This window comes from Aulostomus chinensis, chromosome 7 (assembly GCF_037954235.1).
Source record: "Aulostomus chinensis isolate RoL2024-O1b breed Wild chromosome 7, RoL_Achi_v1.0, whole genome shotgun sequence".
NCBI lineage: Eukaryota > Metazoa > Chordata > Actinopteri > Syngnathiformes > Aulostomidae > Aulostomus > Aulostomus chinensis.
Window position 1 is genome coordinate 8329560 of NC_141326.1, and position 60948 is coordinate 8390507.

At 43.2% G+C, this 60948-nt stretch overlaps 5 protein-coding genes across 10 annotated transcripts; 2 read left to right on the plus strand and 3 right to left on the minus strand.

Annotated features, from left to right (window-relative positions):
* Nucleotides 1–29689: 29689 nt before the first annotated feature.
* gdpgp1 (GDP-D-glucose phosphorylase 1) lies at nucleotides 29690–34657 on the minus strand. The gene is made up of 2 exons (XM_086207689.1): nucleotides 34460–34657; nucleotides 29690–32601 (listed from the first exon to the last, which is right to left on the minus strand). The coding sequence occupies exon 2, from the start codon at nucleotides 32580–32582 to the stop codon at nucleotides 31488–31490; it is 1095 nt and encodes a 364-aa protein (XP_086063815.1). The 5' UTR covers nucleotides 32583–32601; nucleotides 34460–34657; the 3' UTR covers nucleotides 29690–31487.
* A 700-nt stretch (nucleotides 34658–35357) lies between these two features.
* Nucleotides 35358–42966, plus strand: LOC147258428 (titin-like). 2 transcript variants are annotated; one of them, XM_086208304.1, is made up of 5 exons: nucleotides 35358–35497; nucleotides 35947–36049; nucleotides 36290–41578; nucleotides 42062–42544; nucleotides 42642–42966. In XM_086208304.1, the coding sequence occupies exons 1-5, from the start codon at nucleotides 35477–35479 to the stop codon at nucleotides 42653–42655; spliced, it is 5910 nt and encodes a 1969-aa protein (XP_086064430.1). In that variant the 5' UTR covers nucleotides 35358–35476; the 3' UTR covers nucleotides 42656–42966. The 2 variants fall into 2 exon arrangements, with proteins under 2 accessions (XP_086064430.1, XP_086064429.1); XM_086208303.1 differs by having other exon boundaries at nucleotides 36290–42544.
* A 3247-nt stretch (nucleotides 42967–46213) lies between these two features.
* Nucleotides 46214–48056, plus strand: cib1 (calcium and integrin binding 1 (calmyrin)). Its single transcript, XM_086208311.1, has 7 exons — nucleotides 46214–46370; nucleotides 46825–46859; nucleotides 46940–47039; nucleotides 47154–47307; nucleotides 47450–47568; nucleotides 47685–47773; nucleotides 47853–48056. The coding sequence occupies exons 1-7, from the start codon at nucleotides 46320–46322 to the stop codon at nucleotides 47872–47874; spliced, it is 570 nt and encodes a 189-aa protein (XP_086064437.1). The 5' UTR covers nucleotides 46214–46319; the 3' UTR covers nucleotides 47875–48056.
* On the minus strand, nucleotides 47850–51162 carry rccd1 (RCC1 domain containing 1). 3 transcript variants are annotated; one of them, XM_086208309.1, is made up of 8 exons: nucleotides 50902–51162; nucleotides 50611–50814; nucleotides 50357–50522; nucleotides 50160–50278; nucleotides 49971–50072; nucleotides 48620–48772; nucleotides 48451–48480; nucleotides 47850–48362 (listed from the first exon to the last, which is right to left on the minus strand). In XM_086208309.1, the coding sequence occupies exons 1-8, from the start codon at nucleotides 51113–51115 to the stop codon at nucleotides 48208–48210; spliced, it is 1143 nt and encodes a 380-aa protein (XP_086064435.1). In that variant the 5' UTR covers nucleotides 51116–51162; the 3' UTR covers nucleotides 47850–48207. The 3 variants fall into 3 exon arrangements, with proteins under 3 accessions (XP_086064435.1, XP_086064434.1, XP_086064436.1); XM_086208308.1 differs by having other exon boundaries at nucleotides 48620–48796; nucleotides 50902–51161; XM_086208310.1 differs by having other exon boundaries at nucleotides 48620–48796; nucleotides 50611–50818; nucleotides 50902–51130.
* A 533-nt stretch (nucleotides 51163–51695) lies between these two features.
* Nucleotides 51696–60169, minus strand: unc45a (unc-45 myosin chaperone A). Of its 3 annotated transcripts, none has more exons than XM_086208305.1 (19): nucleotides 60012–60169; nucleotides 59652–59889; nucleotides 58399–58574; nucleotides 58216–58305; nucleotides 57959–58126; nucleotides 57592–57760; nucleotides 57334–57504; nucleotides 56653–56824; nucleotides 56193–56493; nucleotides 56001–56095; nucleotides 55738–55879; nucleotides 55440–55580; nucleotides 55197–55324; nucleotides 55040–55106; nucleotides 54835–54948; nucleotides 54635–54750; nucleotides 54194–54311; nucleotides 53955–54110; nucleotides 51697–53586 (listed from the first exon to the last, which is right to left on the minus strand). In XM_086208305.1, exons 1-19 carry the CDS (start codon nucleotides 60036–60038, stop codon nucleotides 53290–53292), a joined length of 2886 nt encoding a protein of 961 aa, XP_086064431.1. In that variant the 5' UTR covers nucleotides 60039–60169; the 3' UTR covers nucleotides 51697–53289. The 3 variants fall into 3 exon arrangements, with proteins under 3 accessions (XP_086064433.1, XP_086064431.1, XP_086064432.1); XM_086208306.1 differs by having other exon boundaries at nucleotides 51699–53586; nucleotides 59652–59844; XM_086208307.1 differs by lacking the exon at nucleotides 57334–57504 and having other exon boundaries at nucleotides 51696–53586.
* Between the last annotated feature and the right edge of the window lie 779 nt (nucleotides 60170–60948).

The window sequence follows — 60948 nt, forward strand, 5'->3', positions numbered from 1 at the left end:
GAATAAGAGAGCAAACCAAATGGTGTAAAAAATGAGGATATCCTAGCACGTTGCATCAAGAGGACTTGCCAGGACCCTTTAAGCATGTCAAACTTGCAAACGAAGAGGGCGAAGCCAACACAGTCCACACAGTTCTCAACCCGAGGCAGCGGGTAGGCATCAGGCTTTGTCACACTATTAACTTCATGATAGTTGGTACAAATCTAGGAATTTTGTCCGCTTTATCTACAATTAAACAGGGCGAAGCCGAAGCAGACGATGAAGGCTGGGGAATATCATTGTCAAGCCTCCAGAGCTCAGACTCCATTCCCGCCTGTGTTCTGACAATCTATAGAAACGTTGCAGGATGGGCTCAGCCTTCCCAATGTCGATGTTATGTTCTATGAGTGTTGTGCGTGAAGGTAAATCATTAAACAAACCCTGATACTCTCTGATGAGAGCAGATAACTCAGCTGAACTCTCAGGAGACATATGCCCACACAAAGAGTCAAGATTAGACAGGGTCTCAGTGTTCTTAAACTGACCCTGCAATTTTTTTTTAAGTGGGCTTTTTTTGCTTGATTTTAGTGAGAGAAGTTTTGAAGTCCTTTCTTCTTTCAATCATTTTGACACAAACATCCGAATGTGGGTGGATACTTCCTCAATGGCCAGACATGTTTGAGTGAGGACCACATCATCCGCAAAAAGCAGAGACGACACCCTCCCACCACCAAACTCGACCCCCTCCACCACGCGGCTGCACCTCGAAATTCTGTCCATAAAGGTTATGAACAGAACCGGTGACAAAGGGCAGCCTTGGCGGTGTCCAACCCTCACCGGGAACAAGTCCAACTTACTGCTAGCAACGTGGACCAGACTGGACTGGTTGGGCAAACTCCCATGCCCCCTCCAGCACCCTAGCAAAGGTGAAGCGCTGATCCACGGTTCCACAGCCAAGACGAAACCCACACTGCTGCTCCTCAATCTGAGGTTTGACTATCGCCCTGACCCTCCTCTCTGATAAGTCAGCCACTTGTCTGCTGGATCCCATCCCGACAAGACTATTTAAGGACGCCTTCCCCCTAGTCAACACTTCTATATTGAACCAAATTAATATTTCCTCAGTAACAGGTTACGTGCCACAGGCCTTTAAGGTGGCTGTTATTAACCTTTTACTGAAAAAAACCTTCTCTTGACCCTGATGTGTTAGCCAACTATAGGCCTATAACCAACCTCCCCTACATCTTCAAGATCCTTGAGAAGGTTGTCCTGGAGCAGCTACATGAACATCTGCAGCTCTTTGAAGCCTTCCAATCTGGATTCAGGGAACACCATAGAACTGAAACAGCACTGGTCAAAAATCTCTAATGATCTTCTTATAGCTTCAGACAGAGGTCTCGTCTCTGTACTTGTACTATTGGACCTCAGTGCTGCATTTGACACCATCGACCACAGCATCCTACTTCAGAGACAATGAAAGACCATGAAATTGGGATTAAAGGACCTGCCCTAAAATGGTTTAAGTCAGTTTAAGTCACTTATCTGACAGGTTTCAGTTTGTTAATATTAATAATGACCATTTGGATTATAGCAGAGTTACATATGGTGTACCACAGGGTTCAGTTTTAGGACCAATTCTCTTCACTCTATACATGCTCCCATTAGGTGACATAATGCAGGAGCAATCAACTATCACTGTTATGCAGATGACACGAAACTCTACTTGTCAATGGAGCCAGGCGACACAAGCCAGTTTACTAATCTGCAAGACTGCCTGAAAGACATTAAATCCTGGATGTCTTCTAACTTCTTACTACTAAATTCAGATAAAACTGAGGTCATCATTTTGGACCTAAACACCACAGGGACATGCTCTCTAATCGAATCACTACTCTAGATGGCATCACTCTAACCCCGAGTACAACTGCAAGGAACCTTGGAGTTATTTTTGACCAGGACCTTTCCTTCAGCTCCCACATAAAGCATGTGACAAGGACTGCCTTCTTCCATCTGCGCAGTATCGCTAAGATTAGGAATATCCTTTCCCAGAGTGATGCTGAGAAACTGGTGCATGCATTTATCACTTCTAGGCTGGACTACTGCAACTCTCTCCTGTGAGGATGTCCCAAAAACTCTCTAAAGAGTCTCCAGCTAGTCCAGAATGCTGCAGCGAGGGTTTTGACGGGAGTTAAGAAGAGAGAACACATCTCTCCCACTTTAGCTTCTCTCCACTGGCTTCCTGTAGGATCTGGAATCGACTTCAAAATCCTTCTGCTGACTTATAAGGCTCTCAATGATAAAGCCCCATCCTATTTGAAAGAGCTCATTAGTCCCTACTGTCCTACCAGAGCACTCCGCTCCCAGAATGCAGGTCTTTTAGTGATTCCCAGTATTTCTAAAACCAGACTGGGAGGTAGAGCCTTCAGTTACCGGGCTCTTTTATTGTGGAACCAGCTCTCTCCATGGGTCAGAGAGGCAGACACTCTGACTACTTTTAAGTCTGGGCTTAAGACCTTCCTTAATGACCGAGCTTTCAGTTAGGGCTGTTTCAGATAGATCTGAACCATTTATAGCTATACTGCTATAGGCTTAGACTGCTGGGGGACACATCAGGTTACATGGAGCCCTCTCCCTCTCCCCTCCTCTCCTCTCTCCTCCTCTCCTCCTCGCACATTTTGGAACTGTCATTACCATTACTTGTTGCACTTTGTAGTTTGGCCTTGCTGTCTCGCAGTCTTTCTGTGTTTCCATCTGTCTGCACCAACCGCCACCTGCATTGCCCCCCTACCCCCCCCCCTTTTTTCCCTGCTGTTACACCGGCCTGCACTCCCTTCCAAAGAACCAGTCTGCCATCCAGTCCCCCATCAAGCTGGCTTGCTCTCCCTGCCTCCCCTGCCAGAAGCTTCCTTCTTCAACTGTTATTAACAGCTCCATGTTTCCCACATTTTGTATTGTAACCTGTTTTGTTCTCTGGAACAACATCTACTGCATGTCTGTTTGTCCTGGGTTAGGGATCCCTCCTCTGTTGCTCACCCTGAGGTTTCTCAGATTTTTCCCTGTTAAAAGGGTTTTCTATGGATTTTTTCCTCAGTCAATGTGAGGGTCTAAGGCAATACAAATAAAATTGCCTTGCCTTGCCTTACCCTGGGGTAGACCTTTCCAGGGAGGCTGAGTAGTGCGACACCCTGATAGTTGGAACACACCCTGTGGTCCCCTTTCTTAAAGATTGGGACCACCACCCCTGTCTGCCACTCCAAAGGCACCACCCCCGATGCCCACGCAATTTTGCAGAGGCATGTAAGCCAAGACGGCCCCACGGCATCAAGAGCCTTGAGACACCCCCAGGACGGATCTCATCCACCCCTGGAGCTCTGCCACCGCAGAGTTGCTTGACTGCCTCGGCAACTTCTGCCCAGGAGATTGGATGACCCCCCCACCCAAGCACCCCTCAAACTCTGTCTTCTCCATGGAATACGTGTTGGTGGGATTGAGGAGTTCCTACAAGTATTCTTTCCACCGCCCAATTATCTCCCCAGTCTATGTCAGCAGCCTACCGTCCCCACTGTAAACAGTGTGGACCAGTTGCTGCCTTCACCCCCTAAGGCGACGGACAGTTTGCCAGAACCTTTTCGGAGCCGACCGATAGTCATTCTCCATAGCCTCACCAAACTCCTCCCATGCCTGAGTTTTTGCCTTGGTGACTGCCATGGATGCACACTGCTTGGCCTGCCAGTACCGGTCGGCTGCCTCTCGAGACCCACAGGCCAACAATGCCCTGTAAGCCTCCTTTTTACCGCCGTGACTGGCCCGAGCAGCCTTACGACCACAGCTCCCAACAGCCACCTTAACAATGGCAGAGCGGAACATGGCCCGTTCTGACTCAATGTCCCCCACTGCCCCAGGGATGTGGTCAAAGCTCTGCCGGAGGTGGGAGTTGAAGATCATTCTGACAGGTTCTTTTGCCAGGCGTTCCCAGCAAACCCCAACTACTCGTTTGGGCCTGCCAGGTCTGTCTTCCTCTGCTGCCTGATCCAATTCACCACAAGATGGTGATCAGTTGACAGCTCAGCTCCTCTCTTGACCCGAATTTCCAGAACATGCAGTCACAGGTCAGATGATACGACTATAAAATCGATCACAGACCTGCGACCTAGGACGTCCTGGTGCCAAGTGCACCAGTGGGCATCCTTATGTTCGAACATGTTGTTAGTTATGGACGAACTGTGACTTGCACAGAAATCCAAAAACTGCACACCACTCAGGTTAAGGTGGGGCCTGGCGTTCCTCCCAATCATGCCCTTCCAGGCCACACTATCATTGCCCACATCAGCGTTGAAGTCCCCCAGTAGGAAAATGGAGTTCCCAGTCGAGTCACCATCCAGCACCCTTCCCAAGTACTTCAAAAAGGGTGGGTACTCTGAACTGATGTTTGGCACATAAGCGCAGACAACAGACTCACCCGTTCCCCGACCCGAAGGGGCAGGGAAGCAACCCTTTCTTCCACCGCAGGAAACCCCAACGTACAGGCTGAGAGTCTGGACCTATCAAAAAGCCCACCCTGGCCCTCCGCCTCTCACCCAGAAAAACTCCAGTGAAAGAGAGCATCCATCCATTCTCAAGGACTTGGCTTTCAGACCCAGAGCTATGTGTTGAGGTGAGGCCAACTATATCTCGCTGCTCAACCTCTTCCACCAGCTCCAGGTCCTTTCCCTGCCAAAGAGGTAACATTCCATGTCCCAAAAGCCAGCTTCCATGCCTGCAGATCAGACAGCCAAGGCCCCCGCCTTGGACTGCTGCCCAAACCACATTGCACCGGACCCGTCTGGTTCTTTCTACGGGTGGTGGGTCCACGGGAGGACGTGTCCATGTATCCCTTTCGGGCTGGGCCCAGCCGGGTCCCATAAACTAAGGCCTGGCCACCAGGCACTTGCCATTGAGCCTCTACTCCTGGCTTGGCCCCAGGGTGGGGCCCCGGTGCCCTTCTGGGCTGGGTCCACAAATTCCTAGATCTTACTTCCATGAGGGGTCTGTTGAACTGTTTTTTTGTCTGGCCCTTCGCGTAAGACCAGTCTGTCTTGGATACCCTACCAGGGGCAAAATGCCCCCGACAGCATAGCTCCTAGGGTCACTAGGGCACTCAAACTCCTCCACCATGATAAGGTGATGGTTCCAGGAGGAATGCTCCACAGACCTGCCTGTTAAAAGGAAGTCTTTCATGGCTGCTGTTGCAGGATGTGCTTGCTGATGGAGAATTGTTGGGTGTAAATTCAGTGAAGGAGTGTGGTATCAGACCTGCTCTACTTGTAAATGGGCGGCATGGCTAAGGGGTAGAGTGGCCGTCTAGCAACCGAAGGGTTGCTGGTTCGATCCTCGATCCCGGTGACCATGTCGAAGTGTCCTTGAGCAAGATACTGAACCCATAATTGCTCCTGATGAGTAGGTTGGCGCCTTGCATGGTAGCCTCCACCGTGAGTGTGTGTGTGAATGGGTGAATGAGATGACACTGTAAAGCGCTTTGAGTGCCGCTAAGGTAGAAAAGCGCTATATAAAATTGAGTCCATTTCCCATTTAAAGTGTCGAGATCACTTTTGTTGTGATTTGGTGCGATACAAATAAAACTGACTTGACTATTTGACAAATGATAAGCAGGTATAATATTTAAACTTTGGATAATAGGGTAATAGGGGTGCAATGAATAGTCAACTCATAAAATGAAATGAAATATGAAACAAGGCTCACTATACAAAATACGGTGCAAAATCAAAAATTCTTTATTTTCTTCCTTAATATGCAGACATACAAGTAATACCTGCGTCAGTACAAAATAAAATGCTCTTTCCTTTGAAAAAAACAAAATATTTGTGTTATACATATATATATCACTGTTGCCTTGTCTTTTATATGGGAAGCCAAAATAAATCCACACAATCGATTTGTTTGATGAAGGAGCATACGTTACATACCTTGTCTTTCTCCATTTAGAAGTAATTGTTTCATTTCTTCTTCTTCTATGATGGTACTACAGGTTTCTTCTTTTTCTTGTAATATGTGTATACAGTAGGTGAGGGTGTCAAAAATCACAAATAGAATAAAGGTTTCATAAATTACAACTGTACGATAATGAATTCCTTGCCCCTGTAGGATAATCTGGTCCAGATTTGAGAAGTCCAGGTACAGTGGTTGTTTGCAAGTCCAAGTTGTGATCATGTATTTGATTAGTTTACTGCAAATTATACGGTTTATCGCTAAGTTTTCATATGTCCTACGTTCCTGAATGCACGATTGTTTTCCTGAGGCTATGAACGCACCACACTCGCGTGCAGTATACGTTAAAACAGCAGCGAGTTCTCCCTCTTGGTACGTGCGGCGGCGGTTAGTTGAGTTTTTTCCCTTTGTCCATTGGTTTTCCATGGTTTATCTCTGAGTGTAAATGACAGAGGGTGAGTTTCATTACCGTTTACTGTTATAGTTAAATGCTGATATTGTGATAATTTTTTTTAATTTATCTGACAGTGGACTGATGTTAATTTATGCTTATCTGAATAAATTACACTAATCTATATAAATCATACAATACATGAGCCTCCTGTGAGGAGCTGTTTATGAATAATATAATAATAGGACTTATGATACAGTCCTTTATTACTTTATTATTTATACTTGGTTTGTTTTTTTCTTGTATTGTGATTACAGACCGCAGTGAATAAACCACATTAAAGGAATATCTGAACAACCATCTGCACCTGAATGAGCAGTACAAATATCAAGTGCTCCTGGGACACCTGAAGCTACAGAGTACGCTCCAGCTAGCCAAAGCCTACATGCACGACCCAGGGCCGTATACAACAGCTATGCAGGCTTTACAGGACAAGTATGGCCAATCTTGTCAGCTTGTTCAAAGTGAACTAGGTGCTATCCTGAACAGCCCAGCCCTCAAATTTCGGGACTCTGAAGCTTTCGATGCACTTGCCCAATCCATCCAATCGCTGGTAGGCATGCTTAGGACTCTGGAGGGACAGAACAGCTACGAACTGAGATGTGGATCTCATATCGACTGACTGCTGAGCAAGATGCCACCAAGTTATCACGATGGGTTTGTGGAGTACTGCCTGAACCAAGGTATCCTTCAGATAGGTACCGACCAAACTTACACTCTACCCGATCTGAGTTCCTGGTACAGATGAAATCTCAGGCTAGGTGCATAGCAGGCCGAGCTGCTTCGCTCTGCAACCTTGAAGCACCCAAGTCGCTAAGGAAGGACCAGCGTCCCTTCACCTCACAGCAGGAAGGTTCTGGGCTCGGGCACAGGATCTTTCTGTGTGTCACCCCCTCCTCGAGACTTACAGTGAGCGTGTTGCGTCATTTCCTGCCTGTAATACTTAAGCTGTTTTGTTCGACTCTCAATCCTCCCTAATTTAATCGCTTTAAGCACCACTGGATACGACATTTTGGTGTAATACATAGGTTTCTGTCACTTAAGTCTTTAGCAGGACTGAAATTCCTCGTTCTATTTGTTATATTTGCCACAGGTCCGCTCGTTTACCTTAGCATACCAGCTATGGCTGCTCTCTCTCTTTCCGCCTCTCCCCCCACCTCTCCCTCCCTCTCCTGCTCCATGTGCTAGATGTTTAGTTACTCCTCTGCCTCCTTTAGTGTTAATGGTACGTGTAATAAGTATAGTTTGTTTGTTGTCCTGGAGGTGAGGCTTAGTGACAAGAACGGCTCCAGCCTACCTGGAAACCCTGATCCAGGTCTACTCTCCTTCTCGCCCACTACGCTCTGCATGCGAAAGACACCTGGTGCTTCCAGCCCAGCATTGCTCCAAATCTCGAGCCAGACTCTTCTCTTCTGTTGTTCCCAAATGGTGGAACGAACTACTGAACTCTGTGCGTTCTGGTGAGTCCCTTTCTACTTTTAAGAGACAATTGAAGACTCAATTGTTCAGAGAACACCTAGGCACTTAACCTGACTCTTCTCTTTGTCCTGTGGGGTAGAATAAGTCAGAGGGTCCAACACCCAGCACTTAGTGATTATGTAGCACTAACTGTGTTGTGTGATGTTGTATGTTTGCCAAAAAAAAAAAAAAAAAGGGAGGGGGGGCCGACAATTCTGGCAATACCTGTGACCAAATCACAACTGAAGCACTTTTGCGCTTCCTATGGGTTTTTCCTTAAGTCTGAATTCTTGCTTGTGTTGTACGTCGCTTTGGACAAAAGCGTCTGCTAAATGAAATTGTAGAATTGTAGTGAGTTAGAGACCCGGCTCCGCACCATGGAAGCTAGCGCTAGTCCTTTACCTTCAGGAGCTTCTCAGTCCACCTTAGCGGGTGCGGAGCCACCTAGCCTAGCCACTGCGAGCAGCTCCCCCGCAGCTCCCGAGGAGCCGGGAACTAGCCAGTCCCACTGGGTGACATCACGAGGGAAACCTAGACGCAGTAAGCCCGTGTTTGCCCACCAACCCCTTCATGTTTCCAACCGCTTTTCCCCACTCAGCGACACACCCGCTGAGAGTAAAATTCAACATGTCGGCTCTGTTGCTCGCAGCCCCGCTGTGAAGTCAACATCACATATTTATTAATACAACAACACAATGTAAAAATGTCCATAAAACTTCTCTTGTAAGTGTAAAGAACAAGCTTTATACAACACATTACACACTCTAAAAAAGCCTAAGAAAGAACGAACAGAAATGCCCCCTAAAAGAAAATCATGTTCTGCTGATTACAAGCTACAAGTAGTGAAATGTGCAGCTAAAAACAGTAATCAAGCAGCAGAGTTAGTCTTACTGCAATGAACAGAACAAAAAAGCTTTGCGGGCTAAAAGCTAGATGGCCACAACTAAACGAATGAGTTTATAAATGGGTGCCATCATTAATTTCCCCTTTCCTCTTCATTGCTCTTCCTCTGCATCTGTTCTTTCCTCCCACCATCTCAATCAGGGGCCAGGTGTAGCCATCGCTTCACAGTGGTATCACAGCAAGGTATCACGTGCTCCAATAACGTCTCATTTCAGAGTTAATACATGCTGAGGACGTACGCGCCACCTGCTGGCTAGTCCGGGAATTACACTTTCACAAAGTGAACTCTGTAACCTGTTGTGGGTTACAACATCATCAAAGATGAGCATTTTAAATTGACGAGCTTGCTGTGATAAGCACTCTGGTACTGGCCCATCTGTATGCTCTTCATCCACTTTAAGAGATGCCTCTTTAACATTAGCACTGTAGATGCCATTTTCAAGCTCTGATAATCTGCGGATCACCTGACTCAAAGGATTGCATGGGCTCCAAACCATTTTTTTCAATTCTCCTAAGAAATTCTCATAGGGAAATGCTGATATAAGGTCTTAATTGCCATGGATTTTGACATCATCACTGAGCTGTACCAGACCATGAATGTTGTAGACCAAAAAGTCTTCACCGTAAAGCTGGCCAAAGTGTTCAACAAAGGAAACCAACAGAGTGTTAGCAAGCTCATTCATCTCCATACAGTGTTTTGCACTTGCCTAAATGTACACCCCCACTGACAGAAGCATGAAGTTGTCATAGATGTGAGGCTGTAGAACACCCTTCAGCACAACCGGACCAGTGTATAATAAGAACTGACGCAGTTCTGTGGCTTTCCACCTACTTCGTTCAGCCAGAGCCCAGGGCCTTCAAGCAACCTCGCTGGGAATGAAATTTCTCAGAGCAAGAAGTCTTTCTGAGACCATAGAAGCTTGCAAAGATGAAATGCGACAGCTCAAGGGGCCAGTGGTGCCAATCCACAAATCTAAGAGGCGTTATTACACCTAGACAAACCAGGTGCATATAATCATGTGGGAAGCAATCGACCATGTCAATGCCAACATCTGCAAGTGGCGAGTGGTGGACATGGTGTTCTTCATTTGCTTGTCGAAAACTATGATCAGTTCTGCGCCTTGCATTGACCTCAGGAAATGTCATACGATTAGATTTACGGACACCCTTTTGGTGGCACTTGTCACACCCGTGATATCCAGTGTGCAACTTCACTCCTCTAAAAGCTCGGGCTGGGGTATCACACACAACCGAAACAACATTCACAAAGAATGATTTCTGCTTGAAGAAAAACCCACTTTTCAACATTTTCAACTCCTTGGAGATACTCAGACAATGAATTCCGCTTAGAAGTTTCACAAAACAGTCCAATCAACATTGGTTTCTTGGTGTATCCTTGTAACATTCCAAGAATCGTCCAAAACTGTGTACTGGTACTCTTAAAGAGGAGTAGACCATCAAAATTTAGCTGCAGTTTGAAGGCATGTCCATCAGGCACAGCAGACCACACTTTATCAAGGATTTTCCCAATAGATTTTAGAATTTCAAAGTAATGGAACACACCGCCAGCTAAAGTGACAATTTTGTAGTTTGTTTTTGTGTGCAGCAACGTGCGTCCATCCTTTGGCAGAGAAGGATGGAATATTTTGAGGATGCTGAGAAGAGCAGACAGCGCAATGAGAGAAAAGTCAAATTCAACTGCCCAATCTGCAAGTGAATGGCCTGTTCTCTAACATCAGGCCTATCCTCAACAGGGGCTACAGTCTCCTCATCGTCTTCATTATCCTCAATATTCAAATCCTGATCACTTTCCTCATCAGGAATTAGGGCCTGAGCCCGGAGGTACTCCGGGGCAAAGACCCTATTATTTTTGCTCGACACACTCGTTTGGATCTCAGAGTTGGCATCAATCATCTCTTCCCTTTCAAACTCATTTTCAATGAATTCATTCACTCTTTTTAATACTTTCTTCGCACATTGCCCCTATCATTGTCCTTCCTTCTTTTCCATACCTTGACTTTAATCAATGGTTTGTCCTTCCACCTGAAAGAGACAAAGCAAAACATTTCAAATTTTAAAAAAAAATGTTTTTAATAGCTTATAGTGAAAATGAAATTGTAAATGACAAGAAACTAGTTTTTGGCTCAGCTGTGTTGTAAAGAATTTTAAGTGATATTTGATAACATTGATATTAAGAGTGATATCTGTCATTGTCTGACTGATTTATTTTGTAGTCATTTCAAAATCATAGCAAAAATCCCCTGTACTGTATTTTCTCACCTCCTTTTCAATACTGTATCAAATTAAACAATTTTTATTACTAAGGAGGTACTAGATACTGTAACCGACTTGTAAGGCACAAACAGATAATCCTAATGCCAGCTACAACTGAGGCATGTTTTACTTCACAAAAGTATTTTCACATTATAAATGGATACCTGTATTCGCCTCAGGATGATAACAGCCTCACAGCCTTATTCATGTAGTTTATTAGTGCTTATTATGGATTCCAAGGTTCCTGTCATCTGCTTCTGACATCATGGCTGGGGCATTCCCCGTGATGTCAGCAGGGATTTCCTTTAGAGGGCTGGACCAACCAGGCACAAACGTGTTGGCTGCCCTCTGCTAATCAGCTGATGAGTGACTTTCCTAGCTGGAGCAGGGTGAGGTTTATGTTTATATAATGACAGCTGCAGTGGACTAAGTGGATTAACCCTGGACGAAACCTGAAAACATTTGGACGACAAGTGTACCAGGACGGACTGTTGTATAGTTGGCTACAGGGTTAATGTTAGCTAACGTTAGCTAGATGCTACGGAAGCGTATTGCATTCACTTGGGGAAAAAAAGAACTCTGGTTTTTCTGAGTAATTTATTTTTTGGTTTGTTTTTCGGGGTAATTATTTTTGTTTTTCTGGGCAATTTTTTTGTTTGTTTGATTTTCGGGGTAATTATTTCTGTTTTTTTGGGGTAATTTTTTGTTTGTTTGTTTTTCGGGGTAATTATTTACGTTTTTCTGAGTGATTTTTTTCCAGTGTTTTTTTCCCAGAATAATTTTCTTTTCTGTTTTTCAGTCTAATCTTTTTTCCAGAGTTTAGAGAGCATCTAAAACAATCGAATACATTCATTTATTGAGAGCTCAATTCAGCAAACATGGGAAAAATTACCAAGAAAAATGGAAAAAGTTAGTCAGAAAATGGGGAATAATTGGTCCGAAAAACAGAAAAATATTACTCAGAAAAACAGAAAAAATATTAGTCAGAAAAACTTAAAAATTAATTACTCCAAAAAACAGGGGGGAAAAAATACCCCAAAAAACAGCTTTTTTCCCCCAAGTGAATGCAATACGCTTCTGTAAGATGCGTTGTTGCACTGACTGAAAAATACTTGTTTGCTGAAGTTTACTGGATGGCGTCACAGATTTGCCTTGAAAACTAGGTAAGAAGTTTAATGTTAATCCTCATTAGGCTGGTCATGTTATTGGTAAAAAATAAATCCATGAACATCTGGGCACTGTAAACAAGCAAACATTAGCACGTAGCATAACAACGTTAACGTTGCGCTTGTTTTATCAGGCACCTTATTTGACTGACTCGGGAGCCTAAACCAGATGTCACCGTGAACATTTATTATTCGTAACTGTGTGAGCGGAGTGATCTATGAGCAGATTGAAATGGCAACAATGGGCTGAGATGTGCAAGGGGGGAGCGGACCATATGTAATGGCAGAGCAAGCCCTGCATGAGCTTCTGTGGGGCTATTTAGACACTCCGCTCTCGGTTGTATGCCCTGGTCAATAGTCATTTTAAATATCAGTTGTAAAACACCGCTCATCAGAAGTTGGGTTACCCTGTTTTTCAAATTCAAATGTGCGCTCGACTTCCGTTTGGCCGCGAAAATGTTAGTTTTAATTAGGCTGAATACAGCATACCACTTCAGTTAACATTATTGGTGTCATTTACCATTCTTTGCAAACCAGCCTCGCACAAAAAGGCTTCCTGACGTTCGCAAACATAAGCTGACGTTATATTAAATAGCCACATCATTAAGATTCAAACCAAACCATGAACCAGACTCCCGACACAGCGTTTTCTTTAACGGTTAACAGCCTACGCTCTAAAAAAAAAGTTAATTTATTAGCATATGATTCCTGTTTTTCACTCACCAATATTTTCCCGTTATATCCCGCCATGACTGTCGCTGCGTCTGAATTGCCAAGTGGCAACCTACATCCTATGACCTACCACTACAGCCTACTTCTACAACCTGAACACGGCGGCACCATTCGGACAGCCTAAAAGACTGGTGGTGAAGCACGACCTCTGCTGGCAGAGCACAGATACCGCAAACAGGTAGACAGCATCAACAAAAGCCCCACCTGCTGGCCTGTCTGTCGTACTGCACTCCACTCTGAGCGCACGTTTCACTCATCCTTTATTATTAAGCACATTAACGCACCTGTAAAGGTGTGTTCACACCGCCTCGCATTTGATGTGAACACATCAAAAATGACTAGAAATGTTCATATTGCATAAGAATGGGAGACTGTTGGTAGCGCAAACTTGGCTTGCAGGTCCGCAAGTTTTTAGGGGATGAAGAAGAAGTCCGTGGTGCATTGTGGGCCATAGGTTGCTCGGTAGGATGCGCCTGAACCAACATTCAATGTGGGCGTGTTTAGGCTGGAATTTAGTTTGCGAAGTAGGTTTTATATGGCCAAGGAACTTGACAGATGATCACATCAGGTGACACTTCTTTGGTCTCAATTTGAGGTTGTGCTCCCGCAGGCGTTGGAAGACGACCTCCAATCTCTGTAGAGCCTCTTCCTCAGTCGATGCGAAGATAAGCAAGTCATCCAAATAGCACAACAGGCTGCTGAAATTCAAGTCCCCAAAAATGCTCAGCATCATGCGCATAAACGAGGCAGGGCTATTGCACAGTCCCTGTGGCAACCTGTTATACTCATTGTTACGGCTGCAGCCCGTCACTTCTGTTACTTTCTGTAAGGGATCACATGCCTGATCATGTTCCTCACTGCCAAGCTGCCTGCACTGCTGCTGGGCCTGGAAGCTCCGCGCCCCCCCCCCCACACACACACACACACACACACACACACACCCATCCTGATGGTGTGGCCTCCTCTGCTCCAGCCACTCTGGCCTTCACCTCCTTCCAGCTCCTGACTGGTGTGGCAGGCCTGCAGCACCCAATACAGCCAGCCAACCTGGAGCAGCTGGCTATAAAACTCCTGTGTTCCTTCAGTCAGGGCAGCTGACTGTTGGTGGCAGCTCGCCTCTGTATTCCACTGTCCCATATGGTAGTCCGAGGTTAAAGTACTTTTGTGTATTATAGTCCTTTGTAGCTAACTCTACCTTTGTAGGGCTTTGTAGTCAGGTGGTGGCCTGTGGGAGTTTTCATCTGTAGGAGTTCTGAAGAGTGGCCAGGCTTCAGTTTAGTTATTAGGCTGATAACTTTGGTTTGACTGCACACGTAGCATTTTCTTTGTATTAGTTTCAGTAGGTGCAGGGGTGCTGTTCCTTATTGTGTTCTGGTTTTCATATGTCCTCTGTTGCTGTAAATTGACAGTGTTATGTTTCCTTTTTTTACTACGACAGTTTAGGCTCATAGTCCTCTTTTGGTTATATTTTGTTTTGGATTTGAACAGCATCCGGCATCTGCAGCTTTTGTGCACAGTTATCCTTTATTTTTCCACAATAAACTACATGTACCTTTTTCCACCTGGTTTGTGTTGCGTCCCTTTTCCCCCCCTGCGAGCCAGGGTTGTAACACTCATGCAAGCCCAGCGGCGTGGTCAACGCTGTGTATTTCTTGTCCTCTTGAGCCATGGGGATGTTGTAGGAGCCGGATGTCAAATCCATCGTGCTGAAGTGGGCGTTCCCTCCCAAAGCAGCAAAGCAGTTTGACTGGTGTGGAAGGGGATGGGCGTCCTTGAGTGTTCTTGCATTCAACCACCAGAAATCCGTGCAAATCCTCAGGTTTCCGTCTTTCTTCCACACCATCACCAGTGGAGAGGCATAGTCACTCACAGATTTCCGAATGATCCCTTGCTCCTCCGTGTCTGTCAAAACTTTAGGCAGAATGGACGATCATCAGTCAGTCGAATGCGGTGGACAAAGCCCTTCGCCTCACCACAGACCATATCATGCTTGGAGAAGACGTCATTGTAACGCTCCAGCAGCTGGACTAACTTCTCCTTTCCCGTGCGGCTAGTACGGCTGAGTCATAAGTCAAGGCCAACATCAATCTTTGTTCGAGATTTGAAAGACTGGTTGCTGCTGGGTGCTTGCTTAGGACAGCATTGTCAATCTGACTAGAGCCCTGGAGGAGTTCAAAATCTTCCACAGCCAAACAAGGGGACACATCTTCCAGCTTGCAGTTCCTCTTCAACGTAACTGGTCTATCAGACAAATTGGTGACCTTCATCGGGACCCACCTATCAACCCACATACACGTCAACAAGCAGCCAACCATGAAGTTGCTCGTCATGGACTTGGATGAGGTCGGTTCAACCACCACGCTGCTTCCAGGTGACATTGGAGTGCCGACAGGTAGCTTTCCCCAGATGAGGTGCTCTTACATGGCCAGAAGAGTGACTGACTGCTTGAACCTAACTGTACCAATCTTGTCTGGCATCTCCTCACCCCTCCATCGGGATGTGTTTGCCATGAGGTCCAAGAACAGCTCACACTCTGGTGATGAGGATGCACCGCTAACAGAGATAAGCCGGCAGTAATCATCGGTGGTTTTCAACTTGTGCATGAGAAACTTGATCACATTCGTGCCGATGATGAGATAATCTCGCTGGCCACCATGAGGACTGGAACGATGCAGCTCTCACCTTGAGCTCAACTTCGTACATGCACTTTGGTTTAGTGAGTTTCTCTCCACAACCCACTAAAACCACTTCCTGAGTCATTTGTCTTGGTTCTGTCAACACTTTTTCACTCAGCATCCTCCCCTCTGCTTCTTCACTGAAGGTACAGGCCATGGAGCCGGAATCAAGCATTCCCTGCATCGTGAACATGTTATTCACATTAACTGGAGCATAGAATAGCTCATCATACAGCTCCACTCGCTGTGTGTTCTGTGCTATAATCTTCTGCACTGCACTGGACACTTTCACATAACATTGTTCGAATGCACTGTCACTTCTGAGGGTTTGTTTGTCCTCACCCACACGTCCCCTCTCCCAATGTCAGTTTAAAGGCTGCTGCTCTGGAGGTGGATGTGCAGCCTGGTTCTCCTGTCCAGGAATGTAACAGGGACAGTCTTTTTGAACATTGCCAGGCTTGAAGCAAGACAAACACAGGCACTCTCATCTGCAATGTGCCATAGTGGAGTGTCCCTCAGACTTGCAGACCTTGTAATGTTTATTATGTGACTGGCCACATGGGGGCCCTCTATACATCTGCTGGCTATTCTGAGCCATAGCCTGGCTATTCTGAGCAAGCGTGCGATCGAGCAAGCTAATCAGAGTCTTCAAGCAATTATCAAACTGAGGGGCGGATGTGTCACTTGTATTGGCCTGAACAGGGGCCGACACTGGATGGTTGATCACAGATACTCCCTCAGAGACAGATGTTTGATCATGAGCTGTCACGGGTCTTGCGGGGCCAGGACAATTTGGTCTGGAGTTCAGCTGTTCTCTCATGTCGATCTGATAACGGTCAACATGCTCCTGTATTTCACCAGCTGTCCACTTCTCTGGCGCAACACTGCAGCAAGGTAGGGGTCAGGACAATACTTGACAAACATCATGGTTACCTCTCGGCAGGGATCATCAATATGTCGACCCTGTCTACTCAGGCCCTCCTCAGCTTTGTTAAGGCAGATTCAGTACTCAACTGGGTTCTCTCCTGGCACAGGCACAGTGCTATAGAAGTCTGCAAGGGGCATACTTGAACATGATACACAACTGAAATGCTGTTTCAATATGTCATTTATAAGTTGTGGGTTCTCGTGAGGCTCCACTGATGGGTTGCTACGGAGCGTTATCTTCACAATGTCTCTGGCTTTGCCCATTAATCTAGACAAAATCTCCTTGTGTTGCTCACCCAGCTGAATGTTCCTCTTCCTCAAGTAGATCTCCATAAGCTCCTCCCACTCATGTACTGAGACCCTGTCAGACCCATCCCCTCTGTACACAAGAGGCTCCCTCACATTGGACTGCATGACTAACTTCACACCAGTCAGGTCAAGTGTGGAGTCAAAATATGCCTGGCCTGCACCGAGTTCTGAACTCGTGCGCCTTCATTCACTTGACTCTCCCCCTTAAACTGAGCTGATATAGACAGACCTACTTGCTGGGCAATGTGTGTAATGAGATCACTCAAGGCTGGGCCATTCCCATCTGGAGTGGCCGAAGGTAAAAATGTGGGTCTGGCGGTAAGGGGTGGGTAATTATGTAGAGGGGTGGACGTGAGGACTGGGGAACCCACATTGCCTAGACTTGCAACAGGAGAATTAAACAGCTGTGTTCTCCTCTGTAATGGCTGTGCACTCCCCAAACCAGCAACTGAAGAGTTAAACATTAGTGCCCCCCTTCCCAAACCAGAAAGCGGAGAAGCAATTGCCTGTGCCCTGCTCTGAGAACCTAAATCAACAGTATGAAAAGTCACCGTTTTCCCATTTACAGCATTAGAATCCATCTCTTTTTGTTTCAAATTACTTGGTTCGAGTGTAAAACTAAAACTGAAAATACTGATTCAAAATAAGCAATGGGAAGTCATTCAAGTCAGCAGTGGAGTTTTTTTTTTTGTTTGTTTTTTTGGACCATCACATTTTTTTTTTTTCACTTTAAATACATCCAACAATTATCAACTCCCCAATGTCCTTCAAAATGTGACAAAGTCACTCCAGTATAACTTTTCAAAGGGAACCTTATTTTGTTGTTGTTTCGACGTTCGACAACCTCCGGTGACCAAACTGGTGTTGATCCACGATATGATCCGGGTCACGGCACCATTGTAGCCGGTCTGGGCCCACTTCTAAAGCAGTCCCTAACTACACTCAGCATTGCGTTATGTGATGAGTGACGAGGAGATCTGGAGCTTGCTTTAGCCGAAACTGTGGTGTAAGTTATTTCTGGACAGAAATAAAGTGAAACAATGCAGCAGCATTAGCACACTCACACACTGGTCAGCACAGTCTCCTCTCGCTCTGGGTCACTTGTGTGAAGCTGAAATTATTACACCACCAGCTAAGGTCATTTTTTATAGAAAATGTAAATGAAATTAAAGCCGCAAGCAGCGTTGTTAGGGCCTGAGCCCCCGCGCGGTCTACGGCCGTGTCCTTGACTGAATCCAAGGGTGTCTTGGTCAAATCCCTGGGCCTTGTAGTTTAAGAGATAGAAGCCTGAGTCTGATCAGAGAGTGAGAGCAGAGCTGAGAGCTGGCCCTTTAAGAACCCCTCCCCTGCTGCTCTGTCTTTGATCTGTGCTAGAGTGGAGAGCAGAGGAGGATTAACAGAATTGTAGTGTGGAAAAGCTGAATAAGTCGGCATACGTTGGTCAAGAGGGACACAGAATACCATGTTTTTGTAGGGGTTTTTGTCAGGAATGCAGTGGTTTGTTTGTTAAAGCTGTGGGATGTATGGTGTAGATGTGAGAAGCGTTTGTTTGACAGTATGTACCCTAAGAGGACACAATCTGCCCATAGACTTCTGTTGTAAGCGTAAAACGTGACTCGACCACTTTGACGGCTTATAAAATCCAAACCGAGCAATTCATATAAAAACTTTTAATAACGTGTAATCAGCACAGTTGGGAGAGTAATGTGTGAAAGTTTGGAAGCGATACCATTAGTGGCCAAGGATGAGATAGATTTTGTTTGGGGAGTAAAAAAAGTCCTCATTTTGACAGTTTTGTCAAATTTGTGGACATTCTGTTGTAGATAAGTGAGGGGTCAGAGTATATGAATTGTGTGTCTTGATGAAACGAGTCCAACGGTGTTGGTCCCATGTTTGTGGGACATTCGTGGGAGGAGTTATAGCGCTCCAAATTATAAAAAAATTATCTTTTAGTTGTGTGGCTCCCTAGGTGGCGCTATAGACTTTTGTGGTGTTTTTCTTTTTGATTAGTGAATGTTTAGCCAGACCGGACAAGTGTGCCGAATTTCAGTGAATTTCATGCATGTTCAGGGGGTGAAATTAGATTATGCGCGTTATGCGCATAATGCGCATATTGCGTGCGCTCATTGACAGCAAGAACAGTCTAGTACCAGGTTTTGAATGGGTGTATATGTGAAAACTGGCTCCGGGCCGTCTGGCCGAGCTGCCTCATGGGTTTAGGGGGGGGGACACTGTTTAGTGTGTGTTTTTAGTGTTTTTAGTGCTGTTAATGTGTTGCTCTGCCGAGAAAACATAATAGGGTCTTTGCCTGAAGTACCTTCAGGCTCATTTAATACACATCATGGGAGAAACAGAAGGAAACATACCTGGACAGAAATAAAGTGAAAAAAAAAACAATGTACACTCACACAGTGGTCAGCACAGTCTGTAATGGAAGGAAATTTCGACAGTTAATGTACCGCGTGCACATTCTGTGGGTGAAACCCCACAACTACTGCGAAACAGCTAGCTGGCTAAAAGTAACCCAAAACACTCAAATACTCGCTGCCCATTTACACAGTAACACACGTCGTTTTTAGCATTTTACATCAATTATCTGCCATTAAAAGAACTTTAGAAGCTAAATCAGAAGAGAGCAGAACCAAAATGATCTCATCTCCTCTTGCTCTGGGTCACTCTTGAGAAGGGAGAGGAAGTCACATAGTGCCGTAAAATAAGGCTTCAAAATAAAAGATCCCAAAAGATTTGTCAAAATAAAAGTGCAAAAAAAATAATATGGGAATAACAAAAATAGAACTTGAGGGATTCTTGGTGGAATGCATAAATTTTGTACATCTTATATACCTGCTACAATTGGAATATAAGAAGTTCTCCATAAGCAACTAAATCACCATTGCTGTTAATAATTGTCTCACCCAAACTTTATCCTTGTTCGACAATTCCTCAAAAATTAAAGATTTCGTAAAGTATATCTCTGTTGATCCATATAGAATTGTGCAGAGAGAAATTTATATCAAGACCAAGAAAGCAAAACATGTTTATGGAAGTTTGAAAGATGAACAGGATTTTTTTCAATATTATAGTTACACTCTGGAAGAAATTTTAGGTCTCCAACCAGAGAATACATGGCTTGAAATAAAATTCCACATTGAGTTAGATTTTTTTCATAATTGTTTGACCCAGTTAATCTTAAATGTTTTGTTTAGAGTATTAAAATCTATGAAGTTGAGTCCTCCATTCTCGTATGTATTCATGACAACAGGTTTTGCCACAAATATTTAAAAAGCATCTTATCTATGCACTGGATTATATTATCAGCATGTAAAGAAAGGGCTGCGTAGGTGAGTCTAGAGATTCCCTCTGCTTTTGATGTAAGTGTTCTACCCTTGAATTTCAAAGATGCTGTGGATAATGCTTCACTTTATAAAATACTTAGAACATATGGATTTTGTTCTTTGTTTCGGATTTAAGTTCGAATAGAAAAAAATTATGATAATATAAGAAAATAGCAAGCTACAGCAGTAATAAACTGTAATTTTAAAAGTTATATATGCTACATTCATGCATATTGATTCTTTAATTTATATGGTTATGTGATGTACAAAGTTAACACTTTGATCCTACTTAAAAGAGTCACACTTTAGGTCACTGGTTCAGATAAAAAATAAATAAATGAATGAATCAAAAATGGAAAATAAAATGTTTTAACCCCAGTTCTCATCATGAATACCAAATATGAATTAATGCTCATAATTTTAACCATTTAAATGCCAGTTTAGGGATATGCCACTGATTAGCAATAACCTGTTTTGATAATAATAATAATTATTATTATTATTATTGTGCAATTACAAAAAAAGTTGAGGCACTATAGGTTCCAAGGCTACACTAAAACACACACACACACACACACACAGTAATTTCTCACTACACATACACACCAGACCCTAACACACCCAAAACTTTTTTAGTTGAAATAATTTGTTCAACTCACACTGTTATCCTAGTGGTTCAAACAAGTTAATTTTTTCCCACAATGTCTCTCTGCAAACATGAGAAAAAGGAATTAACAGGATTGCACACTTTTCTATTATAATGGTAGTGGAATGAAAATAAGTGTTTTTTCTTGATAGTAAATGGGCCCAAAATCATCTCCAAGAGAAAGTGTGATTTTTTTTTGTCTGCACGAGTTGAAATGTCAACATTCATTAAAAAAATAAAATCTGTCAGATTTCACAGCATGAATGACATGAATGAGAGCACAAATAAAATTGATAAGCCTCTATAAATAGGCCAAAAAATATTGTGCTTTAAAAGTGGCAAATTAAAGTTAATGGTGTTTCATACTTGAAATTTATTTTGTGTTTAATTTGGTACAAGATAAGATAAGATCAACCTTTAATCGTCCCACAGTGGGGAAATTTACATCGTTACAGCAGCAAGAACAAGGAGAATTTAACATAAATAGTATGTGAAGATAAATATGAGGTATGTGCAAATGTACAAAAATAAGTAATATATAAAAATAATACACAAAAGTTAAAGAGGAAGAAGTATGTACAGCAGTGGAGTATGTACAGTCTCAAATATACTGTATGTCTATGTACAGTGGTACTGCAACACTGTATACTGAAAAGCAGTTATTACAGTTGCTCACAATTGTATCTTGCAGTTGATGGAAGTCTTCATATAGCTGTAGTGAAAAGGTATGTCTGGCCTAATGGAGTCCAGAGTTCAGGTGTGACTGTTAAACAGCCTGACAGCAGTGGGTAATATGAGCAGCGGTACCTCTCCTTCTTGCAGCGCGGGTTTAACAGTCTCTGGCTGAAGGAGCTGCTCAGTTCTGTCAGAGTGGCCTGGAGGGGGTGGGAGGGTCTGTCCATCATAGCTGTGATCTTAGCCTGCATCCTCCTGTTGCCCACCTCCTCCAGAGTGTCCAGGGAGCAGCCCAAGACAGAGCTGGCCCTCCTGACCAGCCGGTCCAATCTCTCTCTGTCCCGGGCTGAGATGCTGCCTGACCAGCAGGCGATGCCAAAGTGGATGGCTGAGGCCACTACAGAGTCATAAAAGGTCTTAAGGAGTGACCCCTGCACTCCAAAAGACCTCAGTTTTCTGAGCAGGAAGAGCCAGCTCTGTCCCTTCCTGATCAGGGCGTCCGTGTTGTGTGACCAGTCCAGTTTATTGTTCAGGTGAACACCAAGGTACTTGTAGGAGGTGACCCTCTCTATGTTTGAACCCTGGATGTTCACTGGTGCAGGTGGAGAATGTTGTTTCCTGCAGAAATCCACAACCAGCTCCTTAGTCTTCCCCGGGTTGATCTGGAGGTGGTTCTGCAGGCACCAGTCACCAGGCACCTGCTGCCTTCCTCACCTTCATCTTCCTCAGCTGGTTCCTCACCTGCACAGTGGTGACAGACAGGCAGGAGCCAGCAGGAGGTGGCAGACCGGGGGTTGGAGGAGGGGGTGGGGTGTTGGTGGGGTGTTGGTTGGTTGAGAGGGCAGCCGTTTGAAATTGGGAGCTGGTCGTGAGAGTAGGAGTGGAGGAGGGGCGGTGGTGGGGGCTGCTGCAGGGGGGGCAGGTTGGGAGAAGGGGCCGATGCCTGGTCAAACCGGTTGAAGAACCGGTTAAGTTCATCAGCCCAGTCTTTGTCCCCCGCAGTCACCGTCTTTGGGCTTTTGTGGCCTGAAATGGTTTTCAGGCCCCTCCAGACACCAGTGACGTTACTGGCCTGCAGCTGGTCCTCCATCTTCACCCTGTAGGCCTTTTTCCCCTCTCTGATCCGTCTCCTCAGCTGGATCTGCACAGCCTTCAGCTCCTCTCTGTTTCCCGACATAAATGCCCTCTTCTTCTCCTTCAGGAGGGCCTTTATGTCTGGAGTAATCCAGGGCTTATTGTTGGAGAAACACCGCACAGTCCTGGTGGGAACGGTGTTCTCCTCACAGAAGTTAATGTAGTCCGTTATGGTGTCCGTAAGAGAGTCAATGTCCTCCCCATGAACCTCACTAAAGAGCTCCCACATGGTCGAGTCGAAGCAGACCTGTAGAGCCTCTTCAGCTTCTGAGGACCATCTTCTGACCATGCGGGTCACAGCTGGCTGCCTGTGTACTAGAGGTTCATACACAGGCTGGAGATACACCAGGTTGTGGTCAGCTCGTCCAAGAGGGGGGAGGGGGTGGGGTGTATATGCCTCCTTGGTGTTGGCATAAAATAAGTCCAGTGTTTTATTGTCTCTGGTTGAACAGGTGACATATTGGGTGAAGGTGGGTAGGGAGGACGACAGGGAGACATGGTTGAGGTCTCCAGAGATGAGCAGCAGGGCGTTGGGGCTCTGTGTTTGTCACCTGCTCACTGTAGACAGCAGGGCATCGCACGCTGCGTCGCCATTAGCCGACGGGGGAACATACACGGTCACCGCGACGACGTGTGAAAATTCCCGCGGGAGATAATGCGGCCTGAGGCTAACGGCTAGCAGCCCAATGTCCCTACTGCAGCTTTGCTCTTTAATAGTGATGTGCCCGGGGTTACACCATCTATTGTTCACAAACACAGCGAGTCCCCCACCTTTTCTCTTGCCGCTCTCTGCCGTCCTGTCCGCTCGGACGAGTTGGAAGCCGTCCAACTCAGCGTGTGTGTCCGGAGTTTGCGCCGTCATCCATGACTCCTTTGGTCTACATTAACTCTGCCTTGAGATGATTATTTCCACCATCTCTAATGAGTTTTCTCAATGGAGCAGCCAATTCAGTGTAGTCAGGAATGTGGGGGGGGGGGGGGGGGGGCTGGAGCCTATCCCAGCGGCTACGGGCAAGAGGCAGGGTACACCCTGGACAGGTCGCCAGTCCATCGCAGGGCCAACATACATAGACAAACAACCCTTCACACTCATACCTACGGTCAGTTTAGTGAATCCAATTTGTCTAGTCCCCAATTGCATGTCTTTGGACGGTGGGAAGAAGCCGGAGTACCCGGAGAGAACCCATGCAGGCACGGGGAGAACATGTAAACTCCACACAGAAAGATCCCATGTCCGAGCCAGGACTCAAACCCGGAACCTTCTTGCTGTGAGGCAACAATGCTAACCACTGCACTTACCACTGCACTACCATGCAGTCCTGAATACGGCAAGTATTGAGTAATTTGTGTTGGTAAGCAGACATTACAGTCTGCAAACTGTGATTGAACAGAGAGGAGCTATCAATGAGTCCCTGGGGTAAGTCTGGTGTACATGTATTGTTATCCTTTTTGTGAAAGCAAACAAATGTTGACATTCAGGCACTATAGGTATGCAAAAGAATGCGTTAGACAGATCGATAACAGTGAACCATTTGTATTTGTTTTCAAAGTTGGACAACACAGTGTGAGGATTTGGGGTGTCAAAATGGGTGGCCCTCAATGCAGCATTTATTTTTCTAAGGTCGAGGATGAGTCGATGATCTTTCTTTGCCGGTTTAGCCACAGGAATTATGGGGTCATTCTTGATTCTTGCTGATTTGGCTCATAACGGACTCTGCTCCCAGAACGGCGGTTAAAGCCGTGCACTACGGCCTTTACAAGAGCCTCAACGTGGGCCAAGAGAGGGCATCCCGACCCTCTCATCGGCGCTGAGCCATCCCCCTTGCCACTCTGGGCCCTCAACACCTGTCAAAGAAAAGAACACCATTAAAAACATGAAATCAAGGCAACCCTCACACACTAACCAAATATCGCTACCCCAAATAACCCAACAGAAACTATTTTAAATCCAAATGATCAAATGGGGAGCAAAAGGCAATAATAATAATAATAATAATAATAATAATAATAATAATAATAATAAATGTTCTAAATAAATCAGATATAACCCACAAAAACTTAACAGTAATAATTCAAAGAAAGAAATAACAAAGGAATAAACTCAAGTAATTAAGTAAATGTCTGCCCCTCTAATTAAAACCGTTCTCCAAGGGGGATGGCTCAGGGATGGGTCCGACCAGGTCTATTTATAGGTGACCACTCACTAATTGTCTGCCACACTACCCCTCACGGTGGGGAGTGTAGCGCTATCCTGCCACATCTAGATGTATATACTTTCTATTATTTATGTTTATTCTTATGTTTATTCTGCGAATTCCATGAGTAACACCAACGGCCGGAGTCAAATTCCCTGTATGTTGTGAACATACTTGGCCAATAAAACTGATTCTGATTCTGATTCTGATTCTGAAAAAAAGAGAAAATGTCAAAATCTACAGCTAAGAGTCTGTTACCCAATGCAGCTTTATTTACTAATTTTATCCTCTTATTTTGACAGCTATCCCAATGGAGAGGGGGAAAAATACCTTGAGGAAGTATCACATAAACTGGACCACAAATATGATTAAAAAAAGAAAAGAGAAAAAATGTCCCCACTAGTTCATATTAAAATACATCATTATATCAAAAACTTGTTCACGACTGCAATCCACAAAGAACTTTTGTTTTCCCCCGTGGCAGACAAGCCACCATATATCACACAGAAAACATAGTCCAAAACCAGGTTCTGTGCTATAACCAGACTTGTGATACCAAGGGAATGAATAAAGCACAGGAGGAGCAGTTGTATGAAGAGCCACCTGTCCCATGTCGAACTCGTGGTGTTACCATGGAGACGATCAGACTGCTGCAGCGACAATCCAGTTCATGGCACCATAGTAGTGGTTGTACTATCTCTTGCGTTGTGTATTTTTATAGAAGAATAAGACCATCATGGTTGGCAATTAACATTGAGTCGGTGTATACATTTGCGAAGACAATGTCAGACTCTATTGTGTTTCCTGGACCCCTGCCAAATTGGACTAGCTGTGACATGTTTAGCAGCATGTCATCATTCAACTACTGGTTGTTGAAATGATGTCCTGCAAACTAAGTGGGCTTCATAGATAACTGGAAAACATTCTGGAGATGACCTAATCTGATTCGGAGAGATGGCATTAATCTGACTTTGGATGATGACTGACTGAAATCCATCTGTTGGATCCAGCAGCTATCATTTCTAAAACTATGGCCCAGTTTATTATAGTTGGGACCAGGGGGCAAAGCTGTCATCTTAAGTGCTTCTCTGCTCTAGGGCAGTTACTGACCCCAAACCCTATAGAGGCTGTGTACATGACCATTCCAGTTTAATTATTCAAATACAATCAGAAGAGACGGGGCGGGATGGCTCAGAGGTAGAGTGGCCATTTTTATGCACACTGCTGGTGAATGAGGAAACAGAGACCTCTGCCGGCAGACGAGTTTTATTTTCTTTGCAAAGAAAAGGTCAGATCAACAAGTGAGCGGTTAGGGAAGAAAAGACATTGAGAATGGGGAGACATGAACATTTATACTTGAGGAACACCCCCAAATAAGTTTCACATTCTTTATCTGCTGCGGGGGACGGCACCTCGGGTCCTCTTCTCACCATTCCGTCTGCAGTAGTGTTGATACCAACCCCCCGGATGTGTCTCCCACCTGGAGTAAACAGTGGGAATTTACATTTATTGTAAAGACAAAGGGACTTGGTAGCTGGGTGAAACTGTGATTGGCATGAAAATGTAATTACAAGGTCTGGGTTTTTGCATTTTTAACACATCCACAGAGATTTGATATATTTAAAAGCATGAGTTGAGGTATTTCAAGTGTTTGATCACAAGGAAAATGAAATTACAATTACACCATCCAGCAACCAAAGGGTCGCTGGTTCGATCCTCACTTCCCCCAGTGACCTCGTCAAATTATCCTTGAGCAAGATACTGAACCCCTAATTTCTCCTGATGGCCTTGCGACAGACTGGTGATCCATCCAGGGTGTACCCCGTCTCTCATCCAATGTCAGCTGCAATAGGCTCCAGCCTTGGCAACCTCAAATACAGAAATAGGAGAGCCCACCATAGAGCCCCCCTGCCTCTTCATTGGAAGACATGTCGGTGAGATTGAGGATGTCTTTGAAGTATTCTCTCCACCATTCCACAACATGTTGAGTCGAAGACAACAGCCCACCACCCACACCATACATGATGTTGACAGTGCACTGCTTCCTTCTCCTGAAATGACAGATGGTGGTCCAGAATCTCTTTGAAACCGTACAGAAGTTGTAATCCATAGCCTTGCTGAACTCCTTTGTCTAAGTTTTTGCCTTGGAAACCGCCAAAGCTGCACACTGCTTGACCTGCCAGGACCCGTAAGCTGTCCCTGGAGTCCTGTTGGCCAAAAAAAGCCCAATAGGACTCCTTCAACCTGACGGTATCCCTCACTGCCGGTGCCCACCAATGGAGAAGTGGTAATTATACCTCTTCACCAAAACATGACTGTAGATCCAGAAGTTCTGAACAATTATTGACCAATATTAAATCTTGCATTTCTCACCAAGATTCTTGAGAAAGCAATTTGTGACAGTGTGACAGGCTGTCATCTTGTCATCCTCCTTACCACAGCGTGGCACTGTGCCAACCTCTGCCGTGTCGTGATTTTGGCGTCTTCCATGGCACCCCTATAAATAGGAGTGAACACATTGTTCTTCCTTTTTCTCCACTTCCACCTGTGCCTTCACGGCTGTGGCGCTTTTGGTGTGGCGTGCGCCCTTTACCTCAACCAGTTCGGCTTGGCGCGGCTGGCTGCTGGAACTGCACTGATATGATTGTTTGACTGCTTGGACGGTTTGGTGCAGCCACCTGCCGAGCATAGTGTGGTGGGCTTCGCAGGCTCCCTAGCCTGATCCAGGTAAGGTGCTGCCACCAGGCTTGTCGTATATCTTACGTCATGGTTTATGACATTATGTCTCTCCTGCAGCGGGTCGGTCTGCTGGCTTAGCGGGGAATGTTGTGTGCAGTCCGGGGCTCTTGGTGCGCGTTTCCCTAGTGGTAAGCTCTGTTGTTTTTAGCGCCGTCCCAACTTCCAGCCTTATTCTGTCTCCGCCTCACCTCATTTCTTTGGAATAGCTTGGTGGCCTGTGATGCAGGATTTGCTGTCGTCACTGCTGAGTCAGCTGTTCCATATCAAGCGGTGCGTAATTGGGTTGGTTTCTTGACACTATGTTTCATTTAGTATGTTTCTGTTGTTCATTTATTAATCTAGTGTTTCTTGGCAGTGCTGTGACTTGCTGCTGTCCCGGACCGGCTGCCATTCAACTGGAGCACTGCTGTTTTGGCTCTGTCTTTTGATTCTATGTTTTGGTTCTTTTTTTTGGACTCTTTCTTTTGACTCTTTTGGCTGTTCTGGTTCTCATATTTTTGGGGCTCATTGCCCAATTGTGGTTCTGTTATTTTCTTTGCATTTAATTATTGTACATTGTTGTTAATTTCTTATAGATTTTTGCTATTATATCAGTGTGATGAAGTTCTCTTTTCGCTGGCCTTCATTTGATTTTCTTGTGTTTTTTTGGACAGGTGCGGTGTGCTGATGGCGGCAGTTCTTTCCTGGTGGTGGCTTCTCCTTCACGAATTTCTTTTGTTGCAGTGTGAGTGTGACGTCACAGGTGTTATGATTTGAGGAGTTTCTTTTGGTTTGGTTTGCCCCCCTGCAGCCTGGTAAGCCACACACCTGCGTGATTTTATTTACTGCCCTGGCCTGTGCAACTGTTGTTTTCACGGAATGGTATTATGCCCCTGTTTTTAAATTATGAATAATTAATAAAATATTTGTTTATATTGTCTCTTGCTCATGGGCTTTTCAAACCTGTGTGCCTGAGAAATACAGGATTTCCTGGGAGCTAACTGCTCCCAGGTGGCGTTGTTGAACTATTACCCCCCGGTTATGCCACACATTGTTAAACAAATTTGTGACTTCTGTAAAAGCAATAGCTTATTTGAAGACCTCAGTCAGGTTTCAGGGTTCATCAAGGCACAGTTTACTAATGACCCTCAATTGGCTTCAGATGAGGGACTTGTCTCTGTGGAAGTCTTATCAGATTTTAGTGCAGCTTTTGATACCATTGACAATCAGATCCTTTTACAAATTCTGGAACATTTAATTGGCATTAAAGGAACCACACTAAGCCCAGTCTGTCATATTCACTAGCTTGATCTCAGTTTTTACTTGTTTATGATGACTCCTCTGTGACCACTACAGTTAGCTGGTGTTACACAAGGGTCTGTTTTCACCAATACTCTTCACCCTATATCTGCTCCCACTAGGTCTTGATAAGGAAACACAAATCATTTTCATTGTTATGCATATAATACACAGCTGTACTTTTCAACGTATCCGCATGAAACCAATCAGTCAAATAAACCTGAGGCCTGTCTAAAGCCAAGGACATAAAATTATGGATGACCCACAATTTCCTAAATTCTTTCAAAACTAAAGTTGTTGAGCTGGGCCCAGAATGCCTCAGAACACCTTATCTAATAAGATAAATACCCTGAATGACATTGCCATGGCCTCTGGCATTCCCACAAGGAATCTGGGAGTTATCTTTGATCAGGAATTGTGCTTTAACTCCCACATAAGCAATTCTTCCAGAGTGCTTTCTTTAATTTCTGTAACATGGCTAAGATCAGACACATCCCATCTGAAGAAGATGCTGAAAAATGAGTCCATGCTTTTGTCACTTCCAGGCTGGGTTACTGCATCTCCCTTCTATCTGGCTGCACTAGTAAGTAAACTGGTCCAAAATGGCTGGATACATGTCTTTGATGGTGGGGAAAACTGCAGCACCTAGTGGTAATGCTCACAGACATAGGGAGAACATGCAAATTCTACACAGAAAGAACACTGGCTGGGACTTAAATCCAAGCCCTACTTGCATTGAGAGAACACTGCTAACCACTGTGCCACTGTGCTGATCACAGCAGAACAAATTCTAAAACAATGATCTAGTCAGGATGATATTAAGTACAGTAGTTATCTGTTTTTAGTGGATGTTTTTAGTCATCCATCTAGTTAAGGATATTTCTATGGTGAGCACATAAAATGATTAACAGATTAAAGAAGTTTTTCACATTAAAACACAATTGTTTTACCATACAATGATTTTTTTTTATCTGCCTACCTTCAAACAATAATAATGAAATAATACTGATAATTTACATAACATTACATTTTAAGTGTTAAAGGCCCTGGCAGCTCACTCAACAATGAGTAATCCTGTTAATATAAGAAGGTATCTAGGCTCACTGCTTCAGTTTGCATCGCTACCTTGGTGATGCTACTCTAGCAGAAGATGAGTTCTTCAGGGATGATGATGATGATGATGATGATGATGGTGATTATGCTGAGGGTGATGGTACTGCCAGGTTGATTTTTGTGGATGAATGACAATTTCAATTTTATTTGAAAAAAAACTTTTCCAGCTTCTTTTAATACTTGGACCATGATCTCAATGTGTCAGGCCATGAATTCACATGAATAATAACACTGGCTTGTCACAGTCAGATTGATCAACTCCTGACCAACAAAAGTACATACTGTTTGTGTTAAGTGTTCGGAAAAGTGATTTGAATCTCATCTGGATTTTATCCCACAGAGGACATTTGAGACCAATAGGAGTCTTACAAAAACTAACAAGAAAACACTGGTAAATTTCCATCTTGTATTAATAACAAGAAAGATAAAAGATAAAAGTCCTGTACATAAAAGCTTATCAGTAGAACACTGAATTGTTATTGGAACATAATAACATTGTCCTTGGGCAGTTCATGTGTGCAGAACATCCCTCTAATATGAAAGTGTGCAAAGCCATCTTCTCATAAACACACTTGTGGTCCATCCATAATCCATAATGGTGTTTTTATTGTAGCAGTTCAGATCTCTTACTCAGGACTGTGTCGACACTGACACATCACTGGACTGATAATGACATGGTTTATGGGCCATTTCCAAGAGTTATCAACTGCATTTCTATACAGCTCTTAATAATGCACATTACAAAAATTTGAGAAAAAGCACCGAAATTTTAGATAAAATTTTTTTTACACATCTGGTGATGGAAAGATTGATGCATCTTTAAAGAGTAATGCAAATAAATTCAATGGAAACACATAAATGAATGATTAAACACTGCAATCACATGATAGCCTCTAACACGTCAAAAATTCTGAGTTTTACAGCAAGCAGAGTTTTTTTTCTTTTCCTTGGATTGTATCCATGTTCATTCATTCCAAAGGTTTGACTGGAACTATGCTAATTGTGCCATCTAACTGTGCACAAGGAGAGGTTTACCAATTTTAACTTGAACCACATTTTCCTTAAGCTAACCTCTTTCTGAGTCAAAAGGGGCTTTCTGCCAAAAACTCTTTGGTGCAAACTTCTCCTCTCGTTACAACCTCATCTTCTAGTGGTAGATCAGAGAATGAAGTGCCACCTACTGCTTATCTTGATGAATGCCTAATGTACACTATGCGTAACAGTAGTGGATGGAAATATGCACCAATTTGCATTTTCTTTTGTCAGTAATTAAAAAGATTTTGTAGAAAACATGCAACACATTTGGATGGAAACCTTGAGATGACTGAAGGATGCTAATTTGGTTACAGACACTTGACTAAAGCAGTTGTTAGCCATGGCTATGTTTCCACAAATGAATCAAGACATGAAAACAACTGAAAAGGGAATTTGTACTTTTGAGAATTTTGGAAGGAATTAAAACTGCAAATAATCTACAGATTTACATAATTTATTTTTACCATAAATGCATAATTTAACATGACTGTGTTGTTAAATCCATTAGATGATGAATAAGTTGCTGCTCTAACCTGATGAAGTCTGCATGGGGAAGCAGACAACTCTGAATGATATGTTTAACATCGTTCTCAGTGGTGAGGTCATAGTCCCTCTGGTTTTTAAATGGTAAATGCCCAGCTAGCTCACAGAGAGCCACATTAAAAGCTGACTCCTCTTTGGCACCAAAACAGGATTTTCTGGGCCACAAAGCAATACGTATTCCTTTTCTTAACCTGAGATCCTCTTCACTGTGCATGCGATCACAGGGTGGACATCCCCTGGTCAAGAACAGGTTGTGTGCAATATTTGTGTCTACAAGAAAGTCAGTGACTCGACAGATGTCTCTGGCAATGTTCTCCACCATCTCTGGTTCTGTGTAGAACAGAAATCCTGCAGGGAAGTCCATTAAACTATAAAATCCTTTTTCAGGAAGAAGTGGTTTGACTGGCATGGATTCTATCTTGAGCTTGTGGTCGAAGTAATAGCCATGGAGGTGTAAATGATTAACAGATGCGAACGCTCCAAGGCTGTTGAAGCCCACACGGAAGCCTGGGTGAGAGCTCAGGAGCACAGACTCAATACCCACTTGGATGGCAAACCTGGTCAAGATCTGTGAAAAACAGCAGGATGGATCTGGAACAAAGAGACAATGTCCAAACTCTAAGGGGCTGATGTTGACCAACACAACCACCTTACGCTCACCCTGTTCATTGACAGACCCACTTCCTTCCTTGTTCTTCATCATTTCAAAGATAATTTCATCTGGATTGATCTTGTTAAAGTTAAACTGCTTCTCATTGAACTCCTGCTGGATGCTTATTATCTCCTGAGGCTTCCTTCTCTCTTGTCCTCTCTGAATATTCAACTGGGCCACATAGCCATGGGGACCTGGAAGGACACGTGTCTCCAAGTCCCCCAAAGAGTAGCGAAACAGTCCCCCCGCCATCTTGTCTGTCCAGCCTACTTGGATGGCACTGTCAAATGCTGTTGGCGCCATTCTGGGACAGTTCCCGGTAGTCTGATGCACATCTGTGACAAAGTCCTGGTTGCTGTATACAAACTGGAGTGGCATGGTTGGACATGAGGATAGACTGTAGAATAGAGATATGACATCACTATCTGCCAGGTGACATAAAGGCATGAAACAGAAGGGGTGAAATATTCACATCCTTAACTTGAATAAAACTTATAATACAGTTAAGTAAAAAATAACCATCCTGCATGCAAAATCCTACAACTGAGTAAAATTACAGGAAGATTAGCAACAAAATGCAATTCAACTTTTAAAAGTACTGTTTTGCTTCTGGTCAAAGCAAATGGCCGTTCCAATTGAGCCTGCTCGACATTCCTGCCTGTTAAAAGGAAGGATTTTGTTGCTGCTGTTGCAGGATGTGCTTGCTCATGGAGAATTTTTGGGTGTAATTTCTAGGGCTGGGTATCGATTCAGATTTTCCAGATTGATTCATTTCAATATGACAAGGTCCTAATTTGATTTAATTCAAGATTCGATCCAATCTGATTCGTTTCAGTCAGGGCTATCAGTTAAAATAATCCTGTAAATTTAACAAGTATTGTTTAGGATTGTCACCACTTAATTGTTTGCGTGGCTCCAGAGCTTTAATGAGACTTCGGAAACCATTGTTTTCAACAACACTGTATGGTCGTATGTCCTTACATATAAAAATTGCAATGGCCTCGGTTATTTTCTTTGCACGTTGAGAGTTTGCTGGTAACTTGGGTGCCAATACATGCTCCAGGCTGGTTTGTTTGTGCCATGCTGACTGTGTTTCTGGGTGGTTGCAAAGATTTGTCGTGTTGCCACTGTATTTTACCTTCCAGTTGCATATTTTGCATATTACTTGTTTTTCCAACTCATTGTTTTCTTCCGTTGTTAAATCCGAAATACATCCAAACATCAGCTTTTAAACTCATCGGTGGTGACTTAAGAGATGGACTCGCTTCCGCCATGTTTGCTTGACTGCTGGCAGTAACATCTCTCAAGATCTTGTTCCATGGAAAGCAGCGCTATACGCTGATCACGTGAGACGAGCAGGGTTGATACTTCATGCTGCTTCTCCACACGTCCAATGAAGAAAAAAACTACTCAAGTTAAATGATCGATCCTTGGATTTTTTGAAATCGATTATGAGCCATTGAAAGGGATATCGATTAAAATCATTTCTATTGATTTTTTAAACCCAGCCCTAGTAAATTCATTGACAGATAGTTGTGGTAGACCTGCTCCACATCTTAAGTGTTATGAGATAACTTCTGCTGTGATTTAGGGCTGTAAAAAATAATATTGACTTGACTTGACCTCCTTTACTGATTGACTTATATCATCTGATTATTACTATATGAAGTCTAAATGTTTTGCTGCTGATTGGAGCGAGCAGAAATATTTATAGAATTTTATACACTTACATCAACTTGATAATTAGAGATTGTGAAAAGAAAAAAAAACACAGTCCTAATAAATACATATGTTATCACCTTTTTGTCCGATCTTAGAATATTTGTGGGCTACTGGACTGATACTGGACAATTACTGAGATGAAACGTGTAGGATGTTTAAGAGGGAAAATGCGACATCGATAGAGGGAAACTATTTCTATTGATCTAAACAAATGTTTTGTATTACATACGATATATTATATATATGAACTTAAAATGAGATCCTAAAGCTTACAATTACGGAATCCAATATTTCCATCTGAAATTTATTGTTGTTTAAGTACCGACCGTTGCATAGTCAAGAATTACTTAACCATACACAAAATCGTAGGCAGAGTAAATGTACTTCGTTGGTTTGTACCACTAGTATCGCTTCCATATTATTGTGGGCAAGTATGACATAAAAAACGAACCGATACACTGATAGAGCTGACATGTGACACGTTTACGACGTTTGTCGGATGTTAACGTTATTTAAATTAACATCTAACTCACCTCTACTTAACATTCATACTCAGCCGCAGTTTCAAAATAATCTCAAAGAACGTAATCTGCACTGGACTAATTTGGTAAAACCACCTAGCTTGATGGCATAGACCTCTTCTTCTTCGCAGGCTTTTTGGGGTCTGTTTCCGGTGTTGGTCAATATTTCAAAATAAAAGTTTATCGCACAAATTTATAATAAAATACATCATTCTTACATACCTCTTTTGACCATCTGGGTGTAATGGGTTCTGTTGAAGCATTAAGGTTTATCTAATTTTATCTTAATTATCTCATCTTACATTAACTTATATTGAAACTTAAACCAAGTCATAACACTCAAACTGCCCCTTGAAGACTTGTCTGAAATTAAGAACTGGCCAAAAATGTCTTCATTTTGCAAATTGGAGTCACTTCCAAGATAGATGTTCACATAAACACTCAAAGAGAGAAGTTTGTGAAGTTATCCTTGTTAGGACTTTCAAATGACATCAGCAAAACTCAAATGCTAATCCACCAATTGATACCTTACCATAATCTTATCCTAGCCTAAATTCACATTTTAACTGAAACTACAACCCAGAACTCAGAAACACACACACACACACACACACACACACACACACACACACACACACACACACACACACACACACACTTTCCCTTAAACAACATTTGAATTTGGAATTTGAGTGATACAGGATTCTGGTGAAAAAGAAAGTACATCATAGCCCACAAGTATGGTGGGCTCCTGTTGCTCAGACCCCTGAAAGAATATCGCTGGTCATTCCAGGGCTAACATATGGAGGCTTGACTAACTTTAAAAGAATGACCAGCTATCCAATCAGGCATCATGGTTATTTTAGTTGCTGCATTCCTTCAGAGACAGAGCAGGCAGAACTGGCAGAGCGATGTATCTGTGACTGTTTTGGGGCTCAGGATATAGCTGCAACTTGTGTTAGCTGAATATTTAACTTGAATTTCACTGCTAAAACATACACATATAAATACGGATTAATAAGAAAAAGGATGGAAGCAAGCAAAATTCAAGTAAGACCACTTGTTTTGAATTGTAATATTTGATACAATGTCAAGTTTTTAAGTTATTAACAAAGCACTGTTAATTTAATGTTTGATCTTTTACTAATGTGAACTGGTTTCACCACATTAAATCTTTAGGATTGACAATAACAGTTTCATCTGTTGGGTCAAACAGTGTGCTGCCTGGGCTCCTGTGTCTCTAGTTATTTTTAACGCCATCACTTCTGTAACTAGTACCTTATTCACTCACTGTGATGGATGTTAGTAAGAACTGACGTCTTCTGTCTACTTGCACTATCTATATTAAGCAAATGTATCAATGTGTTAAGCTGCAGAATTCTTCCAAACAACCAAACAAAATATCATCAACCATAAAACAAAACTGGAAAAATGATTATTCAGAAGTGTTTGCTTCATTTTGATTTTTCTAAGATTGACAAATTTGTATCTTTTTGTAGACCGTAAATGAAGTAACAGGTAAAGCTCAAACATCAAAATCAGACTCTGAGGCAGAGCTCACAGCAAAGGAGTTTCAGTCATCCACCACTGTCATTGTTCAAGGTATGAAAAGCATTCATTCTGTCACCATGGAGATGAGATTGGTGAGCATATCACCTACAGAGTAAAAATAAGTTTTCAATTAATGAAAATTCACATACAGTGATCTGTAAATACCTTCATGAGAAAGAACAATGAGTTCACACATATTGGACTCTGCATGAACCTTGTGAATCTTAAATATTCAGCCTGTGCCCCTCAGCTTCTTTAATCCTTTCAGTTAACATTTTGTGTCTTCACTAGGTCACAGTTCTGTTGAGGAGAGTGGAAACAACCCCTCAGACCAGCCTGATCCCATCGCAGATAAGGAAAATGCTGTGGAGCCAAAGCTCCAGATAACCTTCAGCTCATTCACTGTGAAAAATGGGGAAGATTTGAAAGTAGAGATCCCAGTGGTTGGACATCCAGCTCCAAAGATTGAATGGAAAAGAGATGGTCAGGCAGTCAAAGAGACATCAAGAATACAGGTTTCAACTAGACCATCACTAACATTTCTTCATATCAGACATGCTACCAGGGAGCACTCTGGTCAGTACTCCATCACAGCAAGAAACACTGCTGGATATGACACAGGAGAAATCATGGTAGTTATTCTCGAAAAGCCTGATCCCCCCATTGGACCTGTAAGGATTGACGAAGTCAGTTCTGATTATGTTACCATCTCCTGGGAGCCACCAGATTACACAGGAGGCTGCCAGCTAGACAACTACATTGTGGAGAAACGTGAAACTACAGGTACAGGCTGGCAGACTGTGTCAGCCACAGTAGTACGCACGACAATCAAAGTCACAAAGCTGAAGACGGGTAGTGAATACCAATTTAGAGTGTTTTCAGAGAACAGGTATGGAAAGAGCACTTCAATCACATCTCCGATTGTCATTGCACAGTATCCTTTTAGCGTGCCCATTGCTCCTGGCACCCCCATTGTGTGCACAGTGAGTAAGTACAGCATGGTGGTCAAATGGGAACCTCCGGTCAAAGATGGAGGCAGCCCCATCAACGGTTATCACCTGGAGCGCAAAGAGAGAAACAGCATTTTATGGACTAAACTGAACAAATTTGTTATCCCTGACACCCTCTTCAAAACAACTGGCTTGGAAGAAGGCATTGAATATGAATTCAGAGTCTTTGCTGAAAATATAGCTGGACTTAGCCCTCCTAGCAAGACATCTCAATACTATGTGGCAAGAGATCCCTGTGGTCCACCTGGTAAACCTGAAGCTGTGGTTGTAACTAGAGAGAATATCACTCTTCAGTGGGCAAAGCCAATGTATGATGGTGGAAGCAACATTACAGGCTATGTTGTTGAAAAGAAAGTGCTCCCAGACAGTAGATGGATGAAAGCCAACTTCACCAAGATCATTGAAACCCAGTTCACAATTACAGGTCTTACAGGAGGCCAAAGTTATGAGTTTAGAGTAACTGCCAAGAATGGTGCTGGTGTGTGGAGCACGCCCTCAGAGAGTCTAACTATCATGGCTCAGGATGTTATTGAAGGACCTTCAGCATTCATGGATCCAAAATTCAAGGGCACTACCATAGTGCAGGCTGGTGAGACATTCACTATAGATGCTAATTACTTTGGAAAGCCCCTCCCTGAAGTTAGCTGGCTGAAGGATGGTAGGGAAATCCCAAAAGCTACACCAAGAATAGACATAAAAAACACCATCACTAATACAACTCTGACAGTCAGGGACTGTACATGTATGGATGGTGGAAACTTTGTCTTGAGTCTCAGTAACATTGGTGGAACTACGTCAATACTGGTTAATGTGAAGGTCCTGGATAGGCCTGGTCCCCCTAATGGACCATTGAGGGTGAAAGTAATCACTGCAGATAAATGTAATCTTTACTGGAACCCCCCTATTAATGATGGTGGTGCCAAGGTTTCCCACTACATCATTGAAAAAAGGGAGACAGGCCGTGTCACGTGGATGGGGGTTGAACCTCACTTTGAAGCGATCAGTTACAAAGTGACCAAACTAGTGCCTGGAAAAGAATATATCTTTAGAATTGCAGCTGTGAATAAATATGGTGTTGGTGGATTTCTGGAATCAAAGCCCTTCGTCACGCAAAACCCTTTTATGACACCTAGTGCACCCTCTGCACCTTCAGCAAGTGCTGTGACCAGAGATTCTGTACTGCTGGCATGGGCAAGGCCTGACACTGATGGGGGGTCAGAGATCGATGGCTATATCCTGGAGAGACATGACAAAGAGGGAGTTAGATGGATTAAATGTAACAAGAGAAGACTGAGTGACTTGCATTTCCGATGCACTGGGCTCACGGAGGGGCATTATTATCAGTTCAGAGTATCGGCAGAGAATGCTGCTGGGGTGGGTGCATCCAGTGAAGTCAGTGACTATATTAAAATCTGTGAAGCATCTTACCCACCTGGGCCCCCTTCCAACCCCAAAGTGACAGACTATTCCAGCAGTACAGTGTCTCTAAGCTGGTCGAAACCAATTTATGATGGTGGAGCTACCATTAGTGGATTTGTAGTTGAAATGAAAGAAACTGTGGAGAATGAGTGGATCTCATGCACACCAAACACCGAGGACACAAAGCATACTGTGAGGAGGCTGAGAGAAAATGTTGAGTACAGTTTTCGTATACGTGCAATGAACGCTGCTGGCATTGGAGAGCCTGTTGATCTACCTGAGTCTGTAGTGGCAACTGAGAAACTGGAGGCACCTGAGATTGAGTTGGAGGCTGCATTGAGAAAGACAGTTAGTGTTCGAGCCTGTTCAACGTTGCGCCTCTTTGTCACAATCAGAGGAAGGCCAAAACCTGAGGTCAAATGGTCAAAGGAAGGTGGTGTTCTCAGTGACCATACTCAAATTGACATAACAAATTCCTTCACAGTGTTACTGATTGAGAATGTAAACAGAAATGACACAGGGAAGTATGTGTTGACTGTAGAGAACTGCAAAGGCTCCAAATCAGCATTTATCAATGTCAGAGTATTAGACACTCCAAGTGCACCAACAAACCTGGAGGTGAAGGATGTTCAGAGAGACTCTGTGTCCATGTCCTGGAATGCTCCTCTCATTGATGGAGGAGCAAAAATTTCACACTATATTGTAGAAAAGCGAGAGGAGGCAAGAAAAGCATTCACAAGTGTGAATAGCAGCTGTTTGAGGAACTGGCACAAGATTGACCATCTCCAGGAAGGATGCTTTTATAAGTTCCGTGTCATGGCTGTAAATGATTTTGGATGTGGACTGCCAGCAGAAACAAAGGAGGCAGTTAAAGTGTGTGAGGCTCCTCTGCCTCCAGGCAAAATAACACTGAGAGATGTTGATGGCGACAGTGTGAAACTGTTGTGGGAGAAACCAGATCATGATGGAGGAAGCAAAATTACATGTTATATTGTTGAAATGAAAGCTGTAGGAGATGAAAAATGGACAAAATGTTCAGAGAGTAAAGCACCAGAAATGACAATTACTGGTCTGACGGGAGAAAAGGAATACCTCTTCAGAGTTAGTGCTGTGAATGAAAGAGGAAAGAGTGAACCCAAGTCCTTGTTGGCACCTGTTTCCATAAAAAGTAAAAGTACTGAGCCTGTTATTAATTTGCTGTCCAGCCAATTTAGTGTAAAGGCCGGGAATGATTTAAAGATTGATGTTCCATTTAAGGGAGTACCACAGCCAACAATAACCTGGACAAAAGATCATGTCATGCTGAAAGAGACATACAGGGTCAATGTATGCACAACTGATATAGCAACCCAGATCATTATCAAAGATGCGACCAGGTTAGATGTGGGCATGTATGAGGTGACCCTGACTAACTCAGTTGGAACCACCTCTGCTGAAATCCATGTTAATGTTTTTGAAAGACCTGGACCACCAAATGACCTGAGTGTGGATGAAGTGGGTCCAGATTTTGTGTCTCTGATATGGCAGCCCCCACATTATACAGGTGGATGTCCAGTTAGTAATTACATTGTTGACAAGAGGGATACAGGCAGCACTATATGGCAGACTATGTCAGCTACTGCTGCAAGAACATCATTCAAATTTTCACGTCTCACACAGGGCACAGAGTATCAGTTTCGCGTTGCTGCAGAGAATCGCTATGGCAAGAGCCATTTTGTGGAGTCTGAACCTGTTGTTGCCCAGTATCCCTTCAAGGCCCCTAGTTCACCCACCAATGTCTGTGTTGTGAGTGCCTCAAAGTCTGTCATGGTGGTTAAATGGCGCATGCCTGAGAGTGATGGCGGCAGCCCCATTATTGGCTATCATATTGAAGCCAAAGATCAAAGTAGCATTCTCTGGACAAAGTTAAACAGAAGACTGGTAACTGAGGAGATATTTAAGGTTACCACTGTTGAGGAAGGCCTCATATATGGGTTTCGAGTTTATGCTGAGAATATAGTGGGTGTTGGACCCTGCAGTAAAGCATCTGAGCCTGTAGCAGCAAGGGATCAGTGTGATCCCCCAGGCAACCTCAAAGTTGCCAGTATTAATAACACCTCAGTTTCCCTCTCATGGGATAAACCGCAATATGATGGAGGGGCTAAAATAACAGGTTACATTGTTGAAAGAAGAAAGCTCCCAGATAGCAGCTGGCTTAAGTGTAACTTCACCAATCTACTAGACACCTTCTTAGAAGTGGATGGCCTCACAGAGGGTGAACAATATGATTTTAGAGTTATTGCCAAGAATGCAACTGAGCTCTTTAGCACATACTCAGAAACCACTGGGCCTGTCACAGTAAAGTATGATGTGGAGCCACCTAAAATTATCTTGGAGGACAAATTTAGACAGGTGGTGGTTGTTAAAGTAGGAGACCTCCTAAGAATAGATGCTGACATCTGTGGCTGCCCCAACCCTACGGTGTTGTGGTCAAAGAATGGCAGAGTTATTGACACAAAGGGAAGGGTAGTGATCATTGAGACAAAGACAAAAACATCTCTGCTTATAAAAGACAGTGTTAGGAAGGATTCAGGAGAATATGTTCTGACCCTTCAAAGTGCAGGTGGTACTATGTCAAAAACTATCACCTGCAAGGTACTGGACAAGCCAGGCCCTCCAGCGGGACCTCTGGAAGTTTTTGGACTCTCTGCAGAGAAATGCACCTTGTCTTGGGGACCCCCTCCCGAAAATGGGGGTGCTGAGATCAGGTATTACATTGTAGAGAAGTGTGAAACCAGCCGTGTAGCCTGGACACTTGTTTATGGTGACATGATGGCAACGACTTGCAAAATAGCTAAGCTACTTAAAGGAAATGAATATCTGTTTAGGGTGAAGGCAGTTAACAAATATGGGGAGGGGGAGACTTTAGAAAGTGAGCCCATCAAGGCCATGGATCCTTTTACTATCCCATCTGCTCCAACTGACATTGAGGTCACATGCGTAACTAGTGAAGCTATGACTGTTTGCTGGAAGAGACCTACGTCTGATGGTGGTAGCTGTATCAGCGGTTATATGATTGAGAAGAGGGAGAAGCAGGGCCTTCGCTGGATGCGTGTCAATAAGAAGTCAGTCAATGACCTCCGAGTCAAAGCCTCTGGCCTGCATGAAGGATGTGAGTATGAATTCAGAGTCTATGCTGAGAATGCAGCTGGGATAAGTAAACCCAGCCTCCCATCTCCTCTTACCTTGGCAGAAGACCCAAAGTTTCGGCCTTCCCCTCCTGCAAAGCCCACAATTATTGACTCATCCAGGTCCTCTGCCACTCTGTCATGGAACAGGCCAATGTTTGATGGCGGAGCAACAATCACTGGGTATAAAGTTGAATTTAAAAAATCAGCAGAGGAATCATGGGTGGTTGCTGTTCATAACACAGACAAAACAGGGGTTACGGTGACTGGACTCACACCAGGCGCAGAATATGTTTTTGTGGTGAGATCCATAAACACGATAGGCATCAGTGACCCCAGTCCTCAAACAGACTGTCTAGTGGCTGCGGAGAGAGAGGAAGAGCCCAGGTTTGACATCAGCACTGAGATGAGAAAGACCCTTCGAGTTAAAGTTGGTGGCACATTCACTTTCATTGTGCCTTTCACAGGCAAACCTGCTCCCAAAGTGATATGGGCAAAAGCAGATGTTGATCTGAGGGTCAGGGGAATGATAAATACCACAAGTTCAGTCACCTCCATCACAGTGGAACAGGCAACACGTGATGACTCAGGTAAATACATAGTCAAACTGCAAAATGTTGTGGGAAGTGCTTCTCTGACTCTCAGTGTTAGGGTTTTGGATTCACCTGGTCCTCCAACTCATGTGACAGTCAAAGATGTGACTGAGAATTCTGCCACTGTTAAGTGGGACATCCCTGACAATGAGGGAGGGGCAGCTGTTAAGAATTATCTTGTAGACTGTAGAGACATCCACAGAAAAGGATGGACAAGACTTACCGACAGATGCCACCGATTGTCTTGGAGGGTGTTTGACCTGAAGAAGGGTGGGATCTACTTCTTCAGAGTCACAGGGGAAAATGAGTATGGCATCGGTGTTCCAGCTGAAACCAAAGAGGGAACAAAAATGACAGGTACAGTCTGAGAAGAACAGACACACATCTGTTCTCTTAGTTGCATATTAATTTAAGTGGTCCACATGGGTAATTCTGTTTTATATTTTTATTTCAGATACATCAGACTGAGAGACAAATCCAGAAGCCTAGCTTGTTTCTCTTCCAGCTTCCTATCATCCTATCAAGATCCTCATCAATTTCTTATTTTGGCTTAAGTTCAACTTCCTTGATGAGTTTAGTGAGATTAAAAAAAAAAAGACTGTTCAGTTTCTAGTTAGTCAAAACACTTTCAATATGGGAATGCATATTTACAATAAATTTACAAATACTATTTTGTGGACGTGGTATGATATTTTTATAGCCTCCATGCATGCCTATTTAATAACAATTTAATTTACTCAAGTTAATTGATGCCTTACTTTGCTTGTTTCTGGTTTTAAAATGACAAAAAATAAAAAATAAAAAACTTGGAAAATCTGCAATGAAATTGAAATCGTGAGAACATTTTGAAAAAATAATACTATCACCACTAAATGAGCAGAAAACCAGCAAGATGAACGGGCCATTTTCAACACAGCATTCACAGCATTTAATGTTAGAATATAAGCTTATATTTAGTTTGTGTAGTCCAATAACCTATATCATTGTATTGCCTGGAATTCCTGCAATAGGAACGGGACTAGTCCTTAAAATTTCTGTATTTAACAACCAAAATGGGAGCATTTTTCAGACTCATTATTATCAAACAATATTTAACTTGAGATTGCATTCTTTATTTGATTTGGCCTCGGGATTTTTTTTAACTTGTGGTATAATGAGGTCGTCAAAGGTGAGGTTTCCTGTGCACATAGCTCTCAAAAGACACAAAGTCCACAGTCTACACACAATTTCCTTCTTTCCCCTGTAATCTCATTAAAGAAATAAGTAGTTTCATAATTTAACACTCATCCGGTGGGACAAAGCCTTGTCACTCATTTGAAAAGTCCTTTCCAAAACTTGGTAAAATTAAACATACAGTTCAGGTTAGCTTGCGTGCCACCTGCTGTCGTTCGTCAACCTAGCATTTGTTTGAAAGAGCGTCACTATGGAAACAGTTACGTAGACGTATTAGAGTAAAAAGGCTGCGCCAGCAAAACACCGGAAATGGGGCGGAGCAGGTGGGGTATGTTATGTTGAAGCACTTGGGTGAAGGAGCACTGGAGGCACTGCTGGGGCTGTACAATAGGGTCTAGGAGGAGGGCAGGATACCAAGGGTGTGGAAAGAGGCAGTGGTGATTCCGGTTAGGAAGCCAGGGAAGGATCCCACTCAAACTTCAGGGTATAGGCCCATAGCCCTTTCCTCCAACCTGGGTAAGGTTATGGAGCGGTTAGTGTGTGATAGATTAACGTATGTGTTGGAGAGGGGAGGGGGGTTAGCTGGGTATCAGAGTGGCTTTAGGAAGGGTAGGAGTACTATGGATGCAGTGGTGAGATTGGAGAATGAGGTTAGGAAGGCACAGGTAAATAAGGAGTCAGTTGTGGTGGTGTTTTTTGATATTGAGAAGGCATATGATATGATGTGGAGGGAGGGGGTGTTAATTAAACTGCACATGCTGGGGGTAGGAGGTAAGGTGTTTAACTGGGTGAAAGATTTCCTGTCCGAGAGGGTGATATGGGTTAGGATAAGGTCTGAGATGTCAGGTGAATACACAGTGAGCAATGGCACACCACAGGGCAATGTAAATAGTCCACTGTTGTATAGTGTTATGATTAATGATGTGTTTTCACAGGTAGGTGGGGATGTAGGGAGAGCACTGTTTGCTGATGATGGGGCGCTATGGAAGAGGGTTAGGGACTTAGCACATGGAGTGGGTAAAGTACAGAAGGCTATAGATGTGGTGGTTGAGTGGGGCTATGAGTGGGGGAGCAGGTTTTCAGTAGATAAGACGCAGACAGTGTTCTTTACTAGGAAGAGGGATGTGGGTGGTGAAAAGCTTAGGATGTATGGTAGGGAGTTAGAGAGAGTGGGGTCCTTTAAGTATTTGGGAGTAGTTTTTGATAGTAAGTTGACTTGGGTGGAGCACATTAGGAGGGTTGAGGGCAGGTATAGGAAGGTGATAAATGTGATGAGGTGTTTGTCACGTAGGGACTGGGGGGCTAGCTGTGCGGCACTGAAGACGATTTGTATTTCGATGGTGAGGGCGGCACTAGATTATGGGTGTATAGTGTATGGGTCAGCTGCTAAGTGTCACTTGCGGGTTCTGGATGTGGTATACAATAAGGCACTAGCACTGGGGCACTGGGGCACTAGGGACAACACCGGTGGCAGCACTGCAGGTGGAGATGGGTGAGATGCCCCTGGAGCTAAGAAGGAAGCAATTAATTGTGAGGTATTGGGCTAACCTGCAGGCTCACTTAAGGGTGCATCCGACCAAGAGTGTGTTAGATGAGTGTTGGGAGTATGGGGGGGGGGGGGGGGCGGGCACAGGGAGCACTTTGGGAGGATAGGGAATGTACTGGCTAGGGAGCTAGGAGTAGGGCACATTAGGGTGAGTCAAGCAGTGGTGTACCCAGAGATGGCACCGTGGAGGATGGAGTGGCCAGAGGTGGACTGGTGTTTGTTGGAGTTGAGGAGGAAGGGGGAGGGGGAGGACTTGGTTAGGGCTCACAACAGGTGTATGAGAAGGGTGGATGGTGGATGGGAGAAGGTTTATACTGATGGATCAAGGGTGGAGTCCGGGGAGACAGGATTTGGCGTGGCAGTACAGGGGAGAGGGATAGGGCTTAGTAGGCGCACGACAGATGGGCTGGGGGTTTACACAGTGGAGATGGTAGCGGTGCTGGTGGCACTGAGGTGGGTGGAGTGTACACAAGTGGGGAGGGTGGTGGTCTGCTCAGATTCAGCAGCAGTCCTAACTAGCATCAGGTCATGTCACACGGGTAGTCGTCAGGATGTTTTGTACCAGGTTCTTCAGGCAGTCACGAGGATAGTTCAGCGGGGGTGTCAGGTTAGGTTTTTATGGGTACCAGCACATGTGGGGGTGGAGGGGAACGAGAAGGCAGATGAGTTGGCAAAGGGGGCGTTAGTGAAGAGGACAGCGGAGATGAATGTGAGGGTGAGTAGGGCTGAGGTGAAGGTGATCATGAGGGAGAGGGTGATGGACATGTGGCAGGGAAGGTGGAACAAAGAGAAGAAGGGTAGGCACTTGTATAGGGTTCAGAGGAGTGTGCGGGCTAAGAGGGTGTTGGGGTGGAGGTGGGCAGAGGAGGGAGGAAGTAGTGAAGGTGAGGCTGAGGCTGGGACATTGTGGGCTGAACGGGACTTTGAAGGTGTTAGGGAAGAACGACACAGGGCTGTGTGAGGGCTGTGGTGAGGAAGAGTCAGGAGAGAACGTACTGCTGAGGTGTGGCAGGTATGAGGTGGAGAGGAGGGTGATGAGGAACAGGTGGAGGAACATGGGGAGGGGTGAGATCAGTCTGGAGGGAGTTCTGGGGATGGAGGATAGGGAGAGTTTTAGGGTTCTTTTAGAGTATTTGAGGGATACAGGATTGTATGATAGGATTTAGGTTTTGGGATTATGTTTAGGATTTAGAGGTAGGATTTAGTTGTAGGGGTTAGAAGTCGGGAAAGATGGTGTTCCGCGATGGGACAGAAGAGGGCGGTAATGCTCCATCTGGTTGGTTGCCAACCGCCGTAAAAAACAAGGAAGAAGAAGAAGAAGAAGAACACCGGAAATAAGCGAAGTCAAGCCATACTAGACTTTTCGTGTGACCTGGTTACTAGAAGTTCATCTTCCGAGTTGGAAAGGAGAAAATGGGAACAACGGCAAGTCAACTTGGAAAGGATTTGCTCTCAGAATATCAAGTAAGTGGCCCAACTTAAGAATCCCACATGCAAATATAACACAACAGTTTCCACTCACTCAGTGACAAAAATGTGATACAAGATTGCGCCACACAGCCGAGGATAAGCTAAGCTATAAGCTAGTATAGTTTAAGTACATTGATATCTGGCAGGTTAAAGCAGTCCTCTAAGCAGTTTGGTCACTGCATCTTAGCTCGGTATGTTGTGATCGGCCTAAGTTTATGAAGATACACTTTTACTCGTCAAAAGTACGGTATGGCTTACCAGCTGCCTTGGTTCGTTAGCATTTCCGTTTATAACTTTAGTGATTTTTATATTACAGTTCTCATGACGCTTAATAGAATAAAAAGACTATCAGAATAAGCATGAATATAAGACATGGGGTTTAAAATATAGTTAGTCCTGGTTAATAGTTGACCCTTTTTATTCTAATTTAGCTTGCTTTGACTTTCAGGAACTGACGTTTTTGACAAAGCAAGAAATTCTTCTGTAAGTGATCATCAGTTACTTTGTCTCATACATCAATTAGCACGATTACGTCGTCTTTACTTTATCTTTATTTTTGTTAGCGCTCACAAGAGATTCTCTGAACTGCTCACTAAAGATGAAAAAGACCTTCTAAACACCAGGGTGTCAATGGAGAAGATTCTTACCCTGCCCGAGCTCAAAGTGAGAAGTATAACAAGAGAAATTTTTATTGTGTTCTCATATTTACTGGAGGTGTTCCTTGTTTACTGGTAAAAGTACATCAAGTACTGACCCTTGTACTTGTTCCTGTCTCAGTCCAACCCTTTCAGGAAAAGAATCTGCCATGTCTTCTCAACTTCAGACCAGAAGGATGGAAGTCTCACATTTGAGGATTTTCTGGATCTGTTGAGTGCCTTCAGTGACTCTGCTACTCCAGAAATCAAATCCCATTATGCATTCCGCATTTTTGGTAAATTTTGAAAACTAAATATGTTATGATGGTACTTAAGTTCTGACCTGATGTTCCACCTTGCTACATTTTTATTTAATACAAATTTTAGTAGGTTAATTATGATACATTTAAAGTGATTACAATATTTCAATATTGTCAGACTTTGATGATGATGGAACACTTGATTGTGGTGATCTTGAGAAGCTGGTGAACTGCCTGACTGGTGACACAGACGACACAAGACTGACCTCTGAGGAAATGAGACAGCTCATCAACAATGTAAGTTTACAGTATATTGATATCTGGCAGGTTAAAGCAGTCTTCTAATTTGGTCAGTGCAGCTTAGCTCGGTATGTTGTGATGTCATAGGTAACTTCTCATTGTGTGTTGTAAAGATTCTTGAAGAGTCCGACATCGACAAGGATGGAACTGTTAACCTGTCAGAGTTTCAGCACGTCATTTCAAGGTCACCAGATTTTGTCAGGTGACTAGAAATCGAATTACATTTCAAAAATTGTGTATTGTATCTATGACAGGATTTAACTATTTTAATTTCTCGCCAGTTCATTCAAGATTGTGTTGTGAAGACCTCCAGTGGACAACAGATAATTCCTTCTCTTCTTTTTCATTACAAAAATAAGTCATTTGCCTTAAACTACATGATTTTACTGACTGCACTGCCTTCATATGTAAAATATAAGCCTTCTGATTTTTTTAAGTGATTTCCTTTTTATCTTTCTATAGTAAATGTTCTCCCAAACTCCTTATTTATCAAGTTTCCTTTTGTTTGCAGAAGAATAAATAGAGCATTTTACAAATAACATTTAATTCAAAGTCTTGTTTGTTGTGGAAACATGCACTTCCTTGTAAGTTGTGCAAAGTCAACTGTCCCTGCAAATCAGTGGTAGTCCTTGATATTTAAGAATCATCTATGTCCTCCTGGACAACAGCTGCAAAGGTGTTCCACGCCCCACACACCACATCAACAACACTCATGTGCTGCTCTCTGAAAAACTCCACACACCGGGGCTCATCTGAACATGAAGTCTGGAATCCAAGTTGACCGTAACCACCTGGAAAGATCATTCAAGGTGAGAGGGAACAGAATTATTGCCCAATATGCAACACACCAATCTGTTACACTGGTCTGATTAAGCTTACCCCAGCCCCAAGTGTAGAGGTTGCCCGTGGCTAAGTTGAGATAAAGATGACATTAATTACATGAATGTCAGGCAAATGTTTGTGAAAATTATATAGACTGGGGGTATATACAGTTCATGTTACATTTTACATAAAACTATTTAATACATATTGAGGAGAGAAACCTTACTTGTGACTGCTGCCGTGTGCCGAGAGCCACAGCTCACTGTCCTGATATCACATGACGGGGTAATGTCCAACAGAGCTGGGAATGCCTGGATAGATATGAATACTTCTTTGTGTCCCTCTTCCTCAGCTGGAGCTCTACATGAAGATGTGGTATCTTGGGACAGTTTAATTACGGTCCCTTCAATTTTTGATCATTTGAAAGAGTAGCACACAGCACATGGATAAAATGCTATTCAGTTAAAGGGACATTCAAAAATTAAATGATAGAATTTATTCAAAAAATTAATGTGACTTTGGCACTATAACATATTGACAATAATTCAAGGTAGTCCAAAAATGTCACACCAGCTGTTTCCTTATGTGCATAGCAACATCATACATGCATCTACCAATGGATGGTAGAACTCAGTGAAAATGTTTACACTGTATTTGAATGATCCTAATGCATTAGGATCAGCTACAGCTAAGCTAAGCAAATATTCCAAAACTACTTGAACTGAAGGTAGAAGGAAAAAATATTTTCTATGTTAATCATTCAATGTTTGTTTTCTTTTAGCATTACGAAAGATGTCCCTAGAAAATAACATTAAAACACACTCACACTTAGCTGACATTAACAGATAATGCAAATAAGCAAAGAGACTATTGTGTTTTGCCCTAATTTATAGTGAATATTGTGGTAGTGTCTCTCTGCATATTCTCAACCAGGGTGGAACTGAACAGCCATTCCCACCTGAGTGTGTGACCATGCTCGGTCTTGGACTTGTCATTTTTACAAAATCTAATAGTCTTTCCTTGTGGAACAAAAAAAAATATGGTTCATATACAAATTAAACCTGGGATTATGTATTTAACACTTTGTATTTTTATAGTTTGGTTTGACACCTCAAGTATTAAGACAGTGTCCCTTTAGTTTCTCTCACACCTCCAGTTACATCATCTGAGGAAACGATTTGGGACCAGAAGCAATCTGAGTAACATTATTGATCATTGTATTGATTTTCCATCCAGAGAAAAGGAAATTCTAAAAAAGATATTCATGATATGGCAGTTCCAGCATTGAAAACCGATTTCAACAGCAGTGATTTCTCCAAGAATACCTGCGTCACTCTGGATATACTGCAAGAACAGTTTTCACAGTGACAACTGCCTTAGAAGACATGTATGTTATCCCATTAAAATGTTTACAGGAAAGAATGTTGATTTTCCAGAGTGACTTGGACTGTTGAATGTTAGAATGTATTCACCCCCACATATTAAACACTTAATCACAGTGAATCACATCTCAAATTATGGCCCAGTAAATACAAAAGTCCCTCTTAAACCCTGCAGGTCTGAGAACTGATACTGACCTGCCTGTTGGAAGCTTTGCTGCTGTGTTTGCCTTATAGCCTGTGATGGAAGTCCAAGCTGGCCACTTTCATTCCAACCCCACACATATAGGTCCCCTCCATCTGTGAAGAGAAACATGCTTGGACACACTTCCCCAGTTGTGGGCATACCCATGCTTGTTTGTGTATTTGAGTGAGTGAGATGCCTACAGATGCAGACAGTGTGCCACGCTCCTGTAGCTACGCAGCTCATGGGCATCCCCCAGAGGGCCTCCACAGCCCTTGGCTGATCCTCAGATGTGAGGCCACCATGCCCCAACTGACCATGGCTGTTGGTATTTTACAAACAAATAAATCATTCTGCTGTCTCAGAAATACCAAAATGGTAGAATTTCAGTGAACTGTACCTGCCCTGTCCCCATGTGTACACCACTCCAGTCGCACTGAGAAGGATGGCATGCTCTGCACCCAGGGCAAGATTCTTGGCCCTCAGGTGAGGTGACAGGGAGTGGTAAAAAGGAGGTGATGTGGCTATGTAGCCCCCGGGGACTAATGGGAGATTCAGAGGCATTTCTGGAAGCCGCAACAAGTGTTACATACACATTTGACATCACAACATACAATATAAGTAAGTGTCACATTATAAAAAAAAAAAAGTCACCAGAGCACTCGGCATTTATTTCCATGCTCCATGCAAGAACTTTCTCGTCAGCCTCCAGGTCCCAGGACTCAACTCTGCCAGTAAAAGATAGGATCAGGTAAGACTCCCCGATGACAGCGTCTGTAAACCCGCGGCTCTCTGACAAACGCCTGCCACAGCCTTCACTAGAGAGGCCAAAACCTGCAAGACACACACAGCTGTCCCCTGGCAGAGAGATACATTACGAACTGATATTATTTTCTACCGCTTCCACAGTTTGTAACAGAACCGTTTCTGACATGGTGAACTTACTATCAAAGTGCAAAGATGCTCTCCGGCTCCAGCTCGCACGAATCTCACCGGTATTTTGTTCACAACCACTTCCAACCCCATGACTCAGCAGTGTCGGCTTTACCACTTTAATGTCGTCCACGGTGTCGCCGTCGTCGCCTTCAATTGTTTCATCACGAACAAATATTTGTCCAAAGCCGTTGAAGCCACAACCGAACCAACGTGTGCGTTGCATACCGTGCAGTTTTCTGTTAACACTGAGTGTGACGGACCCCTCAGTAAGGAAGGTAGCAATTGGCTATCGTAAAAGTCGTTGGATGGCGTCATCACCTAACTTGCATTATAAGTAATTTGCAATCGATCGATCTTATATGGCGCAGAAGGGAGGCACAAATGCGCTAGTTTGGGTTAGACTTACAAATGAACTTTTTGCTTTTTTGATCCTTTTTTAATTTGTGCCAGAATTCGATCAAGATAACTTAATGAAAAAATAACTACGAACAAAAATCAGAACTGAACGCGATGCTGCTTTAAAATTGCAGTCAAAATATCGCTTTTCACAATAACTTCAAGGCCTTAAAGTAGTGTGAATCCTCTCTGTTTCGACTTAAAAAAAACAAACAATCTGAGTTGATTGTCTTCTGCAGCCGAGATCGGTGCACTGCCACGCAGTGAGACTGACTGCCAGAGTGCCTGAAGACTGAGGGTAGACTCAGGGAGTCCCCGCTACTCGTTAAGGGCATGAACTGAGGAGCAGGATATCGTAATTACACGTCACGCAAAAATGTATTGGTTTGCATGCAGTTGCATAGAGCAACTCCGAGAGTTTAAGAGACGACAAAAGCTGGGATAGTGATGTTTTATTTATGTGTCATTGTTGTGAACAGAAATACATAGAGCAACCAATTAAACAGTTACACAGTGGGAACGTAGTGAGTAAGACTAAACAGAAATCATATCATTTTTTCCATGACATAACATTAGTCCACAATAACTGTAAAAAAAAAAAAAAAAAGTGAATAAATTAAGGTATAAAATTCAAGGCACAATCATCCCTGACCAATGCTGCTGCTGGAGGAGGCTACAGACCTGAAGCAGCTCCAGGTGCCACCCTTAGCATCACCTGATCATGTCCCAGTCTGTCAATCATTCTCTTCCTCCTTCTCTGCCCCCCTTTCCCTAAGTATATCTGTCTTTGTCTCTGCCGTGCTCTCCTTCCCCCCCAACCAGTCAAAGCAGAAGACTGTTACCATTGAGACTGGATCTTCTCGGACGTTCCTGCCTGTTAAAAGAAAAGTTGATGTGCTTGCTCATGGAGAATTGGTGAGAGTACATTCGTTGAAGGAGTGTGGTGCTATACCTACTCTACTTTTAAAGTGTCATGGGATTAATTTTGTTGTGATTTGGCGCTATACAAATAAAACTGACTTGACATGAGTAGCTTTTTCCCCCCCAATTCTTAGTAAACGGGCCCAGTCCTCCCTACCACAGTGCTCCTGGGGAACTATACCCCCCAACTTTATTGCAAGGTAGAGCAAACCGCACTTAACCTGCCTTTAGAATCATCACGTACTGGACCCTGACTAACAGTAGAAAAATAAAGGACGAGTTCAGCCTATCTTGCAAAAAAATCTTTCATGTTGCCCAAATGCCATTGTTGCCATGATAATATACTGTATGAATTATACTAGTTGAATAATAAGTCATTGTAATTAGCCAGATGTCCTCAGTCTGGTCAGAAAAAAAAAATCAGGGCTAAAAAGCAGGGCTAAATTTGAGGACAGTGGAATGAGTTTCACCTGCTATCTGTTTCGCCTTTGTGGTTTCTGTTCTGTGCTGGTTTTGTGGCATGCTGTTATAGACTGGGAGGCTACACCAACACGTGGGTGAAAAAGCATGGGGAGGTGATCATGCTGCTGAGCGTGCCCTGTACTTCACATAATAACAAAAATAATACAAAGGAAGTAGAGGGAAAGGAATCTGCAGAAACAGATGAAAATCTAATGAGGCAGAAGTGACAATTTCATTTCAGGATAGTTTTGTCTATAATTTGTTTTTCGAAGGATGCTGCTTGAATGACATCAATTCAGTGTATTTTGGGAATGTGCATGAAAATATAGTACTATTTAATAAAATCAGTCTAAGCAATGATAAAATCTAAGCACAGATAAAAGATTAATTTGTGACAAAAATGTCAGTAAATATGTGTCGGTTTTAATTTGATATCATTTTCACGATAATATTTCTATTGGTCACTTTTTGCTCCAAGTGTAAGACACATTTGAAATGCAGGATGATCTGTTATCCAACCAGATCAAAACTGATTTTCAGGAAAGATGTAATGATGCCACTGGTCACACAATCACACACACCTTCAAAAGTGGCCAAATGGCTTGATGCACAGTGTTTTCAGGGTTCAGTTCCTATTGTCTGTTCTGTCTGTCTCTCTCTCTCCCCACCCCTAATGATACCGTAAGCCACAGCCTTGTCCAGGCAGGTCTGAGCTATCTTCAAGATTGCCTCTGGTGTGCCCTCTCCAACCCTTGCCAGGACACAGAGAATCTCCAGAACTTCGCTCTCAATGAGCCTGTCAGCCAGATCCTTCCCTGCCTGCATCATGTTATGAACGATGACAACTCCCCGATGACGCAAGTCAGATATTTCACAGAGCAGCAATGCCTGCAGGATCTCCAGCCAGTGGGTTGTCTAAAAAGTAGAACAAGAGGGAGTCAAGGGAGTCGAGTGAGCCATGAGATTTATAACATTTTGTGGGGGAGACTACGTTTACATGAACTGTAATAATCTGATTATTGACCTTGTTCTCAATATTTGGATTAAGGTGTTTAAATGAGCTTCTAATAGAATATTCAGCTGATGTTCCGGTTAACATGAGACACAACAGAGTCCAAGTAATGACCTCAAAAACACCTACCAAACTAAACTTTCAGAATTTGACCCAGTGCTTCATTCAAGTGTCTCACTGAAATTAAAACTGGAATATTACATCCATGTAAATGTATTACTTAGGTTAGGAGGTGTGGGGGATCAGGCATCTGCAGCAGGGATTTGCTTACTGTTCCAGGTATGCAAGCACAAATCTCAGGTTGCTCGGCGGTCAGCATGGCTAGAGTTCCTGCAGCAGCTCTCCGAAGCCTCTCATCCTCCTCACCACAGAAGAGCACCAGCAGCTTTAGGCGATCATTCCCAGTGGTGAGGTACAGCTTCTGCACCTGAGCAAGCATGTACTCTTATTCCTGACTTTTCAAAAAAAAAATCATGGAACAACATTTCTTATTAATAATGTATGTTTCACCTCTGTGTTAAGGATTAAATTACACATGCACTCTGTGGCAGATGCTCGGACCAGGTCGTGCTCCTCAAACATGTAGCCTTCAATTTTTGGTAGGGCCTTCTCTTTAATGATCTTTAGTCTGGGACACAAAAACATGTCAATGCAAGAAATTAGAACTAAATAGGGAAAGAGGTGCAAACCATGCACATTAAAACCTTGTGACTGTGTGCATTATCACACATCAAATATTCATTTTTTTGACCAATACGTTAATGTATTTTATTTTACTTTAATCTTGATGTGCAAGTTAACTTAATTCCTTGACATAAATTTCCTTATGTAAATACAATTATGTAAAATACTTCATGAACAGATGGTCTGGAGTCAGTTTAAATATTTTTATAACATATTCATATTTCAATAGAATGCATTCTTGGGAGAGACTTCCCCCTACTGGCCAACCTGAGTCTGTCACTAATGCCGGCCAGGTTGGTCAGGGCCATGAGTGCCTCGTAGTTTTGCAGTAGGGTGCACTCAAGACTTAAAAGACTGACAAGGGGCCGCACAACCTCGTAGATCTGATAATGAAACACAAGTTTAAAACAACAAAAGCAGTATAAACATTTTAACCAAAGTGGCTGCTGACTGCATGCTTTGTTTACCCTTTCCCCTGGAAAAGCGATCTCAGGGTTAGATGTGATGGTTATTTTTGACAGTGCTTGTGCTGCTTTGATTTTTCCTACATCTGTGTTATCTGATGCCAGTGGGATGAGAGCCTGAAGAGAAAAAAACAGCAACATCAATCATATGAATTTCTTGGATAAGATATTCATATTAATGTGAACTTAACATATAGTAGTGCTCTACCTTTCCTCCACCCTGTGCCACTATGGCGCCTCTGTCTTCTTGTCGTTCCACCAAAGCCAAGAACACCCTGCCATGAGAGCAAATGCATGCATTACAAATGCATTATCAATGTTAATTTACAAAGAGGACAGTGAGTGAAAATAGACCATTATCCTACCTTGCAATACACTCTCTGCAAGGCTCTGTGAGAGCTGGACTCTCCTGTTTGACCATACACACCAATGCTGACACTATACCTGCCTCCAGCAGCTTTATCAGCCTCTTCACCACATACGAAGCACCATCCTGATACATTTAAAAACAGTTTTAAAAATACAAATTTAACATAATTTAAGAGCATCAGATCCACTATCAGATATTGTGTGAATACTAAGTGACGTTAGATACTTTGTTTTGTTACCTTGGGGTGCTCCTTAGGCACATGCTGCTTTGCATACTTGGCCAGCTCCAACAGTTGAGGATCTGGCTTCTCCACATCATAACTGTTGGTGCAGTTCACCAATGTGGAGCCCACAGCAAAGAGCACCGTCTTATCTTCAGACTGCAAGAATGCAGAAAAAACAGGGATGTCCATGGTATACCAGATTACACAAGAATCAAGCTATCTTTGTGTGAAATCTCATGCTGGTAGCTTTGCATATTCACAATAAACAAGAAGACCCCTGCTCAAGAGTTAAAGCAACAATGCATAATCAAACCTTTGCTAGTTCAAACATGGCTTGGAGAGCATTCCTGTCTTCCACCAAGTCCTCTTTCACATCAGCATCGAATGTGAGGTAGGCAAGCCCCTCCACAGACCAGCGACGGGAGGTCGGGGGCAGCTCCTCATTACACAGCCACCTAACAGAAAGAGATACAGCCTCTTAAATAAAATCCAAGAAACCTCTTTTTGACTATTGTTTTTTAACCATTTTTCTCCTGATCTTTAATCCATTTAAAAATCCAGTACAGACAAACATACTTCCTGCACTGCTTAGCAAGCTTAAGTGTGGATCCCTCTGCAAACTGCTTCATGCTGAAATCTGTCCCTCCAGCTGATCCCAGCTTGCACAAACCCTAAATGATAAACCAGTGTTAGTTCTGCCACATGTACATCTAATTTTGTTTTCCAAATGTTATAAAGAAATACAGTTGCTTTGGTGTTTTCATTTACCACCAGGGCTCTCACACGTATCCTGTCATTCTCACTCTTCTTGTAGAGGTCCTTCAGAAGTGCAACGCCATTGGCAGTGATGAAGGAGGCTCTCTTAGACTTGCCTGCAGCGTGGATAAGAGCCTCCACTGCTACCTGCTGGTGAGTTACATCTTTGGAGGCACATAAGGAGATCACAGCATCCATCATTCCCGACATCTCCAGAGTTCTGTTGCCAACATCACTAGGCCCTTGGAGAAGCACTGATACAGTCTGAATAGATCGTAGCTTGCCATCAAGACCCAGGTTGCTAAAGTGATGCCTGCACAGAAAATCATGATTTCAAGGTTTTATGTTAGTTAAAAAAAATTAAATGTTGGATTTTTTTTTTTTTTGTCATGTTCAGCAACTACCAACTACCCCACTGAGGGACGAATAAAGGTTTTATCTTATCTTCCAGAATGAGTAGATGTCAACTCACTGAACATATTCTTCACATAGTTTGTAGAAGTTCTCCCTCTGTTCGTCACTCAGAAGATCATCGTACAGTTTGTTAAGCAAGACAGAGCAGCTCATGTGGGAGTTGTCTGTGAGTGGGGGTCCTTCTGAGAGCTCAGGCACTGTCCCTGCCACCTCCAGTATCTTCTTCAGCCCTGCAGAAGGATGAGTACTTCATTGATCTGGGTCAGGTCATGCTTTTACTATTGAATGTCTAAAACATGCAGTGAACAGGTCTTTTTTTCCTCTCATGCTGGAGCAATTACATTGAAAGAGATTTTGTTTGTTAAGAGGTAGATATAATCTGCATTAGTGGTCCCTTACCTATAAATCACCATTTCAAGTAGATCTCTAACTCTAAAAGTGCACTGGTCTAATGCACCTCCATGTACTGAAGATAGATTTCTTTTCACCATTTTGTACCATCAACCATGAACATAAAAAAACACATTACTGAATAGTACTAATAGTCCCATCAGAAAACCAAATCAAATGCTATGTCTGGGTCAATAACATTATCCTTATCATTCATTACCCTCCAGGAACAGCATCTAAATGACTTCTGCTTCCCAGAAATTTTTCTTCCGTGAAATAATTGCAATAAACATATCAAAATAATGTAGCAATAACTATATCATAATGATTTGGAAAAATATTTTCATACCCTGGTCTATTACCCACAGCGTGAGGGAATTGTCTGGATTTTTTAGGGACTTGCGAGGGACTTGTTTCACTAGGAGGTTGATGGCACTGTCCCTGCCAGGTCCTGACACATTTGTTGCTGGCATCATCTCCAGCAGGTGGCGCAACATTGAACGGAGCTCCCTAGTTGGTTCTGTTTCAAAGTTAGAGTACAGATAGCATGGTTTAGAGGTGTCATGTGTTTCCACCAAACATAAATATGACTAGTGTCCCAACTCACCAGGAAGTATGGCTTCATCTTTTCCTCTGATGTCTCTGGTCATGCCCCCCATCAAAGCCTCAAACATCACCTGCAGCAGGTGGCAGGCAGCAAGTGACACACTGGGGGCTCCTGATCCCATTACTGTACAAAGCTGCTCCATCCCCAACTCATTCACAATGGCCATAGTCTGGAAATAAAATCAATAGTTGTTATCAATAAAAAAGAACAGATTTGTTGTTATACTAAGTGATATTTATGGGTACTGTCTCCTGGCAGACCCTGATGCACAGGAAATGGGATGGATTGGAAACAGAAATGCTGAAAAACTGAGATACAAGATTGGGGGGAGGCAATAAATAGGTGTAAAGGTCATTGTGTTACTGACCCTGGACTGATGCCCTGTACACAAGCCAACCAGCATCCTCAGAGCTGAAAGGACAACATCCTCCAGTTTTGACTGCAGAAGTTGGTGAGACAGCTTAACGCCATCATTACGGAAGATCTGCTCGGCTCCTGCCTCTTCTCGAGATAATACCACTAGATTCTGAGCAGCCTGTAATACATTCAGGGACCACAATGCTTTTTCAGAAACATGCCACATTGGATATATGATCATGATCTTGTCTTATAAGCCGTCAACACCTTCTGTCTGTCAGAGTCTTTTGCAGATACATCTAAGAGGAGGGAGAACATCTGCTGGACCCGGACGTCCGTGGAGTTTAGTTGTGCTGCCTAGTGGGTTTCAAAAAATAGAGTCTGATAAGAATTGTTATTGAAGAATCACAAATTTACTGACACAAACCTAATACCAGAGCCTCAAATCACCTTCTGCTGGATCAGAATCCCCAGCTGTCTCAGCAGATCATTGAAGGTTTTGTTTTTGGGTTCCACCTGGGCACATCTCTGGGCATCATGAAAGGCCTGGTCAAGCTGGCCAAGTCTCTGAAAAGCCTGAGCTCTCCGGAATCGTGCTTTCAAGTCTCCCGGGTCAGTATCAAGGGCTGAATAAAAAAATAAAATAAATAAAGTCAATGTTACATAAATTAGGGTTGTGGATCATTTTATCTCTGTGTTTTAGGAAATATAGAGGAGGAAATAATTATTTCATCACTCACTGATTTTGCAAGTTTGCCTACTGCTAATGACCATCTGAATGATTGGGAGAACTCAACTCAAGCTCTCTGGAATCAATTTGACTCGCCATGTTTGGAAGAGGAGGAATTCAAACTATGAGCCCAAGAACACCATCCCCGCCATCAAGCATGATGGAAGAAGCATTATGCTTTGGGGCTGTTTCTCTGCTAAGGGGACAGGTCAACTTCACCACATTGACAGAAAGCTGGATAGGGCCTTGTACCATGAAATCCTGGGTGCCAACCTCCTTCTCTCAGCCAGGGAACTGAACATGGGTTGTGGATAGGTCTTCCAGCATGACAATGATCCAAAACATGCAGCCAAGCCAACAAAGTAGTGGCTCAAAAAGACACACATTAAGGTCATGGAGTGGCCTCGCTAGTCTCCAGACCTAAATCCTACTGAAAATCTGTGGAAGGAGCTGAAGCTCTGAGCAACAGCCTCAAAACCTTGAGGATTTGGAGAGGATCTGCAAAGAGAAGTGGTCCAAAATTCCTCCTGAGACATATGCAAACTTGGTAATCTACAAGAAATAGCTGACTTCTATACTTGCAAACAAGGGTTTCTCCACCAAGTATTGAGTAATGTTTTGATAGGGGATCAAATACTTATTTCACTCAATGAATTATAAAATAATTTAAATCTTGTTTAATGTGATTTTCTTTTTGATATTCTGTCTCTCACTGTTACAAGAAACCTACCATTAAAAATAAAAATAGTTAATTTCTTTCTCAGTGGGTGAACTTAAAAAAAATCAGTGAGGTATTATGTCATCCATTGTACTGTATATGCTGGTCTTGGGCTAAGTGTTTGTTTGTTTGTTTGTTTGTTTTTTGGTGCAACAAAAAAATTGTCATGTGAGCTTTTCTTTGAACTGTCCCTTTAAAAATGAAAGTTTTGAAATCATGGATCAGGAAAGTATCAGTATGGTCACTATATCCTACCTTTAGAGGCATCGGCCTCTGCTTTGACAAACAACTCCAGCTTCAGGTAACAGGCAGCGCGGTTGCGGTACAGGACAGCCTTCTCTGGTTGGCTCTCACTTAACTTCAGTGCTTCAGTATAATAACAGGCAGCGCCCTGCATGTCTCCTGCCTTGAAGAGACTGTTTCCCTTCTCCTTCAGGGCTACGGGACCCTGAATTGAGAAGTTAAAACAGAAAAAAGGCGACGAGAGCCCGGACTGAATGGGTTAAGAAGGTAAAAACAGAATAAAAGGCGATGAGAGCCCGAATGACAGAGGCGCTTAAAACAAATGTGTCTGCTAAGCTAAAGAGGCTGTGCAGCTCTATGAAAAGCTCTTACCTTCTCCTCTTCCTCACTCACACTCATCCTCTGACGTTTAACGTTAGTCACAGTTCCGCGTTTCTCCGTATGACGAATGTGTAACGTTAGTTAAACGTAATCTTATTCACAAACACCGTTAACTGCAACTAAACATATTGCATCTTGCAACGCTTCCGGGATTTTAGAGCACTTCTATTACGTTTCTGTAACAGCTCCGCCCCTCCAGACACGTTCCGTTACCATAAAAGGAAAAGGGGACTTGTACGTCTTCTCTGGTTTATTTAGCTATTTTATAAGTGCAACTCTCCAGTCCAGTTAACTGCGTAGTTGTAAATTTATGATATTTTTCGATGTTGCAGGTGGTCCAAACACTTGTGTCTAAGCTGTTACAACCTCCGAAGGACACATTTTTGCATATCTTACAAATATTCATAGAACACCAATCCAGCACTGAATCCAACATTTTGGAAATTTAGAATTTGTGAACTAAATAACTAGCTTTAACCAGCTGGCTCAACAATGTTTGAAAGTACAAATCCACATGGCTAGTGCTAGAATTTTTCCTCTCCTGCATGAATGTTGGGTTGGGGTGGGTGTTAATTTAACAGTCATGTTTCATGTCTGCACAGTTATTTAAGTGGTCCTTTTGGTCCTCTCTCTGAGATGTTAACTTTCCAACCAAGAGTCTCTTTTTGATCTGAAAAAAAGTCCTTGTCTCACATGACAAATACCTCCACAGCTGACCACCAAACTTTCAAATAGGGTACATGCAATGTACAAGCATACAGATAGGGATAGGGCTAGGAACCTAATGGCTTAGCACTAACCTCAATTTAATAATTTATTCAAAGATAAAACATACTAAAAGTTGCAGATGACTTAACTGGTACTATGTAGTTTTATGATGTCATACCACCTCCTGGCCCAATTTTGGTGCCATGCATCCTTATTCATT

Coding starts and splice junctions, on each gene's coding strand:
- gdpgp1 (XM_086207689.1), bottom strand. CDS start 32,582: ATGCCACTCCAGTTTGTATACAGCAACCAGGACTTTGTCACAGATGTG.
- LOC147258428 (XM_086208303.1), top strand. CDS start 35,477: ATGGAAGCAAGCAAAATTCAA. Junction 35,498..35,946: donor TGGAAGCAAGCAAAATTCAA/GTAAGACCACTT, acceptor ATCTTTTTGTAG/ACCGTAAATGAAGTAACAGG. Junction 36,050..36,289: donor CACCACTGTCATTGTTCAAG/GTATGAAAAGCA, acceptor TGTCTTCACTAG/GTCACAGTTCTGTTGAGGAG.
- cib1 (XM_086208311.1), top strand. CDS start 46,320: ATGGGAACAACGGCAAGTCAACTTGGAAAGGATTTGCTCTCAGAATAT. Junction 47,569..47,684: donor TGAGACAGCTCATCAACAAT/GTAAGTTTACAG, acceptor TGTGTTGTAAAG/ATTCTTGAAGAGTCCGACAT. Junction 47,774..47,852: donor AGGTCACCAGATTTTGTCAG/GTGACTAGAAAT, acceptor ATTTCTCGCCAG/TTCATTCAAGATTGTGTTGT.
- rccd1 (XM_086208308.1), bottom strand. CDS start 51,115: ATGCAACGCACACGTTGGTTCGGTTGTGGCTTCAACGGCTTTGGACAA. Junction 50,523..50,610: donor AATAAATGCCGAGTGCTCTG/GTGACTTTTTTT, acceptor TGCGGCTTCCAG/AAATGCCTCTGAATCTCCCA. Junction 48,797..49,970: donor GCAAAGCTTCCAACAGGCAG/GTCAGTATCAGT, acceptor CAAAAATTGAAG/GGACCGTAATTAAACTGTCC.
- unc45a (XM_086208305.1), bottom strand. CDS start 60,038: ATGAGTGTGAGTGAGGAAGAGGAGAAG. Junction 54,949..55,039: donor TGGCACAGGGTGGAGGAAAG/GTAGAGCACTAC, acceptor TTTTCTCTTCAG/GCTCTCATCCCACTGGCATC. Junction 53,587..53,954: donor GTGCTTGCATACCTGGAACA/GTAAGCAAATCC, acceptor TCTACTTTTTAG/ACAACCCACTGGCTGGAGAT.